Consider the following 60,948-nt stretch of genomic DNA (forward strand, 5'->3'; position numbering starts at 1 on the left):
AGTCCTGGCAGCTCCACTTCCCATTCAGCTCCCTGCTTGTGGCCTGGGAAAGTAGTCGAGGACGGCCCAAAGCTTTGGGACCCTGTACCCGCGTGGGAGACCCGGAAGAGGTTCCAGGTTCCTGGCTTCGGATCGGCGCAGCACCGGCCGTTGAGGGTCACTTGGGGAGTGAATCATCAGACGGAGGATCTTCCTCTCTGTCTCTCCTCTCTGTATATCTGACTTTCTAATAAAAATAAATAAATCTTCTAAAAAAAAAAGAAATACACAAAAATTTAAAAGAAACTGTACAGGGACAGGCACTGTTTCTAAATAACTTGGAAATAAAGTTACAAAGGTGTGATTTCATTTTTCTACAGGAAACAACTTCTCTGGGCACGGCATCTTCATTTGACAGGATTTTTCCAAATATCGGAAATACATTGCTTTACTGATTTCTCAAATGAGTTATCTTTGAGAAACAAGAGCAGAATTTATTTTCCGACAAAAGCTGAGACAACTCATAGCCAGTAGATGTGAAGTGTAACAAATATGAAAGAGAGTTAACTCAAGTAAAAATAGAAGGCCAGTGCATTACTCTGAAACATGTCATTTTACTTCCCACAACTGAAAAATGCTTTTTCATTCTTCTCAGCAATTAAAAAGGAAAAAAAAAAAAAAAACACCTCCAGACATTGCCAGATGTTTCCTGGAGGGCAAAACTTTGTCCATTTGAAAACCACTAGCTTTACTTGTCTATGGATCCCAGTTAAAAGCTAGAGAGCAGTGGATTAGATTTTTAAAAAGACTCAATTATATGCTGCTTGTAAGGCATACTGTGACTCTCACGACCAAAACAGGTTAAAAGGATTAAAAGATAACATTGTAATACCAATCAAAAGAAAGATGGAAGCTATGTGATTGTTAAGATAGATTTTGGAGGAAAAAATGTTGTCAGGTAAAAAGAGTGTAAAATGAAGCAACCATTTTGGAAATTATTTCCTTGTAAACTGAAATATAAATCTACCAAGTACATCATCTAGCTAGTCCACCACTAGTCATTTTACCCAAATATTCCATATGAAGACCTTTATAGAAATGCTGAAAACAGCTGTCACTCAGCACCGTTTCTAAGTGATTAGTTGAGATTTAAAGTTGTATACTCCTAAACAAACTTGTTAGAAGAAAGTATGTGAGTTCTTTCCTCACATCATTCTTTAACTAGAATAAGGCTAAGTCATTAACAAGGGTGGAAAAACTGTGAAACAAGGCAGGGAACTTGAATGTACTTTTTCCTTTTCCATAAATTCACATTTTGTTTTCATGTAGCATTTTCTGAAAGTTTCTCTTATTTCTAGACATACTGACATATTTGATAAATTCGTGTTAAATTATCTTTGTTACCGTCTTTGCATTTTTTCACAGAATGTAGTGAAGAAGTAAAAACATGTTTTTTTTTAATTTATTATTGCAAAGTTAGATATACACAGAGGAGGAAAAACAGGAAGATCTTCCGCCCAATGATTAACTCCCCAAGTGACTGCAATGGTCGGTGCTGCGCCGATCCAAAGCCAGGAACCAAGAGCTCTTCCGGGTTTCCCATGCGGGTGCAGGGTCCCAGGGCCTTGGGTCGTCCTTGATTGCTTGCCCAGGCCACAAGCAGGGAGCTGGATGGGAAGCAGGGCTGCCAGGATTAGAACCAATGTCCATATGGGATCCCAACGCAATCAAGGTAAGGACTTTAGCTGCTAGGCTACCGTGCTGGCCCAAAATTTACTATTTAAAATAAACACTTTTTCTGTTTTCATTAAAGATTTATTTATTTTTATTGGAAAGTCAGATATACAGAGAGAAAGGTCTTCTATCTGTTGATTTACTTCTCCAGTGGCTGCAATGACTGGAACTGAGCTGGGTCCCTGGTCCTATTTTTGACTGACATTTCATAATTGCATACATTTACAGGGCACAAGTAATATTTTGAGTGAAATACAATGTAGAATTAAGCTAACTGGGCCCAGCCTGCTAGCCTAGTGGTAAAAGTCCTCACCTTGCATGTGCCGGGATCCCATATGGGTGCCAGTTCATATCCCAGCTGCTCCACTTTCCATGTACCTCCCTGCCTGTGGCCTGGGAAAGCAGTAGAGGATGGCCCAAAGCCTTGGGACCTGCATCCATGTGGAAGACCCAGAGGAAGCTCTCCAGCTCCTAGTTTAGGATTAGCTCAGCTCTGGCCATGTGGCCACTTGAGGAGTGAGTCAGCAGACACAAGATTTGTCTCTGTGTCTCTCCTTTTCTCTGTAAATCTGACTTTTCAATAAAAAAAAGAATCTTTTTTTTAAAAAAAGAATTCAGCTGTCACCTTACTTACCATTTTTACATAACATCTGAAATTTGTTATTATCGACTTTAGCCATTCTGTCAATACATCATTTGCTACTCTGTGCTTTAATTAAGGACTCCTTATTTCTCTTCAAATCCTCAAGTTTAATGAGCTTAATGTTTTTAGATTCTACATTGAAAGATGATGCAGTATTTATCTTTCTGTGTCTGCCTTACAGTAATCTTTTTTGAAATGAAACTTATTTAATGACAGTGAATAAAAACACTCCTGATATTAAAAACCCTAATCTAGTAAGCAATTACATATTTTGGTTGTTGTTGGGGTTGCGGGGGAGAAGTTTCTCCACCAATACTTACATTCTGCAGGGTGAACGCTGCGGTGCGGCAGGCTAACTCACTGAGCGGGGTGCCTGCATCCCACACCAGAGCGCCAGTGTGAATCTTGGCTATACTCCATTTTCAATCCAGCTCCCTGTTCATAAACCTCGAAACAGCGTGTGATAACCAAAGTACCTGAATCCCTGCCACACGTGCAAGAGACCAGACTGGAATTCCTGGCTCCTGGCTTTGGCCTGATCCAGCAAAAAATGGCTCTTTGGCCATTTGAGGAGTGTACTAGGGGATGGACTCTCAATCTCTCTCTCCTGCCCTCTCTTGCTTTCATCCTTTCAATTAAATGAATAAACATTTAAAATACTCAGCATTAGACAACAGCAAAACTATAAAGGCATATAGGGGGAATCAGGAGTAATCCTAACAACCTCTTAACAGGAGGTCATACACATAGAGCAGGGGCTACCCCAGAGTGGAGCAGGCGGACAGGAGGCTTGTATCCCAACACTGAAGACTCCCAGATCCTCACCAAGGACTATCGGTTCGAGCACCGAGGACTACATCCCTACTGCCAAGGAGACCACGGGGAAATGGAGTACCTTCGGAGGCCAAGAACTCTGAGGTCAACCACCCCCATTTGGATCTACCACATGGGATGGAAGAAGCCCAAATCCTGCCTTGCAGGATCCAAGGTCATTGGAATGACAATCAGGAGCACTGAGCGGTCTGCAGAAAGAGAAGAACAGTAAACTTCCTTCGGGACTAGGGAGAGGAGCTTTCTCTGGTCCTTGCCTGCTCCCAACTTTGGGTCCCCACCCTCTCTCATACTGACCATCAGGATCGCTCCAGAAACCCCTCAAAACAAACAAACAAACAAGCAAACAAAACTAGAATAGATAAAAAACAACGAAGAAAGCTTAGAAACAGACAGGAAACGGTCAACGGGGATGCACTTATAACTCACTGGGTAGGACACAAAGATTAGTTACTCCTCACTGGGGGATTGAAGATTTCACTGCACACCACTCCTAAAACTGTTCACCTAAACTGTTGACATATGTCCTGTTAGAATTACAGAGTTAGACTACCCGAAAAACAGCCAAGTTCAGCGAAATCAGGCTTCAATGCTATAAACTGCTAAATACTAAAATTAAAATAGACATGAGACAGCTGAATAGCAATCTATAGCCATTTTAAAGTGTATAGAACACGGTTGAATATAAACCCAAATTGAAATGTGTATGAAAAAGCCACAGGTTGTGGTTAAGAACCTGCATTTTCCTATTAACATATTGGTTAATCAATACCATGTCAATTAATGCCACAATGTTGTAAATGGTTGTAAATATTATGTTGGGGCTTTTAATTGATTGGGATGATACTCTGCCGGCTCTACCTTCAGACCAGAGATGGTCTCACCAAGAAACCATTGAACTTACCAGGAAAATAAGATGCTGGACTTTATGCTTGGTAAATACCTCCAATGAAAGAATCTCAACTGAATTTGAACTATGGTAATGCAACAAGGTGGAGGAATGCACCATGGGGGCAGGTTTTGGGGAGGGGTGGGGGGAATCCCAGTGCATGTAGAAATGTGTCACATAATGCAATGTAATTAATAAAAAAAAAATACTCATATTTCCAGACAGGTTACAGTTCTCTCAAACAACAAAAATATTTTTAAGATTGAAAAATATTTTTAAGATTACCATTTTTTAAAAAATCTGGAAAAGATTTACATTACATGAGCAAGATAAGAAAATGGTACTTTAAAAAATCAGTAGGAAATTGAGGCAATTCTGAACAAATTTGGACATGAGGAAAGTGAGTCAACTTCTTATTTCAGCACAAGTGTGTGACATGAGTTCTCAAAAAGCTCTGTTTTGTTTTCGTCAGCTTGATTTCTTCATGAGACAAAAGAACATTGAAGGAGGTAGATTCCTAGCCACGGCCAAATGCAGCTCAGTTTGAGAGCCGTGTTTTATAGTACTTAATAATTCTATGACGCTTTGGACTAGATCCAGGTAAGCATGTCTTTATGCTTCTTTTCTCTAACAAACTTCAGCTCTGTTCAAACGGCATATGATTTTAGATTTTGTGGTTACTATGTGTTTAAAACCATTTATTGAGCTCTAGCATGCTCAGTAGAGGTCAGAAAGTGATGGGAAGCAGTAAGAATAATATACTGTGAACACTGGCCAAAGGTGATTAGGAGCAAAATGATTTTAGATATATCTGCAAAATTTTTCAGATTGCTCCATAAAGGTTTTACCACATGAACTGGGGCAATGACTGTATGACAGATCATTCTAAGGAAAGAATAAATGTGTTGGACCAATAATAAAGGCATTGTTGCAGTGAAGGAGGGGTTTTGACTAGAGTAATATGGCTGGACAAATAATTTACCCTGGCTCAGACTCCTGAGGTGTGTCTGCTTCATAACTATCCTCCATTGCGACCCTCTGTTAGGACCTCGCTTGCCTCAAGGAGCAAGCTGTTCTGTGTTCCCTTGGCACTAAGCTCATGATGACTACCTGAGTGCATCAGGCCCAAAGGAAGAATGAGGAACAGTGGCTCAGCTGTCGTTGTGGGAAGCAATGTAGCTACCGGGGAGTGTGCTGAGGAGTGAGCCTGGGAGAAACCTCAGGGTAAGGCAGGAAGAATCTTACTGAACTGGAAAGTTTAAACTTGAAGGTGGCACAATGAATCATTAAAATTCATGTGTTAATATGAATGTCACCCATGTGTACCTCTGGGCTGTTTGGGCTTGGAGATATATGGCTATACAAAGATGAGCAAAACAGTGATCTTGGCTTCAAAGAGTCCACTCTAGTGAGAAAAAATATGTTCACATCAACGAAAGTAAGTAATATAATTCATTTTATAAGTCAGATATTGAACCAGGTGTTTCATTAAAGGACACATAAGAATATTTGAATCCCATTTGATAGAAACTAGAGTGCCATGACTTTCTTTGGTTTTACCAAGGCAGTCATCTATCAGATCTGTTTTAGGAACATTTTCAATAGCTGGTTTAACAGAAGGAATGAGAGGCTAAGACCAGGGAAATTAGCAGTTCAGGCAGAAGGCTAACAGGGCATAAACTAGATGTTTATTAGTGGAATGGAGGGGAGACTGATGATGGATACAGGAACTGTGTCTTATTCAATATTGGACTGATGGAAAGCGGAAGCTTTAATGTTACTCTAAAATCTCTAGAAGCAGTAATACATGCTACTTTGAAAGAGGCTGGGCAACAAACTGATTAAACTTTGAATCTTAGATTTGTTATTTGTTAAGCAGACAGGTTGTTTTTTTCTTTCTTTCTTTTTTTTTTTTTTGGAAAATACGTACCCTCTCAGTTTCAGGTTTTTTTTTTTTTTTTTTTTTTAGTTTGTAAACTTAAGATGATAATCATACTTGCACTGCATAGACACCGTGTGAAAAGAAATAATAATACCCCCTCCCCCCAAAAAAAACCTTAGAAGCAATTCTGGTTGGTTTAGTCTCATTAGTCTAGCTAGGGTAACTGAAGGAACAACCACAATCATTCTCCTCTCGGAGAATACAGAAGACTTGGCAAACTCAGAACGTGCCGAACATATGGAATCTGTAGTTTTTGGCACATGGTAGTTACAAAATAAGTTCTGGTGAATAATAATAGAAATAAATAGATTTGTAAGAAGTGCTTTAAAAATTCATGCCAATTATTGTTGTAAAGTCTGCCTATATAATCTTCTTTAACCCTGACCACAATCCTGCGAACAGGCAGTATTATTTCCATAATACAGCTGGTTTACAGGGATAGTGAACAGGTCTGTGGCTTCACAGTGTTAGTAAAGGCATTATTCAAAAAAGGGCAAAAGAAATTTTGATTCACTTTGTTGGTGGTAGGTGAGAAAGTGCATTAGCTGCAATTTGAACCCAGACCATCCAATTCCAGCATTAGTGTATTACGTGGTTCAAAGCCAATGGAAAGCTCTGGACCCTACTGATCTCAACAGTAAAGCATATCAGGATATGGTATCCTATTTCATAAGTGTTAACTGTTTACTAACAAGGACACCTATCACCTATTGAATGGCCAGCTTGTGTCATTAATTATATTCTGGTGTTACACATATTGTCCCCACTCTCCACAATAACCTATCAAGGTGAGATAAACAACATCACTTCAGTATTAACTGAGGCCCAGAGATGGGACAGAACATGCCCATAGTTGCCTAACCACTGACAGCAGAGATTTTATCTCGGATCTACTTATTCATAACGTCCATACTATTTTTATACTAATTTTTAAATTCAGCAATTTAGAATAACATAGTGTGTTTTGTAAATTATAACACAACTTCCTTGGACTCTATGAACCACTTGTTAAGTTTGAAAAACACTTTAAATTATGGAAGAATGGTAACTGGCACAGCATTTCTTCATCTTTAGTTACAGAGAATAACATATAGGATCCACACCTTGCTGCCAATGTGCTGGACTAGCTTTCCAATGTGAGGCACAGATAGCTCAGCTTTCAAAGCACCCGAGGACTGTACTTTGAGGAAGTACAGGATGGGGCTAGTTCAGACAGCTTGGCATCCGAGCTTGCTATTTGAAGTCTTACTGCATTTACATCGCGAGTACCATAGAAGCTAGTAACCACTTTATGATTTCATGTCTGCTGTTGCTAGCATAGCCGAGAGCGACCATGTGGCCAAGAACCTGACACAGCGTAGACTGCTGCTCACTCTTCCCCATTGCATGCCTTTCCCCTGAGGAGATGCTCCACTGGCCTACATGATCAGATTTGTTTTAAAGAGGAAGTCAAGGTGTGGTACTGTTGGAGGGTTTTTGACCCTGAATATGGCAGCAATCTCAATTCTTGTCTCGCAGGAAAAAAGAATTTTCGTGCGGACACAGTTTAGTTTTAAAGCAAGATTTATTAGAAAGTTGAGAAAAGGAGACTCCCGTCCTAGCGACAGGAGGCTCTGAGATAGAAAAGACCCTCACCCCTTGCCATAGTGGCAGGAAGAAAAGTAAAAAAGACCCTAGTTCCCTGCCATAGTGGCAGGAGGAAAGGTGGAGAAAGAAACCTGTATTAATGGTGGGAAAAGCACCTTTCAAAGGTTTACTTCAAAGAGGGTTTTCCAAGGACAAAAGGAAATTCCTGGTCCCCCTGGTATCTGGCTTTGGGGCAAAAGACCAGACAGGTGTCAGACACTGGACATTCCTGGCCTTGGGAATTTGAGTACTACTTCCTCCAGTCCTTCAAAGGAGACCAGCCTGAGGCCCTCCCACACAATGGCAGAGATAATGGTTGATACTTCTGGTGGGGAATTGATATGCTAATGCACCCTTGTCTCCTGGAAGAAACTTGCTCTGGCAAATCCAAGACAAGGTGGGGAAACTACCCTTTTATATTTGAGAAAAAAATGATGACTTGGGGACCCAGAATACCCTAACTGCCTACTACCCAGTCTAACTCCTCTCTCAGTATCATATAGGCTGTGAGCTCCGGCTTCAAATCCTACGCTTTCCTCTCTGAACTTTGGTTCCATCAACTATAAAAATGAGTTGGCCACCTGCTTCACATCGTGAGATAATGATACCTAGTGCACTATGCAGTTGATCTTTCAATAACTGATGGATATCATCAACACATAATACTCTCTTACTTTCGCAGAGGAAGACTGCAGAAGTGTTGCGTGTAAAGGAATATATATCATTTCTTAGGAATGTTCAGCAAGAGACTGACAAGATTAAACATGTGAATCTAATTCTTCCTGAATAATAGCATTAATTCTACGAATCTTCTAAAGCTGACCACAATTATACATTTGTGTTTGGTAATATTTCACAATTATCTCTTATTTATTCATTGTTCCTCTTATAGACAAGGTCAATTGTTTCGTTTCTTGGTTATTTTTCTTATGAATGAGGTTATTGTTTCTGTGTTATAGATCAATTATTCAGTTACTGAAATGGTATTTGGACAAAGAACTCATTATATCAAATGTTCACATGAACCTTTTTATTTGGGAATAATATCTAAGCCAAAAACCTGTTCATTCTTCCACGAATGCTTGTCAACAACACTAACACCTTAGCAAAGAAAAGAGTTTATAACTTACCACCTATTACCTACACAGAAATATTTAAATTACATAAAGGCAACAGTTTTATAAAATCTCACTTGAATTATCCAAATTGAACTTCTAATTCCAATGATTTCCAAACTGGCTTTTCAAAGGGGCAAGATATCCTATTATTTCTTGAGATGTTCTTAACGCATGTATTGCTGTTTCTTCTAATTTACGAGTACCCAGAAGTTCAGAGCAGGCAGCTAATTTGCCCTGTGCCAAATGATGGCTGCCCAGGGCACTGGAGACAAGGGGCTGGTCTGCTCTGGACCCGGCATGTCTCCCAGGCTTCAGCCCAGAACAGGAGGGGCCACAGGAGCCAGTTCTGTCACCGACCTGGCAGGATTACAGTTGAACAATGGCACACCTGAATGGACATTCCTTACATAGTTGGGGCACAGACAGCCCCTTTACCTGCCCACGTGTCTATAGGAGTATAAAACTCCTCCACACGTATCTCAGCTGCCCCTTTCGCCTCCCTCTTCCTTCCCCTCTGTGCGAAGGGGGCCCAGGAGCAGATTTTCCAATAAAGCTTCCATTACAACTCTGAACAACTTGTCGATATTATTCCACCAGCGGGCGGTCAGTGGTCATCATCTAACACCATACAAGGAAGGATGGGCCTGGGATGGGAACTAATCTGTCTGATTCTTAGCTCAGTCCTGTAACACTTTCCTAAACTTTCCCCAACCCCTCAAAGTGAGCAAGTTATATTTTGAAATAATTGCATGTAACAGTTTTTTTTGAAAATGGGGTGTTAGCAATTCAGACAAAATATGATGGAGTATTATAATTAAGAGTATAACTATAATAACGGAAATCACTGCTATATGCATATATAACTCTTCAGAGAATCCACCAGCTTCCCATTTAAAATGTTCAGTTGAAGTAATTATTGTATTTCACTTAATTTAAAAAGTTTTGCTGCTCCCTCTTCTCCCGGCCTCTCTTCCTCTCCTTCCCTTCCCCCTTTCCCTTTTTTCTCTCCACCACCTCCACCCCGTTCCTGCCCCACTGGAATAAACCTCCTAAGATACAAAAAAAAAAAAGTTTTGCCAACATTTTAAGTAAGGTGATATTAGACATAGGCCAGAAATTGCAAAACGTGGAAGGCAGTATGACATTATGATTAATATTTATTAGCAGTGTGATGGAATCTAGTGCCTTGGATTACTATATGCAAAGTGAGGTTTAAATATACTCTCAAAGGAAAAAGATATGAAGTTGACCTCATTATCATGACATAATGAATCTTAAGTGCTTAGGGTATTGATTGTCACATATTAGATATTAAAATCTAATATTTACCTATGACTGAATTTAATTTACAAAAAAATGGCCTAACGTAGGAGTTACTGTTGTGCTCATTGGTCAGTTAAGGAATTTTAGAGATACAATTCACTTTCCAGGAGCAGAAAGCTAGATTCTGCGTGGCAGATCACTAATAGCAGGAAGCTGGAGTTTTAACCAAGATACAACAGAAACTGTGGAGGAGGGAAATGCTGTATTTTTTGTTTAAGTGAGTCATTTGGTTGAGACCTCTGTCCCCTCAAACCCCTTCTTCCATAGCAATAAGATTTCATGACTTTTGGTTTGGTTACACGGCCATTTTCAACCTTGCTCGCAACTCAGTGAGCTTTGATTTAAGGTATAAAAAGGGAGTTTAGAAAATTTATATATATTCATTGACATTTTCTTTTCCTCAATTTCATTGCCTAGAATTCAAGTTCCATCATCTTTAAACATACATGAAAACTACCTTGTAGAGTTAGTAAAACAATGAGTTGGGAGGAATTTGTGTCCCTAAAGGCAAACTGGAATAAAGCTGCATAGCCAGACCTGGACCACTTATGCTAGTCTTTTCACAAGTGTGGTAGGCAACCTCCACACAGCTCCCAAGTGACGCTTTGTCTGGTGTGCATACCCTCTTCCAGTCCTCTTCCTCATGATGCAGGATGGTTTGTGTGACCAGTAACATAAGGCTCAGATGATGGCTGGTCTCTTCTTAGATTACATCATAGTAGGTAATTTGGGGAGTCTGGACTCACCTGCTTTCTCTTTCTTGGCACTCACCTTGGAGAAAGCAAGCTATCATATTCTGCACAGTTCTATGGAGAGTCCCATTTTGGTTAGCCCTAAGGTCCTTATTTTAACAGCCTCTTAACAACACTTCTTTCCTAGTCAAATTTGGATATAATTGCAATCCTCACTGCTGACTTCAGAAGATAAACTAAGCTTTACAGGAGAACGACCTGTTAAGCCACTGGGGAATGTGTGATTTTCAGAAACTGAGGAAACACATGTTGTGTCTTAACCTACTCAGTTTTACAATATTTTGCTAAGCATCAATATGAAAATATTTTGAAAAGTTCTTGAACAATTGGGTTAAAGGATAAATTTGGGCGCAAAAAATTTTGAAATCTATGCATGGGATTTTTCAAAGCATAAATTTTCTGTGAACTCTTGAAGACTGTGAGCAAAAGAGGGAAGAAAAAAAAAAACACCCCTACCTTGGTTAACACACTGCCATTTGTACATCCTGTCCCTGGCAATTTAACTCTACATCCCATTTCCAAGAACTCAACTTTAAGTTAATTTGTAACACATACCTAAAGAAATAGTTTCCAAGGTTCTAGAGTTCCCAGGAGTCCAGAACTGAGAGTAACTAAAGAGAACATCTTGGTCTGACTCAGCCATGGCAGTTGAGGCTTTTGGAGAGTGAGCCAGTGGATGAAGATTTTTTTTTTTCCTTCTATCTCTCCTTTCAGTAACTCTGCCTTTCAAGTAAAAATAGATAAATGAATCTTAAAAATAATGGCTAGTGAAAGGCCACCTAACTCCTGACTCACCCAGATGGTTGATGACTGATTTTTCAGAACAGGTAGGCACATGTCTGGAAAAGTCCTTTTAACATGTTATGGGGCTCGGCAGCGTGGCCTAGTGGCTAAGGTCCTCGCCTTGATCCCATATGGCCGCTGGTTCTAATCCCGGCAGCTCCACTTCCTCTCTATCTCTCCTCCTCTCAGTATATCTGACTTTGTAATGAAAATAAAATAAATCTTTAAAAAAAAAAACATGCTATGGAGATTAATTAATGCACATGGATCACTTAGGGATCCAAAGCATTTCAGATCAAATCTCCAGTTGAGGAAACTCAGGCCCTAGAACAGTTTGGCAACTTGCTGCACATCCTGTGGGAAGCCGAGCAGAGGCAGGATTAGAAGTCAGGTCACTCTCTGATGTATGCACTTAGCTATTTCAGGAGAACAGCTATTGGTGACTAGGAAGCCCTGTTCATTCTACCGACACAGTTCTTACTATATTTATTTTTTTCTGAGAGTTGGCTTATTTAACTGGGGATTTTTTTTGGCAGTGTTTTCAGATGTTTTAACGTCTAAGGTAGGAAGGAAGGAAACTGATTTTTTTCCCCCCTCAATGATTTCTTCTCCCTCTCTGTAAGCAGAGATTAAGCAATCACCAGCAGATTTCATCATGGCAGTGACAGTGTACAGGAAGCTTACTGTCCCTTCCCATTCTAGAAACCTGTGTGATACTTTCCCCTCATTACATGATGTGAACAGCTCACTCAAGCTGTCCATGGCACTAGCTGCTTTTCCTCAGGCCATGCGTCCTACACGGTTCTTTGATTGGAAGGAATTGGTGTTGACTTGGCAATATTTATTAAGAATAAAAAAGATGACAGGGCTGGAAGGTCCTTGTTGTTTGGAATGTTTGCTATATATTCTGGCTCCACATTTGTAATGAAACAAAATATGGCTTTAACATTATCTTAACTATGTCTCATCAAAAGGCAGTCTAAGTAATGAGACTGTTCCATATTTGGGCATTCATGTAGTTTGTGGTACAACTCACATTCCTCTGGGCAAAGAGATGACCTCAGATGAATCATATCCAATATCTGGGTTTAGAGCAAATTCCTGCTTATCGGGGCCAAAATGAGAACTTTTTACAAGGAGGAAACAGAAGAAAATAAGGAGGACCTTAAAAACAGTTATTTGGATTAACTGTCCTTAAAAGTCATTTACCTGTATTATTACTAAATAATGGGAATTTTTGTTTAAAAAGTCTTTCACATTTTTATTCATGCAATGAGAACGCCATCTGCTGCAATTGGATACTAGTTCTAGGAACACAGGTGAAGGAGGTAAACACTCTATCGTACAATGTCTGATTCTTAAATTGCTAGGGATTACATTATTTACTGAACTACACTTTCATTTGCCATTGTTGTGATTTGGGGTTTTTAAAAAAATTATGTAGTTAAAGCTGTCAGCCACGGGAATGACAAAGAGGAAGCACCGACTTATCCACAGATTTGGGATAGTGTGCAGAATATGAAACTCTGAATTTCCTTAAAAATGATGAGATTCTTAAGAACAGCCATCAGAATTTATTCCCCTTGATATTTTCAGCGTATTCTACAGTATTCACTTAATACTGAGTAAATGAAAACCAAGCCTCAGACGTGCTAGTCGGATAAGCCCTCTGCACCCTCAAGTGCTCAAGCGCACGTGCACCGGAAAGCTCTCCTGGGCTGTGTGGAAACAGGCATGTTCGGTGTGTGTCTGAGGTGCCTCTATCTACGCCGATCACAACACGCATCCTCTTCTGTTCACTGGTTTGTTCTGGGAGACAGTGTAAGGAGTTCACGCTAGTCACCCTGGGCTGCAGCTTAGAGGTTAGTAGCACAAATTATGCACTCGTTGATACGAACTCATAACTAGTTATTGTTTTTTGAGTGTACAGTTAAGTGCATATTTTAGAACAAGAAAGTCTTAGGATTTAAATCATTGATTTTCTACTTACTAATTCTATGATCTTAGGTAAATCAATGACTAAATATCATTTTCCTATGAGATGAAATAAATATATTTACCCCTCACCTATTGTACATCTGAGAACTCATGGAGAACATTTATAGTGCCTGATTCATGGTAAGGCTGAATCTATTTTAGTTAATGTTTTCTTTCTACTTTCACATAGAAGTTTTTTTTTCCTTTACTCTTCAGTTTGCGTTTTCCTTTTCACTTGTGTTCATCTGTCACTTCTTCTTTTATACTTCTTCCTCTCTTCTGCTCCTTTGTTATGTTAGGGCTTTGCACACATCCAAACATTTCTTTCTCTCCTTTAGCAAGTATCAGTGAGCCACCTCGAGGGGAGAGAGCCCATATTCTGAGAAACAAGCCCAACAGCCGTGCCTATGCTGCAGTCTGACCCAGGAATGGCAAGCGAATGCTCCCATCATCACACCTGAGGTTCAGAGAATGGCTGCAGTGACTTACTGTGGGCAGAAAGGAGCAGCTGAGCAGGAAAACACCCAACGTGTGTCAGAAGACTCCCAAGCAATGATGTGGACTTGAAGAGGAGCTGGAGGCAAGGCTGGCTATGGAAACCCAGTCAAGGTGAAGGGTTTCTGCATGTGTCATGTGCAAGTATGGTGGCTCTGGCTGACAGGCCAAGAGACTCAAATGTTAATGATCGGCCTATGTGGCAAAAGATGGGGTCAAGGTCTGGAGGTACAGGTGCAGAAAGCACTGCAGGATCCTCTGTGTATATGGTGTGAGGGAGGGTGAGCCTCCAGAGACTTGTGCAGTCTCCAAGAGCCTGGAGAGTTCTAGCATTAGTGGGAATGGATAGGAATTGACACTAATGAAACTGAATTTTTTGTAAAGCTAATTTTGTTAGCTTGGATTCCTTGAAGATATGTTTTTATTAGCTAAATTTTTAACAAGATCAAGAGATACATAGAGTAAAAATCATTTAACTGATGATTTTACAAAAGGAATTTAACTCTTTCCTAGCCCAACATCCCTGCTCACAGTTCTGTTGTATTATTCTAGAAACTTTTATACAAAAGAACATATTTAACACTGCTTTCTAACATTTTTGTTTTACTTCATAAAAATTTTGACTTTAACAGCAAACAGAGGTGTATCATACTTTTTAACAGATGCTCACTTTTCAACTGAATAGCTGGTATCTAATATATTACTATCAGACATTTTTTTCCCAGTTTTTTCATGATTATATATATTTAGAATAAACTTTTATTTCCAAGTTTTATTGGCTGCTTTGTGTTTTGCCCTAACTTTTACTTTGAAGTTCTAGCCCCAGTACTTAAGAATGTAACTGCCAGAGCCAGTGCTGTGACATGGCACAGTAGGCTAAGACTCCATGTGGGGAACTGGAATCCTACATGGGCACAGGTTCAAGTCCCGGCTGCTCCACTTCTGATCCAGCTCCCTGGTAATGCCCTGAGAAAGCAGCAGAAGATGGTTTAAGTCCTTGGACCCCTGCACCCAGTGTGGGAGGCCAAGAAGAGGCTCCTGGTTCCTGGCTTTGGATCAGCCCAGTTCTGGGCATTCCAGCCACTTGGGAAATGGATAGTAGATGGACAATATTTCTCCAATGCTGTCTTTCAAATAAAAATAAAATACATTTTTAAAACATGTAACTGCTTTTGGAGATTGGGCTTTGAAAGAGATACTACATAAAGGGATTTTAAGGAGATTGATTTTCAATTTTAATTTAAAATTTTACATTTTAAAGAGATTGATGATATAAAAAATGAGGTGTTTGGGGAGGGGGTACTCTAATGTGGCAGATGTCATTACAATAGTGGAATGGCACATACAGAGAAATCATACACAAATGAAAAGCTCATATGTGGACCCTTTTGAGAACAGTTATCTGTAAATTAACGAGGATGGTCTTGAGGAAATATTCTACACATACACACACACACACACACACATACATATTTCACTAGTTGAGGATCACTTGTACATAAAGTATACTAATTTTTTTTAATATAGTCCTGAGCATTTCAACTGACTGGCTGTTTTGTATTTTCTAATGCCATCACCCATCATAGTAGAATTTGATTGCTAAATCAAGCTACACTACCCGGAACAGTTGTTGATTGGCTATTTTCCCTGACAATAATAATGTGGATCAGCTGGTACAAAATTTGGACTGTGATTTCATCTGTCTTGAACTACAATTTTTTTTTTCGTTGCTTATTTTCACAACTAAGCGCCTAGCAGGGAAGACTGTGTCCCATCTTCAAATAAGATGCCTTAGAGTTGACCTTCCCCAGTCAGTCACGCTTTTCAGAGCTTGGCTGGAAACTCCTACGGAGCAGGCCTAGCGTGCTGGTATTTCTGGTTGCCGGGGAATGCTCTGCTTCAGGGCGTGCGAATGGTGAGAGAAGCACCCGCCCTGCGCGACCACTGCTGGTCATCACTGTTCTGTGCTCGCCTGCCTCACCCTGTCTACGCCACTGCAAAGATGGTGGTCAGAATTCTGCTGCTGTCACTCAACCAATGATGTCATCTGGCAGGGTGATTAGAAGGACAATCCGGGCCTGAATAGCAGTTTTCATCTGTAGTAGTCATAGTAATCTACAGTAATGACATGCATTTATCAATGTCCTCTTTGTAGGGCTAAAGTTCAACATAAATAATCCTGGATACATAAAGTGATTAATTGCTACATTACTCAGCACATGGAACTACTGTTTCTTTCTTCTTTGAGGGGAAAAACCCAGAAGGGTTATTTTGTTTAAGCACCTTATTGTCTTCATTTTGTCATCTTAAATTCCTTGAAATGGTCAGATTCCATAGTGGCTGTTACTGTTCTTCAGATGACTAACACAGCTTCAGAACTGGCCTAAAGATAAACTCTGTGTGTGGACTTTCTGTTGTAAAACTTTAATGTGTGTGTATACATACATACACCTGGTTTGAAGGGAATACAAGTGAACATCACGGGCCCAAGTGAATGGGGATTATGGGCAGGTGATTTAAAAGTTAGTTCAAACGAGGGAACTACAGAATGCCATGAAAATAGGTCATGAAAAACTTCACAAATATTTACCGAGTTCTGCTTGTAACCAGGCGGCCATGTAAGTGCTGAGGACGAAACAAAGGTCACGTTCCTATGGCGCTCACTCCTGCAGAGGCACGGTTCCTGGTAGGTGTGACTGCACTATCAGAGGCACATTCTAAGATAGCTGGAGAAGGAAACAGAAGGTCAATAAGGAAATGTCTTCTGGCAGAGCCTTGGTGGACTGAGTGTGGGGGAAGAGCTCCAGCTATGAAAGGTTTTATTATTCTAGTTCTTGACTGTGTACAAGTCCTGTCTGTGTTCCCAGTCAGGCAGTGCCTGGGCAGTTACCACAATGTCCTCAGGGTTGTTTTGTACAAGACCACCTGAGAGATGTTTTATTAAGAGTTCACACTGCACTATATGTTTAAGATATACTATTATAATCAGTTCAAATAAAGGAACCTGGTTACTCCTAAAAAGCTTGAGGTAGGTATTCTAGTTCCCATTTTACAGAGGAGAAAACTGAGGTGGAAAGAGGTCACGTCGTGTGTCCAAGGTTGTACAGTTGGCACTTTGCAAGAGCAGGAATTTACCTTGATGTCTGCAATCTGTTCTTAACTGCCTGAAATGTGGGCAGTTACCTAGTGAGACCGCACTCCCCTCCCTACAAAGCTTCTAAATTCTTACCCCCATGTTGTCTCTTTGTAACAGTGCTTCAAAGGTGAACACGGCGTGTTTCTTTCCAGTCCTCCGGGAATTTCTGGCCATTAAGCACTAGAACGTGCCCTAATGCAGGTTCTCAACCTTGCCTGCTTCCTCCCATTTCCTGGTGAGTACATCACTTCTCCAACCAGGCAAGGGCTGATGGGCGCGAACAGACAAGGACTCGGGCTGTGTCCTGGGCCAGGAGACACAGGGAAAGGAATGCTGACCGTTGTCCGTTGTCCCTGCAAATTCCTTCCTCCCAGCTTCCGCTTAAAATGGAGGACATTGGGGCTGGGTTCCCTCCCTGTTAAAATGGAGGACATTGGGGCTGGGTTCCCTCCCTGCATCGGCTCCATGACTACCTGCCCTTCCCCCCTTTCTCCCTTCTGGCCCAGCCCACAGTCGCCGTCCAGCGATCTGGAGGTGCTGTTCCCTGGCCGCAGGATCCCCAGGACACTGCTCGCTCCCCCTCGCGTCTGCCCCGACCCCTCACGCCCAGGCTTGGCGCCCGCCGTGGAACCCCCTTGCACCGCCATTTTTAGGGTGGATTCCAAGACCATGGGGACCCCTACACGTACACCCAAGTGCTGGGCCGGGAGCCACTCCTGGGCCCTGAACCCTCAGGCGGCGAAGTAAGGGGCGGCCTGGAAGGTTCGATGGCGCGCAGCACTAGCCCTCAAGCTCACAGGGCACCACCACGGCCTCGGCCACCTAGGTCGAGCTCTCAAGCCCGACCGCGGCCATTGTGCTCAACTGCCACGGCCTCAAGGCCAGCGGGCAAACGGTCTCTCCGTTCCTCACATTCATGTTTTTAGGAGGTCAAGCAAACAAGCGACACTCCTGCTCTCCGCCTGCAGCCCGCTAGAAGGCGGAATGAGGAGACTTGGCGGAGCGTGGCGGCAGCCGCGAGCCTCCGCGAGCCGGGTCACGTGGCCCGCGGGGCCCGCATGGCGGCGGCCCGCGCGCCCCCGCGTCTCGGCCTGCCCCGCCGACCGGGCGCGCGCGCCGACGGGGCGGGCGCATGCGCAGGGGGCGCGCCGCCTCTGCCCCGCGGCGAGGGTGTCTATGGAGAGGCGGCGGCCGCGGCTGCTGAGGCAGTGGCGATGGCGCCGTTCCCTGAGGAAGTGGACGTCTTTACCGCCCCGCACTGGCGGATGAAGCAGCTCGTGGGGCTCTACTGCGACAAGGTAACAGAGCGCGGGCCCTCCGGCTGCGGGCGGCGGGGCGGTGCGGGGCCGCGTCCCTGGGCGGCCGGGCCTGCGCCGAGCCCGCAGCCCCCTGGGCCGCCGTGGCCGCCCCTCGAGCCGCCTGCGCAGCTGTCAGCGCCCGCCGCTCCTCCCGCAGCTTCCCCCGGGAGCCTCGGCGCGTGCCCGCCCTCGGGGCGCTGGGGCCCGGCGGGCGGAGGGGACCGCCGCGCTGCACCCTTGGGCAGCGGGGCCTCCGCACGCACCGCACCCCACGAAGCCTGCGGGGACTCGGGCCGGCCACCTGCGCAGGGTCCCCGTGCGCTCGGGATGGGGTCGTGTCCGCCGCTGGCCTCCCCCGACCCCAGCCCAGCCCCGGCCGGGGTCGGGGGTGCTCCCCGAGGCGTGTGCATCTGGACCTCTCGACTGCGGGGCGGCTTCTTCCCGTCTGGCTAGCTGGCCGATTTGGGGAGGAAAACCAGGTTTAGGAACTTGAGCAGCCCTGGCTTCTGGTGTCCCTGGAGGCTCTTACTGCCCAGAGCGTTTTCTCGCTGTAGGTTTCGTTAGGAGACAACAGCTATGCTCTGTTGGAATTCTTAGCAGGACTTCAGTAAAGGGGGCCTCGGGAGAACTTGGTTTAACCCACGCCGAGGCCCTTTCTGAACTGTTGCTGCTGCAGCTTGGGCTGGCCAGTCGCTTTTCTGCAGGGAGTTTCAGGGTCTTTTGCTCGTGGTTTTTAGGGCCGTGAAGCAATTGCCACCTGTGTGTGTGTGTGGGGGGGGGGGGGAAGCTGATGAAATCCTGGAAACCTCACGCTGTCCCATTTCTTGTAGAAATGAACCACACGAAACGCATCTACAGGATTGTTGGTAAAACGCAGAAACCAACTTTTAAGAGTACTGAGGAATTGTGTCACCTTAAACATAACACTGTGACAGAAAGGGGGTCTGGGGGTGAGGGGAGGATGCGCGAGCGCTGTGTGCTAGGCCACATCACAGCAGTCCTTAAAGCAATAAGGCTGAGTTTGAGTTTTCAGTATCCCTGCTGAAAACCTCTTCTCCCTTGCTCCACTTTAAAAGTTAAATAAACAAATAAATAAATCAAAGATTAGATGTGATTTTAAAGACTGGGAGTGTTCAGGGTTGTCAACCCTGGTGGCTTAGATTGCTTCAAGGGCTGCTACTCCTGCTACACAAACCACTAAAATGAGCGCAGCTGAGATTGGAACCCAGAGGTGGAACCTCGGGGAGAGAACCCTTCCTGGGAGGGGATGAAGGCGTGGGGAAATCCTGACTTTCCCGGTCGTCTGTGGTGTACGTTTTTATCCCTCTGGCTTTGGATTTTGTTCCTCCTGACAGTGGCTTTTGATTGCAGGAAAGGGAAGGATAGGCAGGGTTCTCACTGTGCCCAGCCTAAGAAGTGAGAAGTCTGCTGCGTGTAGGCTGGGAGAGGTAGGCTTGGCTGAGCCTGAGAGCATCCTGAGCGACTTAAACATGTGCACATGTTCCTGGGGGCTTTGTAGCTTTCATCAGATTTCCAAAAAATCACTGTCTCACTTGGTTGAGTGCTAAACTAACTAGGCTTGTTAAAACATTTTGTGGGAATCAAGTCACTATTTTTATGTCTTGGTGATTGAGAACATTCGAACAAATTTTGAAATTGCTGTTAACCTTAAAAAAGAATATGTTATCTGAACCAAATAAGATTTTCAGTAGTTAAGTGCTTTTCTTCTTCCGTATCGAGTTTAATAAAGTGTTTTTAATATGATGTAATATTCAGTCCAAATTATCACTAACTGGATTAGGTAGCTGTAGTTAATGAGATGTTGAAAATAGTCATGATGATTTAAAGTCCAGTTTTCTGAACTAGGACTAAGATGATTTGGGGGGGGGAAAAGACGCTGAGAGTGTTTTGCCTGGTTTCTCCTCAGTGCTGGTGTTGGGGTAAGTCTCTGAGGATGCGCTGGGATCTCAGTGGAAGGTGAGTGTGTGGTGATGGTTGAGTGGCCCCCCCCCCCCGACTTTGTTTACCTGTATTTACTTGTCATTTCAGTCTCTGGCATCATAATTCTTTGGTTGCATAGACCAAGGTTATCCAACCCAAACAGGAAACAATAAAGCTATACAAAATGGAAACTCGTTTTTATACTCTAAAGGCATAAAATGTCTCCTTTACCTGTATTCCACATCTTTGCTTGGAATTGCCAGTGAGGATTTAGGCATATTAACATCAGAGTTTTCACCTGAAGAATTTTTTTCAAGTATTTCTTTTTATTTGAAAGGCAGAATTATAGAGAGACAGGTCTTCTATTCACCAAATGGCCGCAAGGGGCTTTAGTTGGGACATAGCCAGGAGCCCGGAGCTACTTCTGGGACTACCCTGTGGGGATAGGGACCCAAGGCCCTGGGCCGTCCTCTGCTGCTTCCCAGGCCACAGGCAAGCAGCTGGATGGGATGTGGGGCTGCCAGGATTAGAATCTGCGCCCAAATGGGATTCTAGCTCATGCAAGGTGAGGACTTTAACTGTTAGGCTACCACGCAGGACCCTGTTTAAACCTTTGTTATCCTGACAATATGTTCTGAGATTGGTAAGTACAGAGGGGATGTTTCTGTTTATAGCTAGGGGATTAGTGAGCTTGGAGTCCTGGGTGAAGGTTACATGAAAAGGGACAGATCCAGATGGAAATTCATGTTAGGATTATGACTCCTAGCCTTGTTTTCTGGGTATGAAGTTATAGTACTTTTATTTCTAATTTTGGAGGTTATCAATCTGCTAGGAATTCTTTATTTGCTTATATACTGATCTCTAAATTGGGGTAATTATAGTGAAAGATTAGTATTTAGTGAAATTTCTTGTTTCACCCTAGTCCCTCAGTGTTTCCTGTGATTGTTAAGATCTAACAGCATTAGTTTTCTCGGTGAGAGCTTGTCCCGTCATTGGCGCTTGTAGAAGCTTTTGTTGGCCATGTGAGGTGAGGTCCTGGAGTTACCTGTCCGCTGTGCTGGCTCAGTGAGGGAGAGGGAGGTGTGTGGTCAGCTCGGCAGGCCAGCAGTGGGAGGAATCCTCCTCGGTTGATCTCTGAAGGTAAGGCAGGTGGTGGACGGAAGGATGTGGTCTGTCCGGCGATTCCCCGGATGGACACGTGAGCTAGTGAAGAATGTTAAATTGGTCACATCCAGATTTTTCAGGTACTAAAAATGCCTCCTGTTTCACTATTTTATAATGAGGTTATATTTCAGGACCAAAACTCTGAAGTTTTATTTTCAGGTCAGTCTGAAGAGAATGTTTTTTGCAGTTGAACGAGCAGAGCTTTCTGGTTGTTTCGCACTCCTCTGATGCTGTGGAAGCTCTGTGGAGATTGGCTTACAGACCACTGAATGGAAAGCTAAGAAGGAAAGGGGAATTTAACGAGTTCTTTCTGCATGCTACGTTATTTTAATTCTTACATAAGACAAGTAGTACCATTTTAAAACTGAGAGAACAGTGTTAGTGGCTCATTCATGCAGACCTTTGCGGAGCCTGGGTTTTTTAGAAGTCCATCTTTTTGGCATTTCTTCTCTCATTCTGCTGCTTGTCACTGGCTCTGCGGTTTCGTGTGCAGCAGTTGCCTGTCAGCGTTGGCTGGACTGCGCTGCAGTGTCTTCGTTGAATGTTAAGTCTCCCTGGAAAAGAGCCTGGCAGAGTAGACGGGGCTTTGGGTTTTTATACACAGTTTCTGTGTCTAATTTTTGGCTTTCTTTCAGTGAAACATTGGTTTTGATAATCACTTTTAGAGTAGGCTGTAATACCAATATTTTTGATAGCAGTTTAAGGTAAAACGTTACTAATACTTTTCTAATACAGACAAATCCATGTTACTTTGTACTGTCTGTTGATTATGTAGAATCCTTCCTGAATTTGTGAAGCACAGAGTATATACCAGATAGGTCACTGAGAGCCTTTGCATTCTACTGGTTTTCAAAGTATACCCTGGGGACCACCTGCTGTTGTAGTTCAGCGGGTTAAGCAGCTGCTTCTGATGCTAGCATTCCATATGAGTGCACCTTCGAGTCCTGGTTGCCCTGCTTGCCCGTTTCGGCTCCTTGCTCAGGTGCCTGGTGAAGCGGCGGAAACTGGCTCAGCTGCCTACATCCCTGCCACATGTGCAACGTGAGACCCAGCTGGAGTTCCAAGCTACTGGCATTGGCCTGGGCAACCCTGGCTGTTGTGGAGTGAACCCGTGAATGCAAGAGTTCTCTCTCTTGCTTCCTCTGTCTTTCAAATAAATAAATCTTTATCCAAAATTAAATGTATCCTACTGCCCATTTGCAGGTCAAAAATCAGCTAAAAGAAAAAGCATCAGGGTACAGTGCAGAATAGAGAGGGAAGCCTCCCGAGAGGTGTGTGAAGTGTATGTGATGTGCCTGGGTCTGGATCGCGTGTTTCCTGCTGGAGAGAGTGTAACAGTGTTTGACTAACACTTCCTTGGAGCTGTGCTTCTCAACCTGAGTGCTCATTGGCATTTGGGGCCCCAGGAGCCTTGGGTGAGAGGTCTGCTCTGTGGCCTGGAGGATGCTTAGTCACGTCCCTCGTTTGCCCGCTAGGTGTCAGTGTCACTTCTCCTGGGTGGCACCAACACCATCCAGAACTAGCCCTCTGCCCCCTAGGGGCGGCTGTCGGCAACTGTTGGCTTTAGATGCAGCGTGCTGACAATTCGCTCTTTTGGCTTTGAGAAGATGACTTTATGATTGGAACTATTGTATCTTACAGAAAGAATGTAAGTGTTGGAGTCAAAGAGATCTGACCTCTGCTTTGTTGCCTGCTGTGTAGTTGTATAGTTTTAGGTTATTTCTCTGAACCTCACTTTTTAAATTTATGAAGTGAAGATTTTAATACCCAATTCCTATGATTGCTTTAAGAATGAAATATCTAAAACATCTACTATAGCACTTAATATCTTGTAGACCTCAATATGTCTCAGAAATTATGATTGTCCTGTTTATTTTTTTCTTAATCAAGTTTGTGTGTTTGAATAACTTTGTGGAGGCAAGCAGTATTTAAAAAATGTTTATTTAAACTGATCTTTAAAAAGATCACGTGTGCTGTTATTCTTATAACCTCCAAGTCTACTAAACTAAGGTATCTGATTGAAAACATTTGTGTTGTGGTGCAGTGGGTTAAACTACCACTCATAACGCCCACAGCATATTGACGGAGTGCTTGTTCAGGTCCTCATGTCGCTGTTCCTGATCCATCCTGGGAGGCAGGAGGTGATGGGTCAGGTGCCTGGTCCCCGCTGCCCATGTGGGAGACCATGATGAGGCCTGGCTGTTGGTTGGCACTTGGGGAGCGAGACAGCTAATAGAAGGTCCCAGTGTCTGTCTCTCTCTCTTGAAAATAGAAACCTTTAAAAACTTGGCCTTTTTCACATTGGACCAACTTGCTTGGGTAGTAACTTTAAGGCTGGCTGTATTTTTGTTTTCAGTTACTGAAATCAACATGCGTGTGGAGGATTTCAAGCAAGGAAAGGCCTTTCTAGCCAGTTGTATATACTTCTCTGTGCTCATTTAAGAATATCACTCTTCTTTTTTTCTATTTTTCATATTTCAGAAATATAATTTATTTGAAAGGCTGAGTTAGAGAGCGAGAGTTGTTCCAGCCCCGGGTCCATCAAGCATAGATGAAGTTACCTAAGAATAGTCATTTTCTCTTGGGGAATACTAGAAATGAAATGCTAGGAATGTATTTCTCTATGTTTTTATTGATTTGTATCTTTCAAGTTCATTTTCTTTCTTGTGTTGTGATGTATTAGATTTCCACATTGCAGTAATGTAACACATCCAAGCTTAGAAAACTAGGTGCTTAAACTACTAGGTCTTTATGTTACTTCTCTGTAGAAAAAAAAAATACTGGCCATAAAATTATCCGATGGCATTGTAGTAGCTCAGTAGTTTATGAACATTTCCTGCATAGATCAGTCTTGTTTTTGATATTAAAGTTTAAACTATAGTAGGATTTTTAAAAAAAATTTAGTTGTGAAGATAGAATACTAGCATGAAGAATGTTTTGAGTGAAGAATAAAGCTGTTATCATGCCAATACAATTGTTTTAATATTTACATGTGTTTCTTTGATGTGCATGTCCATAAAGAGTTCATGGAATTTAAGGTTTGGCGTGGTCTTGCCTAATTCCTTTTATTTAAAGAAACTATGTGATTTGTGCGTGTATCATTTTTCTGTATTACCAGATTCCTCAGAATGCAAATCATTTTCTGGCCTATTGAACTTCTTATTATACAGTCTTAATTTATGAATTTGTAAGAGCAGTGTCTTGGTGTGTAGTTAAGTAAATTGGAATGCATTTGTATATTTCTTATTAGCATATGTTTGCATGTACTTATGCTCTTCTGTTACACTTTTTGTTTAGCTTTCTAAAACCAACTTTTCCAACAACAATGATTTCCGGGCTCTCCTGCGGTCTCTGTATGCTACGTTCAAAGAGTTCAAAATGCACGAGCAGATTGAAAACGAATACATCATCGGGCTGCTTCAACAGCGCAGTCAGACCGTCTATAACGTGCATTCCGACAACAAGCTCTCTGAGATGCTTAGTCTCTTTGAAAAGGGACTGAAGAATGTGAAGGTAACTTACAAATACTGGTATTTAACAGTCATAGTTTATGCCAGATTATGGTACATCACTGTCATAAATTTGTTAGTAATCTAAACTTCAAAATAAAATTGATTTGGGCCAGCATGGTGGCACAGCAGGTTATTTTGAAGTTTAATGCACATATAATGTTTATTGTGTTTTGTTTTTCTCGTGGTAGGGAGTAGGGTTGGATAAGCAGGATCATTTTTAAGTTTTGTGATTAATTTTATAACTTTTGAGTATAGTTTAGGGTAATGATATTTTCCACTTTATATTTGTGTATTGTATTTGAAATTTGATTTTACATATTTCTCTTCTGACTCAGTGAAACGAAGATTTAGCTTAGAGCTCTGTCAGACCATCCCGCCTCCTGAGAGAATGGTGTTGTAGAGAGGCTGTACAGCAGGGAGGACAGCGGGTCCAAGGGGAGAGAGACCAGCAGGAAAGCTACAGAAATGAGACTGCCAGTCTGGGGGATGTGTGGAGCTGCCTGACAGGAGATGGCAGGCTGGGTGGGGTGCTGAATAGTGACAGAAGGGAGATGTATTTTCCTGTTGAAAACTCCTTTGTGCTCTTTGGATTATGTAGCATATCCATCTGTTACCTTTTCAGTAAGGTATGAATCAGTGACTACTGGAAATAGGGGAAGGGACAAACTCGACAGTTTTGCAAGAAATGCAATTGATAGAGGATAGTGATTGTATCTAATGAGAGGGAAAATAGAATCAATTCTTTGTACAGTGTGTTAAGAGGGTTGAAAAATAAAAAGGTCCATTTTGGATTGGTTAGGTTTGAACTGCTCTGTAGTCCAGGTGTGCAGTTATTATTTAGGGGAGGGAGAATGGACGACTTTCAAGGTAACGAAAATCATCTGATCTAGAAAAAGCAAATTTGATATTTATTGAAGCGTAAAGTGGACCTGGAAGTAACATGGTTATGCTCAAAGTGTGTAAAATCCTGAGAGGATAAAATGTTGTGTTTGTGAAGCAGTTGGATGGATTAGCTCAAGAAAAGGAGACTGAAGAGCACCCAGCAGCAGTGGCAGAGCGATGGCCTTGCTAATTTGTTGTTGTTACTATTGTTATATAGAACACAGTGATCTGATCAGCACCTAAGTTTTGATATTCTAGTACTTTTTGAAATGCACGAAAATCTAAAGAGGAAGAATATATGCCCATATTTCAGGAGTTTTTAGTATTGTGTAATTATCTTTGAAATTGAAGGCTGGTATGGAAATGCTGGATGAGTTTCAGGGAAGCAGGTCTTAGTTCCTGTGAGGAAGAACTTGTTAGCTGTTCCGAGTTGTTAGGGTTAAGGTGTCATGAACGTCGTGCCTGTGGAAGTGCTGGTCCTGATGTGTGTGCGCGCCTGTCCAGCTCACGTCACAGTTGCTCTGGACAGTTCCCTGAGTGCATGCTGGGTGACCGTGAAGGGATTCTGTGGTGATGTGTATGCACATCTGTCCAGCTCACTGACGGTCACTGTGGACAGTGGTGAGGGCATGCCGGGTGACCGTGAAGGGATTCTGTGGTGATGTGTGTCTGCGCCTGTCCAGCTCACTGACGGTCACTGTGGACAGTGGTGAGGGCATGCCAGGTGACCGTGAAGGGATTCTGTGGTGATGTGTGTGTGCGCCTGTCCAGCTCACTGACGGTCACTGTGGACAGTTTGGTGAGGGCATGCCGGGTGACCGTGAAGGGATTCTGTGGTGATGTGTATGCACATCTGTCCAGCTCACTGACGGTCACTGTGGAAGTGGTGAGGGCATGCCGGGTGACCGTGAAGGGATTCTGTGGTGATGTGTGTGTGCGCCTGTCCAGCTCACTGACGGTCACTGTGGACAGTTTGGTGAGGGCATGCCGGGTGACCGTGAAGGGATTCTGTGGTGATGTGTATGCACATCTGTCCAGCTCACTGACGGTCACTGTGGACAGTTTGGTGAGGGCATGCCAGGTGACCGTGAAGGGATTCTGTGGTGATGTGTGTGTGCGCCTGTCCAGCTCACTGACGGTCACTGTGGACAGTTTGGTGAGGGCATGCCGGGTGACCGTGAAGGGATTCTGTGGTGATGTGTATGCACATCTGTCCAGCTCACGTGACGGTCACTGTGGAAGTGGTGAGGGCATGCCGGGTGACCGTGAAGGGATTCTGTGGTGATGCGCTGAATGCTCTGGAACACATTCAGATTACTGGCACATGGTAGTTTGATGAAGGCATGGGTTAGAAATCAGATCAGTGGAGGGTTCCAGAAGAAATCTCTCAATTTTAGTCTTTTATGTGTTAAGAAAATAGTAAATTACATTTCTAAAGAAAGTAAAAAATGCGTGTTTTGAATCTGATCACTCTTTCATGTTGCTAAAGTAGAGACCACTGCTATTTGTCAACTTTTTCTTTTTTGAGGTTTTATGTTGCATTTAAACTAACTTTGCAGGATCAGGGATGGTATACATAATGAATATTAAAATATATATATATATTGATTTCTAGAATGAATATGAACAGTTAAATTATGCAAAACAGCTGAAAGAGAGATTGGAGGCTTTTACAAGAGATTTCCTTCCTCACATGAAAGAGGAAGAAGAGGTAAGTATGATTTATACTCCTTGTGCTTTAAATTCATAAAATCTTGCAAATACTTAGAGTCTTGAAAATAATGCATAGAACTGTAGTTCCGGCTAATGGAGAGATGCCTCCAGTTTCTTTTGGAAACTAAAAGACAACCACCACCAAAAAAACCACCCAAGGAGGGAAAGCATTTGTTTTATTTCTTCAGAAGAGTCGTTGACTCATGCCCGATACCCGTATTAAGGATTTTATTGTATAGGTAGGCAAAACATCTGCCCTTTTCCCTTCTAATATGGGATGGATATTAGCATAACACACAGAGAAACACGAGGGACTGCATGCCTGTCGAGCTGTAGTGCTGCTGTTACAGTGATTGTTAATCCCATAGTCACTGATAGTAAAAACCAGCTACCTGCTTCTTGAGCCCTGTCCAGACGAATGGAATGGAACAGTGAGCATTGGCATGATTTTTTTTCCAGGTCTTCCAAATTTAACATAATCAACCAGCTTTGAAACCAGTGTTATTAGAGCAGTGTTTCTTAAGCCATGATGCTCATCAAAATGATATGTGAAGGGCAGGCCCGTGTCCCAGCAGCTCAGCTGATGACCTATGGTGTGCACTCGTGGCTGAGTGCCTGGGTTACACCCAGCTGCATCCTCCGTTTCAGCCTCTCGCTGATGCTCGCCGTGGGAAGCAGCAGGTGCTGGCCACCTGCGTGTGGGAGACTTGGATTGAGTTCCTAGTCCCGGGTTTGGGCTGGTCCAGATCTCACTGTTGTAGGGAATGGGCCACTGCATGCGAGATAGCCTCATCATTTCCTGCTTCTCAAATGGATGAATAAAATAAAAAATATATATCTGTGAAACTATTAAAAGCCTGGATTATACCACTCAAGATTCGCGTTATTTTATAAATTGGAAATTGGGACACACTTGTTTCACTATTTGTGAATGATTATCCAGAAGTCACTATAGCAAAATAGTGAGAAAATGTATCCCAACTGCAGAAACATATCCAAAATCCTGAAAGTTCAAGATCTGGATGGAGTTCTGACTCTGGTTTCAGTACCCTGAGTTTCATTCTCATTTGAGGCAGAGGCCATGCTTGTGTGCAGTTATTACAGTGTTAGATGGGAGAAAACTGACCCGCGCCTAGTGCTAGGTGACGAATTCAGTGCAGGAAAATCTTGTCTTGATGCTTTAAAATTCCTTTGTGGTAGAAGCCAAGATTTTTTTTTTTACGTTTTGAGATATATGACCATGAAAATACTCTTGAATCATTAGTACTATGAAAAATGTAGAGTAAAAACTAATTAATCATGTTCCCTATGAACATTATGTTTAATTTAGGTTTTTCAACCCATGTTGATGGAATATTTTACCTATGAAGAGCTCAAGGATATTAAGAAGAAAGTGATTGCACAGCACTGCTCTCAGGAGGATGCTGCGGAGCTTCTGAGAGGACTCAGTCTGTGGAATCAAGCTGAGGAACGGCAGAAGTTTTTCAAGTATTCTGTGGATGAGAAGTCAGATAAAGGTAGCATTGATATGTTAGAGAACAATGAATTAGCTCAGGGCCTTTGATGTCTTGTTGATGTAATCTGTAGATTTTGTTTTTAAGTATCTTTTTTTTTTTTTTTTAAAGATTTATTTTTATTACAAAGTGAGATATACAGAGAGGAGGAGAGGCAGAGAGGAAGATCCGTCCGATGATTCACTCCCCAAGTGAGCCGCAACGGGCCGATGCGCGCCGATCCGAGCCGATCCGAAGCTGGGAACCAGGAACCTCTTCCAGGTCTCCCACGCGGGTGCGGTGTCCCAATGCATTGGGCCGTCCTCAACTGCTTTCCCAGGCCACAAGCAGGGAGCTGGATGGAAAGTGGAGCTGCTGGGATTAGAACCGGCGCCCATATGGGATCCCGGGGCTTTCAAGGCGAGGACTTTAGCCGCTAGGCCATGCCGCCGGGCCCCACCTGTATCAAGTATCTTAACTCAGGTTTGCAGTGCTAGTTGAAGCCTTTTAAATCACTTACAAATTTCAATGAGTATCATAGTTTCTTTTTAAAATTTTAGCGTGTAAAATTACACTTTTTATGGGATCATGTGATGATGTTTTATACATGTACATGTCATATAATGCTCAATCTAGGCAGTTTCTGTTTCATAGTTTGGTAATTTATCATATGCTTGGATCACATGCAGTATAGTGTTTCTTGAGTGAATTTATATATGCAAATGGCAATAACATTTTGGCCAGAGTTAGTGAAAACTAACAGATACAGAGAACTTTTACAGTATCATCCCACATTCTGGGTTCCATTGTGGCTGTTTTTGTCTTTTGTGGTGTGTTTTTGTTTGTTTTTAAGTCATGCAGTTGGTTCCTGACTTACGATTATTAGCTTAGGATCTCCTTGACTGTTTGAGGATGCAAAGTGGTATGCATGTTGTACTTCAGATTTTTCACTTTGGTCTCTTCCCAGGCATCAGCGTATGGCCTGACACTCTGTTGGGATGCTAGGCAGTGGTACCCAACCCGCTGCTCCCCATCAGCTGCGCAGTTCTTGGGCAGAAAGCGACACACCAGAATGTGCTCTGCTAAACTAGGATGTTTAGTAGGCTAGATGAAGCAAATCTATTTTCAACTTACTGGGTTCTAGCCTCATCATAAGTTGAGGAACAAGGGGACATTTATTTTTATCCTTTTTAGTGTAGCGTTCTCTGTTTCTGTACAGTAGTATTCGGGGGAGAAAGTATAAGATTCAAAGTTTTTCTCTGTGCAGTTACTTTGTGATTGAGTGGGAAATGCAAATAAAATATGCCTGTTATTTAAAGCATAGATTACTTCATTTCTCATTTATCTTCAGTAATTTTACACTTTAAAACATAATTAAACAGTTGGAATCCTTAGTTTAGTAAAAATTTCTTTGCTTCCTGGTGAATGGTAACAATGATTTTCATGTTAAAATAGCCTCCACTTTTTGATATTTGTCCTTCTTTCTTGTTTTTTACATTAAAGTAGGTGAGACTCATGTTGAAACAAAAATATCAGCTGAAGCTATAATTAGATCCATAAAGCTTGTGTGCTTTACTCTGGTCTTGTACCTTAAATACCAAGCTAAGACCTGTTGGATCTGGTTTAATTGTAATTATAACATGGGATGCAAAAGCGTCATCCTTGTTACGTTTAATGTTCTTACTCTTTCAAAGCAAATTATAGCTGTTATGTGTTTAAACTATTTTGGCATTTTAAGAGCAGTAGTCAGGCAATTTGATCTTCATTCCTATAGTTAAAAGTTGCTTTGTGAGGACATCTGATGAGCAAGATTCTGAAATTCTTTGTAGTAGAATTTACTATAAATCTCTTAATTGCTCATTTTTCTTTTTCTTTCAAAAATTGCTGCTGAAGTTGCATGTTATAGGAAATACATCCGGTGACTGAACTTGCTGTGATAGTTGCTTACGGAAGATTCCTTAACAGTGTCATTCAGCATCAGAAATGTTTATATTGTGTCAGTTGGTGTATAACATAGGCAGGTGGGTTATAGGCTATTAGGTCAGATTTCACAGAGCTTCTGTGTGAGAGATGACAGAGAACGTGGTACCTGAATTGAAAATGTGCTGGTGGTGGTGGTGTGTGTGTGTGTGTATGTATGTGATTAAAACGCCTTGGAGAACCCATGGTTTGGCCTGCTGTATACTTACTGATTTCAAGTTGTGTAACCTGTTTGATTCTTTTCCGGATGATGCTGTTCAGCTACAAAGTGAGCGTTGTACTGTGATGCCTTTATAAGAGGAAGTCAGTTCTGTATTCATCATTGTAGTTCCTGCTGATGAAGTACGATTTGACCATGATAGTTTAACCCTACAGCTTCTTAACAACTTTAACATCCTCATGGGACCTGTAATATATGTTACTTCCTATTCACATCTTGCGAACAGGAAGGAATTAACCACAGGCACTGGATTTTATTTATGGAAATGTGATGTAATTTCTTACTGTGTTCTTAAAGACATTACTGATAATCTTTTTCTTTTTCTTTCAGAAGCAGAAGTATCAGAACACTCCACTAGTATAACCCACCTTCCTCCTGAGGTAATGCTTTCAATCTTCAGTTACCTTAATCCTCAAGAACTGTGTCGATGTAGTCAAGTCAACACTAAATGGTCTCAGCTGGCGAAAACCGGATCACTTTGGAAGCATCTGTACCCTGTTCATTGGGCCAGAGGTAAATAAATGGGACTTTAAGTTTGCTTTAATATTTTATGTGTTTTTCGATATTTATGTGTTAAAACCCATTAAAAGCAAAATCAAGGGAGGAAGCTGAGAGATTTACCACATAATAGGTTTCATTGTTAGGTGATGAATTCTTGGTTTACACTTCTGAAAAGCGTTGAAATGTTGAAATGCTCCTGGCTAAATGATATGGTAGTTGAATACATGGAGATTCATTGTATGAGTTCTTCCTATATTTGACTATATTGAAGATTTTTCATAATAAACGTGTTGCAATAAAACTGATAGATTATTTGAGTATTTTGAATAGATTATTTGAGTATTTTAAAAACAATTGAATAGATTATTTGAGTATTTTAAAAACAATTGTACAAAATTTAAAGATAAGACAACATTGTGGCTTGTTTTGCTGGTGGCACAATTAATTAATTTTTGTTTGGAATGTATCTTTTTGTGATTATTAATTCCCCATTCTCTAAATCAGTTTGGTTCCCTTTGTTGTGGTAAGTTACTGGAGCATGTGAGCAGTTAGGGAACATTTTACTCTCCTGAGCATGTAGTGCAGCCATGGCATTAACACAGCTTAGTGGCATCTTCTGTCATTGAATTAAAAGTTTCTTCTGTGTGAGTGTTAACCTAAACATTTACATTTTTTATGGCTTTCTGTTTTATGAAACTTCAGCATGGAAATATATGGTTATCACATTATTTTATAGCTGGTTTAAATTATGAATATGGTTTAAAGACAGTTTTTTTTTTAAATTTTTTTTAAACATTTATTTATTTTATTACAAAGTCAGATGTACAGAGAGGAGGAGAGACAGAGAGGAAGATCTTCCATCGATGATTCATTCCCCAAGTGAGCCGCAACGGCTGGTGCGTGCCGATCCAATGCCGGGAACCAGGAACCTCTTCCGGGTTTCCCACGCGGGTGCAGGGTCCCAATGCATTGGGCCGTCCTCGACTGCTTTCCCAGGCCACAAGCAGGGAGCTGGATGGGAAGTGGAGCTGCCGGGATTAGAACCGGCGCCCATATGGGATTCCGGGGCGTTCAAGGCGAGGACTTTAGCCGCTAGGCCATGCCACTGGGTCCCACCAGTTTTATTTATTACAACACTATATAACATTTAAAAGTAATACATATTTCATAATTTTTAGTCAAGCTATTTGTAGTATTGGGTATGTTTGTATGATCCACACAATTAGAATTAGTGTTTTTATCTGGAATAATTTTTTTTTTGCAGTAGGATAATGAACTATTGAATGAGCAGTTAAATAAGGCAGATAGAGATGTATCAGATTCCCTTTTGTTTTTAATTCAGAATTAAAACATACGAATAGTGCTAGCAGTGAAGGTGCCCCAAATGTAAATATCCTACTTGTTTTTCAGTTTTTACTGTATTTAAGCAAGAAATTTCAATAAAAATGGTTTTATTTATGCAATTTGTGCTGGGTAGTTTTGAGTCCAAACTGATTTTTTTTTAAAGGTTTATTTATTTTTTTATTTTTATTTTTTTTAGATTTTTTTTTTTTTTTTTTTATTACAAAGTCAGATATACAGAGAGAGGAGGAGAGACAGAGAGGAATATCTTCCATCCGATGTTTCACTCCCCAAGTGAGCCGCAACGGGCCGATGCGCGCCTATCCAATGCCGGGAACCAGGAACCTCCTCTGGGTCTCCCACGCGGGTGCAGGGTCCCAATGCATTGGGCCGTCCTCGACTGCTTTCCCAGGCCACAAGCAGGGAGCTGGATGGGAAGTGGAGCTGCTGGGATTAGAACTGGCACCCATATGGGATCCCGGGGCTTTCAAGGCGAGGACTTTAGCCGCTAGGCCACTGCCGCCGGGCCCTAAAGGTTTATTTTTTTAGAAAATCAGATATACAGAGTGGAGGAGAGACAGAGAGGAAGATCTTATCTGATGATTTCACTCCCCAAGAGGGTGCAACAGTTGGAGCTTTGCCAATTCCAGGCCAGGAGCTTGGAGCCTCTTCCAGGTCTCCTACGCAGGTGCAAAGTCTCAAGGCTTTGGGCCATCCTCAGTTGCTTTTCCAGGCCACAAGCAGGGAGTTGAATGGGAAGCTGAGCTGCTGGGATTAGAACTGGCGCCCGTATGGGATCCCAGTGCACAAAAGGCGAGGACTTTAGCTGTTAGGCTACCGTGCCAGGACCCCAAATTGATTTTTTTTCTCCCAAAAGCAAGCAATATGTAGGCATTTTTGTTTGGTACGTATTTATGGTTTATGGTGGAATCTAGCAGGTAAAAGCCAGGTTGCTGACAGCCTCCCTCTGTCCCTAACCCCCACCTCCAACAAAGAATGAATCTGTCAGGAGCCAAGTGTTATGGACTAGTGGCTTAACCCGTCTCTTGGTCCTACTCCTCTCATAATCCAACTCCCTCCTCGTGCGTATTGCAGGCAGTGGAATAATGGCTCCAGTGGCTGGGTCCTGCCACCCACAGGGAGACGCAGGTGGAGTCTGGGGTTTCTGGCTTTGATCTGTGCTATAGGCATTTGGGGTATAATCAGCAGATGAAAGTTCAAACCTTTATCTGGCCTTTGAAGTAGATGAAAATAAGCATTTAAAAAAATAAAAAAAAAAAACACATGAAATTCTCTGGCCAAAAATGAGAGTAATGTTAAGATTACGAAACCTTAATTTAGATGTAATGTAGAGTTCAGTATATTAATTCTGCATTGTGTCTCACTTTACAATTAGTATATGTTCCAGAATTTCTGTATCTATAGCTTTCCTTTTGAATTGTGTTCTTTCTTCTGAATTCCTTGCAGATTGACTACAGAGCACAAAGGCCAGCATGTTCTTGCCTGTTAGCTCGCGTTGAGGTAGACCTGTTGCAGGAGCCAGGTCGAGTCACAGTAGGGGAGGAAGGTTAGGTAAAGTCTCATGCAGGGCCATTGATAGGTACTTATTCTAGAAATGAAATTATAATTTTGAAGTCTATTCTGGAAAGAATAAAAATTGAGAAACATTGCATATACCGAATAAATACATAATAAGGATATGGCAAGTTATGTACATTTTTGTACTTTAGCTTTAGAGAATTTATTTCAGGAAATGTGAACGGTTCATTAAATATTATTATTAACTGAATCCATAAGTCATACTTTTTTTTCAACATTAAACGGAATTTAATTTTAACGTTGTTTGCATAATGGGAAGGGATGTGTGTCCTTGAGGGGGTCTTGATTAAGGTGGGAAGGGTCCAGGTATGGAGGAAGATAGGTGGGACAAATGTTTCTTTTTTTTTTTTTTTTTCTCCTGTGTCCTCACAGAGGGAAGGTAAGGGAACCCGTCCTTGCTGTCAAACTGCATCAGTAGCCAGGGATGGGGGACAGTCATTTGATGACACCTTAGAGACCCTAATGTAGAGAAGAGTGTTCCAAGTGTGTTACTTGAGAGCTTTTCATAGTTCTAAGATGTCGTAGGCTCTGTTGCACCAGGGTTGAGAAAGTCTTTGCAAGGTCTGTTGGCTGACCAAGTCCACCTTAGTGCATCCCTAGGCCCAGGAAGATGTTTCAAAGCTTGGCCAAGGAGAGTGATCCAACCTGTTCTGCTTTCTATCTCCTAAGGAGGCACTCAGCGTCCTCTGCTGGCCTAGGTGAGCTGGCTGTCACGTCCACTGTGTGCATCCTCTACAAGCATTAGCAGCTAAGGAGATCCAGTTCCTATACATGTACTCCAAGTTTGGATCACGTATATTGTGATTTTTCCCTGTGGTTGGTTTGAGTCTAACCATCTAGTTGGAAAGTCCCCAAAGAAACCTTGCCTGGGGTGACCTCAGATTTGACTGTTGTGTTTGTACTGGCCCACCTGCAATTTCAGATCTTGCTTGTGGGTGTTGCAGGCTAGACCAGCCAGATGTGGCCTATACCTTATCCTGGCTCTCTTGCATGCCTGCAGGTACTATGACCTGGCCTAGCCTGGCTTGCCCCCAGATGAGGTCCACACAAGTGCTGAGGAGTACTGCAGGCTTGTCTGGCTCTAGGCTTGCCACCAGCCCAGGCTCTTGTGCTCCCCAGTGGGAGCTGTGGCCTAGCAGGAGTGTTCCCCTACCAGGCCTAGGATTTCATTAGTGCTGCAGCCCTGCTTGGCATGGTCTGCCTTCAGTCTTGGTCTTTGCATGTACCTGCGGGTACTGTGGTCTGGCCCAGCCTGGCTTCCTCCTAGTTCTGGCTCCCATGAGTGTCAAGTGGGTTCTTGTCAGGTGAGTTCCATAGTCCAGCCTGGTTTGGCTCGTTGCCACCCCTAGCTCTGCAAACCAGCAGATGCTGCAGTCCCACTGAGGGGAACCCACAATTCCCCTACAGAAGTCTGGTTCTTGTGTTCTGGTGGGTGCTGCAGCCCAGCCTGATGTGGCCCAATCCCTGCTCTGACAGGCTGGTCTGACACAGCGGCTTTCCCCAGCGAGGTATGCTCCCCAGCCCCAGCTTTTGCATGCAGCATTGGGCAACAGGCAGTGTTATTTAGGCTAGCCCCGGTCCCACATGAGTGGGTGCCTTGGCCTGAGTCATACATGCCCTCTGTCTTCTGCCTCCAGACCACTCCGTCTCAGTTCCCTCCCCTACTTGAAGTGCAGTGGCCTGGTCTGTGGAAATCCCCAGAAGTCATTTCTTGCCCGTTAAATATGCTCACAGCTGCTCCTACTCCAAATATGCTCCTCAGCATCCCCTCACTGCTGCCCAGGGGCCAGGGTGATGTTCCCTGCCTTCTCTACATAATCTTGAAAGAAAAAAGAGAATAAGCAACTACGCTAGCACACTTAGAGTTCACAGAGTTGGCATTAGCCAGGCCCAGAGTGCCTGCCAGCTGTCAATTGCTCTTCTTCCAGTAGGGTAACACTTGTCTAGGTACAAGGCAACCTAGGCGGTTGACTACAGCAGGGAGATACAGTTACACTGCTTTTCGCATGTTTGAAATTGAATTCTTTGCTTGATCAGTATAATTTTTTAAAGCCCGTAGTTTTTGTAAAAAAGCTTTTTTTTTTTTTTTATAAAGAGACTTGTTTATTTTTCTTAAGCAAGAGAGAGAGACAGAGAGACAGAGACAGGGACAGAGAAAGACACAGGGAGGAAGATCTTACATCCGCTGGATCACTCCACAAATAGTTGGAATGGCTTGGCTGCATTGGTACAAAGCTGGGAGCTAGCAGCTTCTTCTTGGTCTCACCAGGGGATGCAGATGCCCCAGGTGGTGGGCCATCTTCTGCTGCTTTTCCAGTCAGAAACAGAGCTGGATCAGAAGTGGTACATCCAGGACTTGAGCTGGTAACCATATGTGATGCAGGTGTTGCAGGAAGAGGCTTAGCTTACTACATCACAGCACAGGTCCTTACCTACAGTTAAATATTTCCAAAAGGAGCTGATCATTTCCTATGGCTTGGATGTCAGATGCCTATAGAGGCTTTTATTGTGAGTGCATCCGTAATCTAATCTGATTCTGTCCTTTATTCGTGGGCTAGGTGATTGGTATAGTGGTCCTGCAACAGAGCTTGATACTGAACCTGATGAAGAATGGGTGAAAAACAGGAAAGATGAAAGTCGTGCTTTTCAGGAGTGGGATGAAGATGCTGATATTGATGAAACTGGTAAGCCATCTTTAGAGTTAAAGTTATATCTTTTAATAGTTTATATTATGTTTAACAATTACTGGGTATTAAGATTTATGTATTTTGTATTTTCTAAAGAATTTTTTCAAATATTTATTTTGTTATTCGAAAGGCAGAGTTATAGAGTTGTTTCATCCGTGGTTTACTCCTTGAGTGGCCTCAGTGGCTGGAACTGTGCCTATCTGAAGCCAGGAGTTCCTTTGGGGTCTCTCATGTGGGAACAGGAACCCAAGCACTTTGACCTTTGTGCAGTGCTTTCCCAGACCATTAGTAGGGAGCTTGAATAAAGGTGGAGCAGCTGGGACTTGAACTGGTACCCATTTTGGATGCTGCTGCTGCAGCCGGAGGCTTAACTTGCTGAGCTTCTTCACCAGCCGCTGTTTTTGTCTTAAGATTCATTTGTTTATCTTGAAAGAGAGGGAGGGCAAGAGAGAGAAAGCTTCTTCTATCCACTGCTTCAATTCTCAGGTGGCTGCCATGGCCAGAGTGAGGCCAGGGCTAATTCAGGAGTCGGGACCTTCGTCTGGGCCTCCACGTGAGTGGCAAGGATTCAGACTCTGAAACCAGGGAACTTCATCAGAAGAGGAGTAGCTGGGATGCAAACTGGCAAAACATTTCAGGCAGTGCCTTTACCCAGTACACCACAGTGCCAGCCCCTTTGTTCATTTTTGATTCGAGAGGCTGAGAGACAGTAAGAGAGGCAGATGGAAAGAAGGTACCCGTCTGTTGGTTCACTTCCCAGATTCCCACAGTGGCCACAAGTAGGCTCTGTCAAAGCCAGGAGTTGCAAACTCAGTCCAGGTCTCTCCTGGGTGCAGGGACCCATTTAAGGGAGGCTTCACTGCTGCCTCCCGCTGCCTTAGGGGAAGGTGGAGTCAAGAGCTGCATGTCAGCCCTGGCTCTCAGTGCGGGACACTGGTGGAATCCTGTAGGCTAACCACCCACTGAGAAGTCTACTCCTCTGTAAAACTTTAAGAATGGGTATGCAAAGGGAAGATTTATTTTATTATTTTTTTTCCCCAGAGAATGCAGGGTTATTTCCTAGGGTTTTTTTTTTTTTTGTAAGATTTATTCATTTTTATTGGAAAGATGTGTATACAGAGAGGAGGAGATACAGAAAGATCTTCTGCCTTCTGGTTCATTCCCAAGTGGCTGCAAATGCTGGGGCGGGGCGAGCTGATCTGAAGCCAGGAGCCAGGAACCTTGAACCTCTTCCAGTTTTCTCACATGGTTGCTGGGTCTAAAGGCTTTGGGCCATCCTCCACTGCTTTCTCAGGCCACAAGCAGGGAGCTGGATGGGAAACAGAGCAGTGCCCATATGGGATCCCAGTGGATGCAAGGCAAGGATTTAACCACTAGGCTATCACACTGGGCTGCTATGTGTTTATATTAAAATAAAAAATCACAAGTGATGCCTGTTTTCTTCATGGAAGTTGTGAGTGTCCTCTGATTCTCTGTAATGCTTTATAGTTTACATTGGGTTTTGAGGAGCCACTCAGTTTTTCAGCTCATTGGTGTTTATGAAATGATCTGTGGCCCAGAGGAGCAGGCTGTTTAGATTATTGTCTGTTTTCATAGAATTAAAACATAAAGGTAAAATTATTTGTAAGGGGTAAAAGATTAAAAAAAAAAAAAAACTAGCCATTTTTTGAGCACTGTAGAAGAGTTCAGGGGTCATTCTGTACCCCTGCCCTTAAAGAATCAGAAATGGGAGGATTGATGATGTATAATTCTTAATTCAAGGTATGTAATAAAAAATACTGTAATAGGGAGAATCAAGATGGCGGAATAGGGTAAAGACACGTTTATGCGGACAGAAAAACATTTAATCAGGATGAAGCAGAGAGGACATATTACAGGAAATAGGAAGGGACAGAACAACAGCAGAGGGGTACCTGGAGACTGACAGACACAGGAAAGCAGTGGACACAACGGTGTGGTGTTGCAGAGACTGATACTCCAGCATGGCGATCTGAACTCCAACAGCATCCGGAACGCCACCAGCAACCAGGTGGGAAGGGACTTTCACTGGGAGCTCAGGTGGTGAACCCAGACACAGAACTGTCCGTTCTGCTGGTCCGTTTGATTTGACCAGGAGCAGAGACAGAGCAGCAGATCTCAGACGGGCAGTGCAAGAACAGAGTGGATTTCACAGCCCAGTCAGCTCCTTAGAGCTGAATTGGCCGCCATTTTGCGAAAGGAGAAAAGAGCAAGGGAAGGGATGGAGCATGCACTGAGCTGGGAATGCGCTCATTTCTGTCTGGGTGAACTGCAACGACGTGGCATTCTACGGATTCCACCCAGGACAGGTCTGGGTAGCCCTCGGATCTGACGGCCAGCAGATCAAGAACTGTAGTGGTTGTATATCAGGCACCATTTTGGGCACTGTGGCAATAGCTTTGGGACTGCAGGGGACAATAGTGAACTGCGCATGTGCTGATCTCGCGAGAACTTGCTGAGGTCCGTGATTGCATAGGTCGCACGGGAAAATAATATTGACTGGCATCGTACGGGTCAAAATAGGTCCGTGTGGCACCCAGACCTAAAGTCCAACAGGTTCCGACAAGATCAGCACCACCAACAACCTAATTATATAGGACACCTGGTGTCTCTCTAATCCTGAGACCTGCTCCAACAGGAAGTGGGAGAAAGGTTGCAGTGACAACAGTGCAGCCGCAGCATGGTATCACAGGAGGTGCAGAGTGGTGAGCCAAGAGCTGGGGCTGTGGAGACCATGGTGGAAATCTGACGTAAGAACCCAGACCTGGAACTCGCTGGAGGTTGTGGCACAAGTGGCTGCAAGGAAAAAGTTGTGTATCAACTACAATAAGTAAAATCGCATAGTAGACCTTGGGTGACAAAGCTTAGAAACCTGCCCGAAGGAATTCAAGACTCTGCTAACCAGAAGTGCAATGAACAAGAGCAAAAGAAGAGACAAAGGCACAATGAATATTACCGAAGACTCCCCTGCAAAGGAGCAAAACCCTATGCCAACCTCAGAGTTCACTGAGGAAGACATCGAGAAAGTGGGGCACACAGAATCCATAAGACTCATTTTAAAGATCCTGATCAACAATGAGAAGCTCATGCAAGAGTTCAAAGAATTTAAGGAAGCAGTAAAGCAAATCAAGACTGGTATATCAGAAATTAAGAACAGAGTAGAGCAAATTAAGAGTACAGTGGAGAGTCTCCAAAATAGAATGAAGAAAGCAGAAGAAAGAATCTCAGAATTGGAAGGTATTTCCTGTCATCAGGGGGAAGCAAACAAAAAGCTGGAAGCAGAGCTGGATCAGGCAAAAAAAGTATTCAAGAATTGAAAGACACTATTAACAGACCAAATGTAAGAGTTATGGGAGTCCCAGAAGGTGCCGAAAGAGAAGCTGAGTTTTCAAATGTATTTAATGAAATAATAAAGGAAAATTTCCCTAATCTGGAGAAAGAATTGGGAAACAAGTTCCAGGAGGGGCACAGAACTCCCAACAGGCTTGATCAAAAGCAATCTTCACCAAGACACATGATCATCAAGCTCTCTTCAATCGAACATAAGGAGAAGATCCTTAAATGTGCACGTGAAAAAAATCAATTGACATATAAAGGAATGCCAATTAAGCTCACAGGAGATCTCTCACAGGAAACTCTACAGGCAAGAAGAGAATGGAGTGACATATTCCAGATTCTAAAAGAAAAAAATTGTCGGCCTAGGATAACATATCCAGCAAAGCTTTCTTTTGTCTTTGAAAATGAAATAAAATTCTTCCACAGTAAAGAAAAGCTAAAAGAATTTGCCTCTTCCAAACCTGCCCTACAAATGATACTTCAAGATGTTCTCTTGACAGAAAAGAGGAATATCACCTACCAAAACCAAAGGCAAAGGTGAACAACATCCCAGTAAAAGAACAACAGTAGACTAAACCAATGAACAACCCATTCCTAAAATGACAGGACCAAAGTAACACCCATGTATATTAAACTCTGAATGTAAATGGCTTAAGCTCAATCAAACGTCAGAGATTAGTAGAATGGATTAAAAAAACAAAACCCATCTGCTTATTGTCAGGAGGAGACACACCTCAACAAAGATTAGCGGAAACTATATCACATGAGTTTTGTTGTTTTCTGTTGTTTTCATCTCTTCAACAAAACACTTCCTCTGATTAAATCATTCAGTGACTTGTAGATCATGCAGTGGCATCATTTTCTTCAAGAAGGTTCTGGATTTTCATTTCTTCAGCTACACATTAGTCAGATAATAGCATGTTATTCAACTTCGTGATGTTGTTAACTTCTTTTTTCTTCCAGATGTTGATTTTGTTTTGTGGCTCTTCATTTAAGGGGATGTATAGTAGCCGTGTAATGGAGACTGTTACATCTAGTAACATGTCATTTAACTTCAGGCATTGTAAATTTCTATTTTTCTTTTCATTGTTGATTTTGTATCACGACTTTTCATTTAAGGGGATGTACAGCAGTTGTGTAATGGAGACTGTCATATCTAGTAACATGTCATTTACTTCATGGCATTGTAAATTTCTATTTTTCTTTCTATTGTTGATTTTGAATCATGACTTTTCATTTAAGGGGATGTACGGTAGCTGTGAAATTGAGACTAACATTCAGATGTGAGGATATAGTGTGGTATGCGTTTCTACTTCCAGACAAAGATGGACTTACAATGAAACTGTTTACTATATCTTGACAATAGGACTCTGGACTCTCTGCCAGTGTCTATGCCCGCAATGATGGACATATGACTGAGTTTGAAGAACTATATGTTAGTAATGATATAGAGGAACTGTGGGGGGAGGGAACTGGGGAGGGGATAAGGGATTATGAAACTATATTATAAAATAATAACAATAATAATATGTATTAAAAAATACTGTAATAGATGGGAGGAGAGGTGCTTCTTGGGACTGTGGAGGAAGAAGGCAAAGTCTTTCATACTTATACTTATTAATAACTACTGAAAGATAAGATAGTGAAAAAGTAACAGATGAGATACTGTGGTTTTTTTTTTTTTAATTTTTATTGCAAAGTTAGATATACAGACAGGAGGAGAGACAGAGAGGAAGATCTTCCATCCAGTGATTCATTCTCCAAGTGACCACAATGGCTGGTGCTGCGCCAATCCGAAGCCAGGAGCCAGGAGCTTCTTCTACATCTCCCTCACGGGTGCAGGGTCCCAATTCTTTGGGCCGTCCTCGACTGCTTTCCCAGGCTGCAAGCAGGGAGTTGGATGGGAAGTGGAGCTGCCAGGATTAGAACCGGCGCCCAACATGGGATCCCGGTGCTTTCAAGGAGAGGCCGCCATCGCGCCAGGCCCTATTATTGTGTTTTGTGCAACAAACTAGAATATTTATATAGTTACCCATTTAAAAGTAAGCTGGGGCCCAGCGGTGTGGCCTAGTGGCTAAATTCCTTGCCTTGAACATCCCGGGATCCCATATGGGCACCGGTTCTAATCCTGGCAGCTCCCCTTCCCATCCAGCTCCCTGCTTGTGGCCTGGGAAAGCAGTCGAGGACGGCCCAATGCCTTGGGACCCTGCACCCGCGTGGGAGACCTGGAAGAGGTTCCAGGTTCCCGGCATTGGATCGGCGTAGCATCGGCCCGTTGCGGCTCACTTGGGGAGTGAATCATCGGACAGAAGATCTTCCTCTCTGTCTCTCCTCCTCTCTGTATATCTGGCTGTAATAAAATGAATAAATCTTTAAAAAAATAATAAAAAAAAAGATACTTAAAAAAAATAAAAGTAAACTGGTTTGGTAAAAGAACTCAACATGTTGAAAGTAAGAAGTTTTAGTGTGAAAGTGGTGATTTCAGCAGCTAGAGTTTATTTATTTTTTTCTTAACATTTATTTTTATTTGAAAGGCAGATTTTACAGAAAGAGGTGGTGAAAAGCAAGGTCTTGCATCTGCTTTATCATTCCTCAAATGGTCTCAGTGGCCAGTGATGCGGTGATCTGAAGATGGGAGCCAGGACCTTCTTCCAGGTGTCCCCTTGGGTGTAGGAACCCAAGGGCTTGGGCTATCCTCACCTGCCTTCCTATGTCATAAGCAGGGACCCAAGGGCTTGGGCTGTCCTCACCTGCCTTCCTATGTCATAAGCAGGAACCCAAGGGCTTGGGCTGTCCTCACCTGCCTTCCTATGTCATAAGCAGGAACCCAAGGGCTTGGGCTATCCTCACCTGCCTTCCTATGTCATAAGCAGGGACCCAAGGGCTTGGGCTATCCTCACCTGCCTTCCTATGTCACAAGCAGGGACCCAAGGGCTTGGGCTATCCTCACCTGCCTTCCTATGTCACAAGCAGGGAACTGCTGTGGAAAGGGATGTGAGTGCCACCATGCCCGTCCCTGAATTGTTCATTCTTAGGAAATGAAGATGCCAGATTTTGGAACAGCTGTGAAATTGAAAGGTACTTAAAAAAAATACTTAAAAAAAAAAACAACCAGGACATAATACTTTAAAAAAAACCCAGAGGGCAGAATGGCAGAGGGAGGCGGAGGCAGAAAGAGAAATAGATCATCCATCCACTGGTTCATTCCCAAGGTTCCCAGACCTTCTGGTGCTTTCCCAGGCACTTCAGCAGCAAGCCTGACTGAGCGCCAACAGTAGAGCAGCGGGACCAGCAGCGCTCATTTCTGCAGCCTCTGCCTTACCCTGTTGGGTCAGTGCCTGTGCCAATTTGCTTTTTTTCCACCAAGATTCCATAGGAGATAATATGTAGGTGGAGAAAACCACATAAGCAAACAAACATGACTTGGGAAAAAATTAGATTAGAATCTTGCTAAAGTAATTTGTATTTCTTTTTGTATCTTGCATGTGTGTGTGGTTCAAGCAGGCTTTGAGGATAGTATTTGCAAGCCTGGAGTCATTCATAACAAGTGCAGTGATTGTTTCCTCTTCTTTTTTCTACTATATTCATTCATTCTCAGTCTCTCATTTTAAGGCTATTTATTTTGTTTGAGTTACAGAGAGAAGGAGAGATAGAGAAGTCTTACACCCATTGGTTTACTTCCTAAATGGCCACAGTGACCAGAGCTGGGCCTGTCTAGGCCTGAGAGCCAGGAGCTTCTTCCAGGTCTTCTGTGTGGCTACCATCCTTGACTGTTTTCTCAGGCAATCAGTAGGGCACTGGATCCAGAAGTGGAGCAGCTGGGTCTAGAGCCAGCACTCACAGAATACCGGTGTTGCAAGTGGAGCATTAGCTTGCTATGTCACTGCAGTGGCTTCTCTGTTTTAAGTTGGATTTCCGCAACTCACGTTATTAAACTCTTTCATGCTTAGAAACATTGAAATTGGGTCTTTAGGTGAGCATATTAAAATTTATTCTTTTTAGTGTAGTTAGTATATATTTTTGCCTTATTGGAGTTTACAATATTTCTTTGTAATTGTTGCTACAGTAGTGCAATTTTATAAAAACACTCAAGCATTCCACAGTTTTCAAGTGAAAAGCAAAGCCATGTTTGTTTGCAGCTTCGAAAGGTTCTGAAGTGTTTTCCTTGGCTTGATTCATTATGGTAAGATTAAGTCAGCTTCAGACCTTTTCTGGCTCTGTGGCCAGTTTAGTTAGGGAGAATAACTAATCTGACTTTCTACTATAGGTCATTTATTTTATCTGATATGTCAAAATGTCTGTTCTCTGGAAGAACTTTTACTGTTTAGTTGGAATTTTTTAAGTTAAAATTCTTTCATTTCTGGAAAATGAGATTTTACTATTAGGGAGTTTAAGGAAAATATAAAAGTAAGTGTTTTATACTTAATGATTTGGTGAGTTTCTTAGCCTAATCATGATTAGCTTATGAAGTTCTTAGACTTTTGAATTCATTTTACAGAAGAGGCTGCAGAAGAATCGGCTGCTATCAGCATTGCACAAATGGAAAAACGTTTACTCGATGGCTTAATCCATAATGTGCTACCATATGTTGGTACTTCTGTAAAAACTTTAGTATTAGCGTACAGCTCTGCAGTTTCCAGCAAAATGGTATGTATGCATTAGCACTAATTTGGGTTTTAAGCAGTGATCTAACTTTAGTTGCCAATTCTTGAGTTTGATCAAAGAAGAACATTACTTAAGGTACCATCCCATCTGTAGGTACACACTGCTAGCTTTCATGGTATTTTACTCAGTTCTCACACCCATCTTTGTGACATAGACATTGCCTACGCATTATAGATGTTAGAATAGACCTGAGAATGTTGAAAACCACTGTGTTCAGTCTGAGATATGTGAAGTGATAAAGCCTAGTTTTACATGAGTGTATTATAATGAAGTATGTAAGGCATGGTGCAGTTGGCAAGTCAGATACATAAGCGTATCTTGATAAAAATGTCTTTGCATATTCCTTGAAATATAAACATCCTGGTTCCAGTTACACAACTGCTTAGTCAGGTTTTTGAGGATTGAGCCCAGAATATACCATTCAATACAAGCTTTACAGAGTATCAAAGGGATATATTTACTGCTAGGTATCTTGCTGATCTAACTACAGGTCTGTGGCTTTTTCCCTTCCTCAGGTTAGGCAGATTTTAGAGCTTTGTCCTAACCTGGAACATCTGGATCTTACACAGACTGACATTTCAGATTCTGCTTTTGACAGGTTAGTTGTTTTTTACTTATTTAAATGTAATGGATTTTAACTATGAAGCGGTAGGACTCTTCTGCAATTTATTATTTACTTGGCTGCAATTTAATTTTGATGTTAATTTTTACTCCCAAATCTTAGTCATATATGGCTACATCTTGATAATACTTTAAAAAGGAATCTCTAAGTTATTTTCATTTGTTTAAAAGAGAGAGATTGAACTTCCACCAGCTAGTTCATGTCCGCAGGTGTCAGCAACAGCCAGGGCTGACTCAGGTTTAACCGGGAGCCCAGAACTCAGGCTGGATCTCTGTTTTGGGTGAAAAGGACCCAACTACTGAACTGTCGCCTACTGTCTCCCAGGGTGCCACCCGGAAGGAAGGAAACAAAGTGGAACTTGAGCCAGGTGCTCCAATATGAAATGCAGGTGCCTGAAATGGCATCTTAACCCTTGAGCCAAATGTCAACTTTCTGCCCCTCCTACCCTCAAGGCTGCCTCTCTCCCCACATTGCCTCCCACCCCCAGTTCCTTGCCTTTCCTCCATAGGTCTTCGCCGATCTGGAATTCTACTCAGAATCATCTTATATTCTGATATAAGTCTATATTCCTTTACTATAGCTGGGCCTTGAAGCTTTGCTGTATAACCATGTGTCTAAATGGCATTTGGCATAGCTGCTTCTTAAATTCTTCAGTTATTCTCAAATACTACTCCTTTCTTCAAGCTGTACTTTGAGTAGATTGTGCTTCCTTGGATACCAACATTTTATCCTATTCTGTCTCGGCCCTTTTTCCCGTTGTGGCATTTACTGGTTCAGAGGGAAGGCAAGGTTTCTTTCTGGCTAAGGCTGATAGTGCTCCTGCAGAGCCTAGAGCTTGTTCCTGCTGGATCTTCCTCCACGCGTCGTCAGTTACTGTGTGCACACTGCCTAGCGTCAGCTAGTTACTTTCAGGAGAATAATCTGAAGACTCTCCGTTTCTTAACTTTCTCTCATTCCATACGTGTGTTAAGTTATCAGTACTCTTTAGTTTTTCATTGTCTGTAGTGCCCAAAATATTTATTGCAAGTGATACTTGATAAATATTAGAGTGATCATATTAAATTTAGAAGCTTTGAATCTCTGTCTTGGTATATATATGCGTGTACACACACATATATATATTTATATAAATAATTGTGTGTATATATATATGTGCTTGTGTGTGTGTAATGCTTTTTGGTGCATTTAACAGTATCTCTTACTGATCTTGTTGCGTCTGTATTACAGTTGGTCCTGGCTTGGTTGCTGTCAGAGTCTCCGGCACCTTGATTTGTCTGGATGTGAAAAAATCACAGATGTAGCTCTGGAGAAGGTTTCTCGGGCTCTTGGAGTTCTGACTCCTCATCAGGGTGGCTCTTTGAAGACTTCCACAAGGAAAATTACCTCGACTACATGGAAAGATAAAGACATTACCGTGCAGTCTACCAACCAGTATGCGTGTTTGCATACGTTAACTAATGAAAGCATTGAAGAAGAAATAAATAACGAACACACCTGGCCAAAATCTGTTTCTCCTGAAAATTTTGCTTCTCCGTATGTGTGGATGTTAGATGCTGAAGATCTGGCTGACATTGAAGATGCTGTGGAGTGGAGACGCAGAAATGTTGAGAATCTTTGTGTAATGGAAACAGCACCCAGCTTGAGTTGTTCCACCTCTGGTTGTTACAGTAAAGATATTGTTGGACTAAGGACTAGTGTCTGCTGGCAGCAGCATTGTGCTTCACCGGCCTTTGTGTATTGTGGTCATTCATTTTGTTGCACGGGAGCAGCTGTGAGAACTATGTCAGCCCTCCCAGGCTCTTCTACAGTGTGTAGAAAAGCATCAAGGACTACAGGGCCTGAGGGAAAAGACTTAGTTTACTTTGGTAGTGAAAAGTCTGATCAAGAGACTGGACGTGTGCTTTTGTTTCTCAGTCTGTCTGGATGTTACCAGATCACAGACCATGGTCTCAGGTAAGTGATCCGTTCCAGAGTGTTAGGAATGGACATCTTTTTCATTTGTAAATGGAATATAAAATTTTTGATCTAAGTTAATTGTTTCCATTTTATATAGGCCAGAATGCTGACTAACTTGTGTCATAGCTTGAATTCCATCTGGGTGGAATTCCTGTGTGAGTGACGGGCAACCAAGTATGTGAGCCATCGCCTGCTGCCTCGGAGGAGTGCTTTAGCAGGAAGCTATATTGGCGGTAGAGTGGGGGCTTGAATCAGGCATCTCAAAATTGGATTCAGTTGCCTGAAGTTGGCATTTAAACTGCTGTCCCAAATGAGCATCCCTGAGGTGAAGTTTAGGTGTTGTAGCTAGAATTTGGAATTTTTGGTCTGTGATCATGATATCCCTAATATTCTGTTGTTGAATTTCTGCATTTTATCCCCCACACCTTTTTTTTGAGTTTATCCTGTAGCAGATTTTATTTGAGAGACAGATCTTCCTTTTGCTGACTCACTTTCCAGATGTTCACCACAGCCGGAGCTGAAGCCAGAAGCCTGGGACTTGATGCAGGTCTCCCCTACGAGTGGCAGGGACGCAGCTGCTTGAATCAGCCCTGCTGGCTCGCAGAGTGCGCATTAGTAAGAAGTGAGAGGCAGAGCGGGGCATGGACTCTAACCCCGGCAGCCCAGTGTGGCATGTGGGCGCTCCTAAAGCCTGCCTTCCTGCCCGCTCTTTTTTTCCCTAGAAAAAGAGGTAGAAGTGAAATATTAACTAGTCAAGAGAAGTAGCACTATTTAGAAAACAGGTTCTGTTGTATATTTGATGGAATCCACTTGAAGTTCTGTTGTTTTAGACTAGGTATAAATTGATACTCTCTCTAACTGGCATTCTGCAAGATGCTTAACCTTGCTGTTGTGAGACTTGGCTATGTGTGAGGCATTTAACAATACTGCAGAAGAGGGTTTCAATAATCAGTAGCTACTGTGATCATCTTCTGTATGAACTTTGGAAATTGATGACATTGGAAAATTCAGGGGATTATTGTGGCCAAGTGGGTTGGAGTCCCAGAAGGTTTGCGTCTAATCAGCTTCCTGCTAATGTCCCTGGGAAAGCAAGGGAAGATGTCCAACTCATTGGGTCTCTCCTACACATGTGGAGACCAAGATGAAGTTCCTGGTTCCTGGCTTCTGTCTGGCCCGGCTCCAACTCTTTTAGGCAACTAGGGAGTAAATTAATAGATGAAAAACTTGCCTCTCTGTCACCTTGGCTTAAAACGAACACACATTTTTAAAATGTGCAGGAGTAAGAACAAAAGGTACAATTAGAAAAAAACCCATAATGTTCAGGAGTAATGGAATTAAAAGATAAGTTTATTTTGATACAGAGCTGTTTTATAGTACATGCACAGTTTTTGTAATGTGTGTTTTCAGTGAACTTTTGAAAATTTCTCATTCATGGATTTCAGGTTTTTTTTTCTTCTTCACCAAAGGAAACTTAATTCTGATTTTCCATGAACTTTTTGAAGTATTCTTGTGGTTCTCCTTAATAATGTGCTGATTATCGCTTCTGGGAGAGTGTGTAGAAACACTCTGAATTTCCACTGCTTAGGCTTTCCTATAAAACCAGCCTTCTGGACCACTGGTAATAGAATCGTTTACCTTTGTACTAGGAAGGTGGAAAAAAACATGAAAAATGCTTGTGGTGTGTGCCCAGGTGGACTTTGAAAGGTTTCTGCTGTAACCTGAAGTTCTTATGAGGTTGTCTAACGTAAGAACACAGAACAAGTCCACAAGGCCTGTGGTAGTTCCGTGGGTGCTGAGTATATCTATGGGATCATCAAGCCTGCTTTCTTCATTGGAGAGCAATCATTGTCAAAGTGTTGAAGGCACAAGCAGAGTCAAAAAGTTCAATAAATAAATGAAGCTTCTATTAGGTAGTTAGAATGTTAAGAACCATAATGAGGTAAAAGGTACTTTATAATGAAAACTTTGCCTGACACAAAAAGATTATTATAATAGTCTTGTCTAAGTCATCTACATTAATGAAGTGTTTTCTGCTGAGGTAAGTGCTGTTACTATGATTTGATAGCCTTATATCATTCCATTAATTTTGTTTATTTAATTTAAAATACATATATTAAAGTTTAAAAGCAGTAAAGATAATCATATTTTGAGTTTTATTCTTTTAAAATCTTTATGCTTAACAATATGAGCTTTATTTTAAAATAAAAACAGTTTTTGCTTCAATGTAAAACCTAATATTTTATTTTCAACTGAAATTATCTTTTCATTACATCATACCATATTAAAATATATTTATGAGTCTGTCCATTGTATTTTCAGCATGAGCAATTTTATTGTTCAGAGAATGAAGAATCTATAAAACTGCTGTCCTGTTTCAGAGCTGTCAGTTTTAAAAACAACCCTGAACTCATTAAAATTCTTTATTAACAAATTGTTTGCAAGGACAGTTAAAATTTTAGTGAATCCAGATTGTGTCTTCATTCACTTTGAAAATACTTAATAGCAGTCAGTCTTCATTCTCTCTTGCCTTTATTCCCTGGTAACCTACTTTTAGTCTCTGGATTTACCTGTTCAAAAATAATAACTTTAATGGAATACGCAGTATGTGGCCATTTGTTTCCATTCTTTTTTCTTTTACTGAGTATGTTTTCAAGTTTGATGCATGTCATAATATGTGTCTATATTTGTGATTGCATGATACTGTATAGGTACATTTTGTTTACCCATTCATCAATTAATGGGCACTTGGTTTGATTTTGATTTGTTGGCTATTGTGAAGAATGTTTTTATGAACATTTGTGTGAAAATTCTTGTGTAAAATGTATGTTTTCAGTTCTGTTGTGCATATACACCTGTAGAAGGAATTTCTTGGTCATGTGCTAGCTATCATATTTTGAGGAACCATTAAACATCACTAGGTTTAAAACTTCAATAATTTTGTTGATAATTTTTAGACAGGTAGGAACAGGAGCATGACAGTTGTAGGGTTCAGTATTTCTTTTGCTTACTGTTTTCTAAAACAAAAGTTTCAATGATACCTGTAGGAAGTTTTTCTGAATTAAATGGACTCCTGCCTAAGAAAAGGTTGGTTATCAGGACTTCTTATATTTTCTCATTACCAAATTTAAAAGTATGCAAAACAGTGGTCTAGTGGCCTATAGCAATATGTAATTTTTTATAGTTGGATGTGTTCTAACTGTTGGATTGTCTCCCACAGGGTTTTGACTCTGGGAGGAGGGCTGCCTTACCTGGAGCACCTTAACCTCTCTGGCTGTCTTACTGTGACTGGTGCAGGCCTGCAGGATTTGGTTTCGGCATGCCCTTCTCTAAATGATGAATACTTTTACTACTGTGACAACATTAACGGTAATGTCTTTTAGCAGTTAGATACCTTAAATTTATTTATTATTAAATAAATTTATTCTGATAATTTTTATAATTTTAAATTTTTTTGGTTACTAATTAACAAATTGGTTTGCTTTCAGATTAGTCCTTTAAATTTGATAAAATATCACATTTTCAGTAATTAGCTTCTTTAAAGGTAAGTTTTTCTTTTCAGATAGCTATCTCATGTGTACATTTTTCCAGGTTTTTGAGTCATGAAATAGTTGAATCGTTAAAATTAATAAGTTGTGTTACAGAAATAATAAAATCCTTATAAAATTTTGGGGCAGTTCGCAGTATTTTTCACTCATTAACAGTTTAGAGGTGTTGGAGATTTCTTTGGAATGATAAACTTTTTTTTCTTTTTTGTTTGATCACGTGAGTTCTTCAAGGATTCTGTGTCTGATTCCAAATAAATTTTAACAAAAATTGAGATTGAGAGACGATACTGAGGTGCTTTAGGTGTGACTAACAATTCCTGCTGATTGTTGAAGGTACTTTGGGGTGGGAGATATTTTCAAGCCTGTGCTGCTGTCCACTGGGCCTATTTAATATGCTTTCTCAAAGTACATCAAGGCTATTCTAGGCGTTTGATAGTCACTGCTGTCCACTGGGCCTATTTAATATGCTTTCTCAAAGTACATCGAGGCTATTCTAGGCGATTGATAGTCACTGCTAGGCAGTACATTTCTCAGAAGTGTAAAATGCTGCTCAATTATTAGTAAATAGTTCAGTCTCTGTTGTGGCTCAATTGTTAGTACATAGTTCGACCTCTGTAGTGCTGGTAGAAGTTCAGAGGATCACTTGTACCTGTGTTGATACCATGCAGTACTTGCTGTCCTTGAGAGTCCACTTCATCTTAAAAAGAAAAAAAGATGAAAAAATCAGCTGAATGTTTCTTAGGCAGAAGAATTGATGGATGCCATGAAGATGAGAGGAAACAGTGATGGACCAAGGGATAGAGAAGGGAGCAAACCTGCTGATTCCTAGAAATTAGATTTTCATAGAATATATGAGGAGATAGGAGATTACAAGCATTTCTTTTTGGAAATTACAGTCTTAGGCAGGGAATGACTACTCATGTTCCTGATACATCAGCACTGTTGGGCGTGTCTTTGCTCTTCTGCTTTCATTGTGCAGTTAGGGAATGGCTGAAAATGAGTGCCATTTTAGTTACAGTTACTGCACAGACCAAAACAAAATACAGTACAGTACTTACTTTTGTGGATGCAGTCAGTTTGAGAAGGGAGTTGCTTTTTTCCAGGTAAAGTCTTAACCATTTTTTTTTTTTTTTTGAGGTAACATTTTTAATTTGCATTGTAGTCAAAGGCGTAATGGCTCTACTACATAAAGAACTCAATTATATGTAAATACACCTTTTTATAAATAGCAAGTTGTATTACTCTAGGTTCAGTATACTTCATAACAGGACACATGCAGTTTTGGTCTTTAAAAGATCAAGATGCATATTGTGAAAAGAACAACACATGATTTTCCATAAACATTTTCAGCAAAATAAACTTGATGCTTAATTCCATTTTCCATGAAAGTTTGAAATACTCTCATTTATGAATTAATCTTATATGGAAAAACATTAGGATGTTGCTCTTGAATTCACATTGCTTTTAAAATAGCTTATGCTTAGTACAAGCTTGAGAATAAATTTCATAGCTTAATTTATCATATTTATTTTGAAATAGATGTTTTGGGTGGTAAGGCATTGAATATCAGTTCATTTTTATGACCTAATTTTTCTAAGTCTGTGTTTTTAAACTTCTTTAATTTAGATGGGATAAATTTAACATATAGCATCATTTGCTGTGGCAGTATTTTTTTCAAGTTAACCTTTTGAATATGCAAATATGAAAGTATTCCAAAGAAGCTGTTACATTTCTTTTGTATTTTGATAAATGGTGGTTTTCAGTAAATTTTAATGATGTGACTTTGAAGGTCTAAAGGAAATTGCAGTAAATAATCTGATATTAGCTCTTTTTTTAACTGGTTAAAGTGTGATTGGGCAAGATGGAAGTTCTTTTAAGTTTATAGGGTGACTTATTATATAACTTGTGTTGCAGAGTTCCAGCTAATGCTTTGATATAATTCCTTAAAAGGACATACAGACAACCTATACAGTGTAATAGTTGGCATTGTAATAATTTTGCAAGATGTTACCACTCACCTTAGTATCTTTCTATATAATTCAACTTCCAAATATTTAGTGAATACCTAATTACCATCTTACTATTGTCATTATTGCTGAAAGTAGTCAGTATATTTTAATACAAGACCATGAAATAATGAGGTGTGCTTAAATGCCTAATTAAGTTTTGAATATTTGAGAGTAACTTTTAAATAGTTGTTTTGTTAAGTGAAAATCTGCGTAGTTGTTGGTTATTAACTGTCAGGTAAATGAACTGTAGGAAATAAATGCTAAGAAATATTAGCCATTAAGTAGCAAATAGTAGATTGCAGAACATTAGCACTAATAGAAGTTTTTGAGAAAATTGTCATTAGATATTAACTAATAACTATTTTGAGCAAAATACTAATAGGAAACACAAATTTTGATTGTTTTGAAGATTATAACTGTTAAATTTACTACTTAAATAAGGATTTGAGTATAAAAGAGGGCTTCTTATCCATAACATTTAAAAAATATCATTTTAGAAGTGTTACTGTAGAAGCAGTTTAGTGCTTGAAGAACATTCGGACAGTGATAGCAAACTTTTGTACTTCTTGCATTCAGTGTATGTATAATTTATGAATTAAGCTAGATTAGTCCATGGTTCTGGATGTCTCCGATGATTTGCTCTCTTATGTTTCTAATTTAACTTAAAGAGGAATTAAAGGTAAGTGAAGGTAAGTGCAGACATACAGCCTAAGTGTATACAGCACCTAAGACCTAGGGAAACAAGTCATTTAGCAGTCAAAATTGTTGGAAATATTAGCTAGCTTGGTAGTTCTTGTCACATAACATTTTAAAATATTTAATGCTTATGCAGTTTTGTTTTCCTTTTTATATTCTTATGTTATAACTGAATGAGTCCTGCGTTGAGTTAGAAGTTTGCTGGTGATAAGTACTTCGCAGAAACTGCTTTTTGGATTGTCAGTATCTATAGAATCACAGCTATCCGCTTGCTCTTTATGCAACCCAAGCTATCTTAGTCACATTTCGAAATAAGTTTTTTCTGCCTCATATGGTCTCCTACCCATTTATTATTTTTTTCTGAGAAGTCTCTGGTGATACTTCCAGGTCTTATTGTTGTGGTCTTTACGTTGTTTTTAGTAGAATGAAGTCCCCTGGTGGGCATTCTTAGTTTTATTAATTAGCAGCAATTGCTGTGTTATGGGCTTTACTGTAGGTTTGTATTTTTGAGGCATTTAGTATGCTTCTCTAGATAGATCTTACTATCTAATTTGGAATTGCTGATAAATTAATTGCCTCTCTTTTTCTCTGTACTCTTAGAATGCCACTGGGCTCAGGTATTCCAGTACGTGCTTGAAGGAGAGGGCACATTTTATCTCAGTGAAAGCAAAGGCCTTTTTTTGTGTGTTGAAGTAGGAGCTGCTGGCAGCAGGGTTATTAGCTTTCTACTTTGCCTAAGGGTACAGATTTTAAATTCTGCATTTTTTCCCCCTGTTGTTTATCACCGTTCATTTGATTTTGAGAGCATGGTGACCCAGGTAACTCGGGTAGAACCTGAGGATGCTGGGCCCGGAGCCTGTAGGAGCGGAGGTTAAAGGCTGTGCGGGTCCGCACAGATCTGCATCTCCAGAGCTTGATTGGTCAGATTGTTCCTTGCAGGCTCACTTTGTTTTTCCCCTTTTAAATAAATGAAAATATAGACATTTTGAAGTATTATAGCATGTTTTCATTTGGAAAATTCTGTGAAAGTCTGTATGTCTCACTTTTCCCATAAATAATGATTTAGAATATAGTTATACACTGATGAATGATAATCAGGTACTTCTTGATAAAACCCAAGAATTTATGCCTTTTATCATGGACCAAGTGCCCAGGCAGGGCATGTTAGTGAGGCAGGGTTTAGGTCTTGGGAACAGGCACGACGTGACAGGCAAAGCAACACCGAGTGTGAGGAGTGAGGAAGGACAAGCCGAGAAGGGACAGGCGGGGAGCGGGAGTTGCAGTGTAGGTAAAGCTGAAATAGTTTCAAAGGGGCAGCCTGGGCAGAAGTTGAGGGTGGAAGGTTTTTAAAGCACAAAATTTGTTATCAGGCCATTTCTAATAAATACAGAATGGTGTGTACTAATAAATTTCATATTGACTTTGTGGTTAAAATGGTTTTAACTTGTGTCCTATTTTAAGGGAGAATTATCCTCACAAAAATGCTTTGTGAATTTTAAATATTTACCATATTTAACTTTTTATTTAAAACCTAACACTTATTTTCATATAATAATAATGGGTTTTGTGGTGTTTCAATTTTCTACTTAAAGTAATTTTAAAACTCTCAGTGGAATATTTTAAACAGAAACAATGAGTCCTCATGTGCTAGCAATTTTAGCAGTTACAAATTTGGTCAGCTTTCTTTGATCGATTTAACTACCATTTCAATAATTTAAAGCTTTTTCCAGGAATCATACTAGTTTTAAAATATAACTACTTAGCAATAAATGGAGTCGGGCATGGTGCAGTGGCCTAGTGGCTAGAATCCCTTCACCTTGAATGTGCCGGGATCCTATATGGGCGCCGGTTCTAGTCCTGGCGGCTCCACTTCCCACCCAGCTCCCTGCTTGTGGCCTGGAAAAGTGGTTGGGGATGGCCCGGAACCTTGGGACCTTGCACCCATGTGGGAGACCTGGGGGAGGTTCCTGGCTCCTGGCTTCGGATTGGCTCAGCATCGGCCATTGTGGTCATTTGGGGAGTGAGTCATCGGACTGAAGATCTTCCTCTCTGACTCTCCTCCTCTGTACGTCTGACTTTGCAGTAAAAATAAATAAATCTTAAAAAAGAAAGAAATGGAGTCATAAGTGAGAGTAGTTCCACATATATGTAAAGTTCCTGAGTTTCTTCTCATTAAAGATGTCATTTCCATAGTGACATATGTGAACATTTTCCTCAGACTAGTCTGAGTAATTTCCTCTATTATTTTGTATGTGCTGTTTTGGAAATACAAAGAAAGTTAAATTTTTGGAAATACATTTTTTTGCATGTAATTTGCAAGCAATTATTATGGTATTACTGGCACAAATGCCAAGGAGTGCCATCTTAAAAACTGAATTTAGAGAACTAGCATTTGGCGTAGCAGGTGAAGCTGTTGCCTGTGACTGTAGCATCCTGGATGCTCCACTCCTGGTCCAGCTCACTGCTAATGGCCTGGGAGTGCAGTTAAGAATGGCCCCGGGCTTAGGCCCTGCCGCCTACATGGGAGGCGTGAATGAAGCTCTTGTCTCCGCGTTGGTCTGTCTCCCAGCTGTCGCAGCTTTCTGGGGAAAGAACCGGCAATGGTAGAACTCGCTCTTTCCCTGTCCCTTCCTCTCCCACATCCCTGTAACTACAAATTTCAAATAAAGAAAATTCTTATTTTAAAAAATCTGAATTCAAAGTAAGTTAGAGTCAAACTAGATATCATTCAAGAAAAGTGCAGTTTTTCAGTTACAATTCATTTGCTCTTTTCTGCAGTAAAGTTGTATTTTGTGTGCTTTTCATTCCATTCATGTACTAATCATGGACATAGTCACAGACATATTCGTGGACATATTCACGTACATTGTCATGGATATGGACATAGTCATGGATGTATTCTAAGATGTCACTAGAGTTGAAATAGCATTTTTAACAATCATCTTTCTGAAATTTGTCATTTATTCCAAGTACCTAACATTGGAATATGTGCTGTGAAACCTCTTCTTTAATACTTCTGAATTCTCAGCTTTGTTCCCTAATGTAAATTTTATCTGGTGTCTGGGTAGTGTAGTGTGACTAGAATAAAAGTTTATTTACTCCACACATATTTTATTACTCTAAGTGGATCTCTAAGTTTCTAAGTGGATCACATTTTTTATTATGCATTGGATTGTTTGTATTTAGTCACTCATTATATATTGAACTTTGGAAAAGTATTTTTTTTTTCTGGTCCTGCTATATGATTTTTTTTTTTTTTTGGTTATGGACATTAAAGTACAGTGAACACATTAGGTCTGTGTTTCCATATTTTTCTGTAAATTTTGGATTCGTTGTAATTGCTCAATATTAGGTTTTTTGGCTTATCTAATATTAGGTAGAATTAGTATGCCCTATTCTAAGAAAACTGTTAGGATTATAAATATCTGTTGTTAAATTGACCTCCAAATTTGTATTTACAAATATGTATTTATTGCCTTCTTTGCTTCCTAGACCCGTATTTTGTAAGATTATTGCCAAAAGCTTATTTCACTTTTTCCATTTGTTTTTTGGACTACAAAAGACACACTAACTAAAGTCAGGCTGTTTTTTTGGTGATTTTTTCCTGAGTAATTGTTAGACATTCATTGTGAGATTTTAATTCTGTTATATAAATGTACTGCTTGGAAAACAGATATAATTTTAGCTCCCTCACAAGCAAAATTAATTTTATATGATCTCTGAGAAATTCTTCCTTTCACATTCTTCTGTTTTCATACAGGTCCTCATGCGGAAACCGCCAGTGGATGCCAGAATTTGCAGTGTGGTTTCCGAGCCTGCTGCCGCTCTGGCGAATGACCCTTGACTCCTGACCTTTGTCTACTTCATTTAGCTGAGCAGGCTTCTTTTCATGCACTTTACTTAAAGCACATTTCCTGTGTTAACTCTCCCATTTTGAGTGTGACTTGTTTTGGCCCCATCCTTACAATCTCAGAAATACTAACTACCAGTGAATTGTACAGTGTTTTCTCTTACAAATGATGTCCCTTTTTCAAGAAGGATTAGGTCTTTTCCTAAGGATGAGAACAGTTATATCAACTTTCCTTTGAAAGAAATACTTTCAAAAAAGTTTGCTAATGCTATGCCAGCTAAAGTATTTTTAAGGTTATTTTACATTTTAAAGTTATTCTCTTTATATATAAGCACTGTACAGCTTTGCAGATCTTTTCAGACATACATTTTGGAAATTTTATTTTCAGAGATTCTGCGTTTTGGAGACTAATCTTTCCCGTAACATTTTCTTTATTTGGACAATTTTCAGAGGGCCAATTCAGACATTAGAGATTGTGTTAAGGTGATAGAATAAATTGGATTCTTGGTGTTAGCTCAGTGAGCTAGCACAGCACCAGTCTCTTTCCGTTTGCTTTCTTTAAAGACTCCCAGTTCCCATCGTTCCAAAACTGTCAGATTTGAGAAGGATTTAAAATAATTCCACAATTGTTTGAAGAAATGTATAAATAAAACCTACTTGAGGACTTTACCAAGGAATGGCTGTTGTGTTGTGATTTTATTATAAATCTCTTTCTAAGCTTGCTTTTCTGTGAAATATGACTGAATATTTTGTATTTTGATGACCTGTGATATCACCACCCTAATAAGTGATGTTTTAGATAACAAATTTTGTTCAGCTGAATTTCTTGAAATTAGTTGTACAGTAGTCGGAATTTTTGTGTTTATTTTCATTGTGGTGAAAAGATTATGAGAGTGGAGACCTGCCACTTAGTACATATTGTGCTATGTATAAATTTATATCAAGAAGAAAATAGTGATGTGGCATCTGTTTTATAAATACATGCAAAAATGCTAAGAGGAAGTAATCTTGCATTCAAGTTTGTAGGGGTCCCAGGGGCGAGGATGAATAGGAGAAAGAAGAACTACAAATAGACAGATTTTAATTCAGAGTTAGAGAGAACTCATGCTTTGGAGAGTGTTGTCTAAGGAAGAAGGAAAAGTCATTTAATGGGACAATACAGAAGGAAAATTCACAAATGCTTCTTTTTTTTTTTTTTTTCATTGATTACATTGTATTATGTGATACAGTTTCATAGGTACTGGGACTCTCCGCATCCCTCCCCACACTCACAAACACTTTTTAAAGTAACGTTTTAGTTGTATCTTTCTGTGCCTTCTCTGCATTTCAAGTGAGTATCAACTCAAAGGGGTATCTAGGGCCAGCGTTGTGGCATAGTGCATACAACTACTGCCTCAATGCCAGCATCTCATTTGGGCACCAGTTCATGTCCCAGCTGCTCTACTTCTGATGTGGTTCAGATGATGTGGTTCTGATGGAGGCCCTGAGGAAGGCTTTGGCCTGGCGCGGTGCTGCTGTTGGGGACATCTGGAGAAAGAAGATGGAAGATGGATCTCTGACTTTTTCAGATCTTTTGTTTGTTTCTTCCTAAGAGAAGATATCCAATGATGCTTTCCTTGACACTTTACCCTACTTTAAGGGCTCTCATTTTGATTCTGTTGCTGTTAGCATTTCAAGATACCAGATGCAACTGTGGAAGTTTCTTTCAGTTAACATGGGTTCAGCTGTGGGTACAGTGGTGCTGCAGCTTAATCCCCTGCCCTGTGGCATTGGCATCCTGTATGCCAGTTCATACCCAGATTACTTCACTTCTGATTCTGTTATGGCCTGAGAAAGATGGTCCAAGTCCTTGGGACCCTGTATCCTTGTGGAAGCCCTGGAAGAAGCTTCTGGTTCCTGGCTTCAGATCGGTTCAACTTATCCCTGACTGTTGAGGCCATTTGAGGGGTGAACCAGCAGATAGAAGACTTTCTTCCTCTGTCTCTTCTCTCTGTAAAATTTCCCTGTCCAATAAAAATAAGCAAATCTGAAAAAAAAGTATGGGGCAGCTGTGTAAGCAGACCATGTTATCTTTGGATTTGTTAACTGGTTGTGTCTTCTGCAGCATCACTACCAGAAACCACATCATGTAAAAGGCTGGCCTAGGCACAAAGGGAAAAATTTCTTAATTCTCTAAGAGAACAAGAAAGAAAATCCAGGCTACTGGAGTAGTTACAGGTCAAAAGTTCTGTTTGATTTATTTTGTACTTGGTGTATTTTTATATCCATAGTACTTAGTACAGTTTATGTGAAAAATTGCCATCATAGACTATTTTGAGGAAAACGACAGGAATCAGGAATTCTCTTGAGGTGAGTCCATGTTTCATCTTACCTTGTATTTAAGTGGTGGTGTGTGTTTGTTTCTTTTTTTTACAATAAGGAAGAAGTGTAATATTGTTGAGGGAATTTTGAAAACCTTCATGGAGAAAGAGCAAGTTTTAAAAGATGCTTCAGGACTTTGTAAATTAATTAGTGTAGTTACTTTCCTCAGAGATTTCAGGTATTTGAAATGGCTGTTTCCTGCTGCTTGATATTAGATCATTTTGGCAATCTTGAACAAAACTGACTTCCCAAGTCAACAGGTTGTCTAGTGGGGAATCGCTATTTTTCTGTCATCTGCCTCATTCCAACCCTGCGGTTGGATGTAGATATA

The 60,948-nt window shown here is 41.2% G+C and overlaps 1 protein-coding gene across 1 annotated transcript; it reads left to right on the forward strand.

Annotated features, from left to right (window-relative positions):
* The first annotated feature begins 18,353 nt into the window (after positions 1–18,353).
* FBXL5 (F-box and leucine rich repeat protein 5) lies at positions 18,354–58,925 on the forward strand. Its single transcript, XM_058670289.1, has 11 exons — positions 18,354–18,526; positions 24,929–25,144; positions 27,641–27,736; positions 29,069–29,255; positions 31,762–31,944; positions 37,431–37,556; positions 45,412–45,560; positions 46,094–46,176; positions 47,428–48,153; positions 51,374–51,522; positions 58,167–58,925. Exons 1-11 carry the CDS (start codon positions 18,443–18,445, stop codon positions 58,241–58,243), a joined length of 2,076 nt encoding a protein of 691 aa, XP_058526272.1. The 5' UTR covers positions 18,354–18,442; the 3' UTR covers positions 58,244–58,925.
* Positions 58,926–60,948: the final 2,023 nt, after the last annotated feature.

The sequence above is a fragment of the Ochotona princeps genome, chromosome 11 (genome assembly GCF_030435755.1).
Source record: "Ochotona princeps isolate mOchPri1 chromosome 11, mOchPri1.hap1, whole genome shotgun sequence".
Lineage (NCBI taxonomy): Eukaryota > Metazoa > Chordata > Mammalia > Lagomorpha > Ochotonidae > Ochotona > Ochotona princeps.

Excerpts from the sequence above, each read along its gene's own strand:
- FBXL5 (XM_058670289.1), top strand. The coding sequence starts at position 18,443 with ATGGCGCCGTTCCCTGAGGAAGTGGACGTCTTTACCGCCCCGCACTGG. Across the intron at positions 27,737-29,068 it reads ACATGAAAGAGGAAGAAGAG|GTTTTTCAACCCATGTTGAT; the intron begins GTAAGTATGATT and ends TGTTTAATTTAG. Across the intron at positions 45,561-46,093 it reads CTGCAGTTTCCAGCAAAATG|GTTAGGCAGATTTTAGAGCT; the intron begins GTATGTATGCAT and ends TCCCTTCCTCAG.